This window comes from Cornus florida, unplaced genomic scaffold (assembly GCF_030987335.1).
Source record: "Cornus florida cultivar Cherokee Brave unplaced genomic scaffold, ASM3098733v1 CherokeeBrave_3.0.0_Hap2_Chr05, whole genome shotgun sequence".
Taxonomy (NCBI): Eukaryota; Viridiplantae; Streptophyta; class Magnoliopsida; order Cornales; family Cornaceae; genus Cornus; species Cornus florida.
In genome coordinates, this window is record NW_026775575.1 from 81,534,668 (window position 1) to 81,606,756 (window position 72,089).

A 72,089-nucleotide genomic window follows, 5' to 3' on the forward strand; every position below is an offset into this window, starting at 1 on the left:
ATATTGAGGTGAGGTTTCAGATGGTTCACAAATACTTTTTAGTGCCAAATTTAGGCAATGCACAACACATGAAGTCCAAAAGATATGAGGATATGTACTCTCAATTATACCCCTAACAGCCTTAAAGTTACTCCCATTATCAATAATGATCTAAACAACATTATATTCTCCCACATCTTTGATCACTGGTATGAATAAATTTGCTACATACTCAGCATCTTTTATGTTTCCACTTGCATCAACTACCTTCAAGAAAATAGCACCACCTACTAATGCAGCCATTACATATATTAGTGGCCTCCTTTGTCTATCTAACCACCCATCTGAACAAAGGGACATGCCTTTCTTTTTCCAGTTATCTTTTATCAGTTGGAGCTTTCGATTAATATGTGCCTTCTCTTGGGCCAGCAATGTTGTTCGTAATATATCGAATGTTAGAGGTATATAGCCAGATAACTTGCTATTGGCTAATGTGAGTGAATATTTTCTGAAGTAAGGGCACCTTGCGAAGTTGAAGGATAAGGCATACGCGTAGAACATGCGGGCAACCTATTTATCTGCTACATCTCTTTGTGCTACATTAAATGAATTTTCTAGAGCTCCTGCAGCTAATCCCTTTCTTTTTTTGCATTGTAATAAATTTGATCCTTCAGGTAATGATAAAAACTCTTCCTTCTTTCTCACATTCTATTCCTGTTGTGCCCTTTTGCTTTTAGATTGCACATGTTCCTTCTTTAGTGCTTCAAATACATCATTGCTTATAGACTTGCAAGCTTCAACCCCTTGATTAGGAATCTTCAATAAATGACCCTTGACTTTTGAATATGATCCTATAACCTTTTTGTTGCAATAATTGCAACACCAATTTCTATTTCCACCTCCACATGTTGGTAGGCTAAGAACTTTCACATGATTCCATAGTGGTTTGTCATCAAATTCAGTTTTTTGAGCTTTTGATGGTCTTAGGTTTACCTTCCCTTTCCTTTTGGTAGACATCTAGAAAATAAGGAATGTATACAAAGTAATTAAAAAAATAAACAAAGTACACAAGCAATAAATATAATTCTACACACTAAATGTAATTTTTAATCTGTTAGTACATTACTGATGCATTAAGGGAGCAACAACTTAGCAGCACCAACAAGAGAATGAGAAAATATGAAAATACTTAAGATGTATGTTAACAACTTAGCAGCACCAACTTAGCAGTCTGGCCATTACTTTGAAACTTAAAATCAAAAAATACTTGAGGAATAAAAACCAAGCAATAGATTTGAGTATATACCTGTTCTTGTTCCTTATTTGTAGATGAGATTTTTGTTGAAGCTCAAAGTTTGAGGAATAAAAACCAGCCAATTGATTTGAGTATAAACTTGTTCTTGTTCCCTATTTGAAAATAAGATTATTGTTGAAATCAAAAAATACTTGAGGAATAAAAAACTAGCCAATTGATTTGAGTATATACCAGTTCTTCTTCCCTATTTGCAGATGAGATTATTGTTGAAGCTCAATGTTTGTGTGACTTTTGGTAGATGAGAGAGATGTGGTGTCCGAGAAATAAGAGTTTGGTATGAGTCTAATGAGTCTGACACTCCATTGTCTCCAATCTCCATGTACTCCACCAAACCCACCGCCACAGATACATTGGATTTCAACTTTTCAAACCCTTGTCTTGTATGCATTAAATGCAAAAGATACTCCCGCCTCCAATATGTTATTTTTTGCAATATATAAAACCTTGTCAGTTGTACATAACTTATATCATTGAATGCAAAAAAATCTTCTCAGCCTCCAATTTGATGATGTGATTACCCAAGGTTGTAATTAGTTGTTATGGAACTACTAAGTCTTATTGAATTACTAGTTCTTATGAAAGTGACTACATTCATATAATTAACAACTTAAATTATAATTAATTAGTAAATAAATTAAGCCTTGTTTAATTACATAGTTATATAGGATCACTATATATATATATATATATATATATATATATAGCCTCCCTAATTCAATGTGTTTAATTATATAGTTATACATTCAATGTGTTTGATTATATAGATATAAATCATATAATTACACGTGTTAAATTATATAGTTATATAGGATCACTATACTAGCATATATAGCCTCCTTAATTCAATGGGTTTAATTATATAGTTATATATAGATCACTATATTAGTGTGAGATTTTTAATTACAAGTGTTAAATTATATAGTTATATAGGTAATAGGATCACTATATTAGTGTAGCCTTCTTAATTTCATGTATTTAATTATAGGAAAATGATATTAAAAATTCTTTCTCTCTTCAAGTTAAGATGGTAAGAAATATTGTTTGAAGAGACGAAACAAAGAAGGAGAGATCTGATAACTATCAAAAGAGGTGAACAATATTTTGCAGACAATTGGAAACACATAAAAAATTGTTTCTCCTTAAATCGTGTGAGGAAGTGTACACATATATTTTGATATACGCGTAATGCATGAAACTTACCCGGTTAACAGCGATGATGAAACAACTGCTAGCGGTCGGGCGGGACTTTCTAGCAATTTTACCGGATTGAGCAACTGTACCCTTACTTTTGGCCATGCAATCCATGAACTGTTCTCTTTCTTTTAGAGAAAGCCAGATTGTAAAGGGACTGAATTACTTTTAAGTTTTGTCGTAGATTTCCCTTGTACGAACCATAATTTGTTGGGACTAATATACGTTCCCACAGACGGCGCCAACTGTTGATGCCAAAAATCTACACGCTCCGGAGTCTGTGACAATTCCTGCAAGACAAGAGAAGTGATGACCGGCGTGGTGCCGGTCGGGTGCACTCCGACGGTCAAGTTAGTACTCGACGATTCAATATCCGATAAGGATTCAATATGAAATTTATGGCGTACCTTTTTAGGTTGACTGATCCTTTCTTTTATAGAAACATTAATGGTAGTAGTTTTTCAAGCGAGATTCTCCCTAATTCAAGATGATATCGTTCCCTTCTTATAGGAATGGTAACTCTTGTTACATATGGTATTATGATTCCATGGAGATTTTGGGTAAGATATATCCCTTACCCTTATCTTATTTCTCTTTTGACTTTGAGCTGCCTATTATTTTTATCCTTATCAGTTGCCCCCCATTCTCGTGCTTGCCTGTCAAGTATCGAGAATGTCAAAAGTGTTTTTTTTAGTGACGTCTCTTTGGCATAAATCAATCTCTTTTTTAGGTTAACCCTTGTTGGGCAACCTTTTTTGGTTGATCTCTTAAGATTTGTTCGAACTTCCGGCGGTTTGTGACGACGTAAACCCGGCCATTCCAGCGATGTTTTCTTCAGGGGACTTCTCGATCGAAGATCCCCGGCTCCCTCTTCTGTTTCAGGGCGGCTTCTTGGCTTGCTGAGCCTCGCTTTTGTGAGGGGATAAAAGGGGGATGAATAAAGTTGGCCAAGGTCATAAGGTAAGGCCAAAGGGATTGGTGCATCTTTTTCGTTGAGGTGGTCAGGCAGTTTCGGCACCAGAAAGATTGCCTGAACCTGGAGAGAAAATCCAGAAGAGGGTGTGAATTATATAGTTAAATACTTAAATATAAGCTTTTTTTTTTTTGTTAAATACTTAATTTTATTCTAATATTTTTGTAAACAAAATAAATAATTTAATGTGTAATTATTTATATAATTATCTTACTAATAATGGGTATGTGAGATTTAAATAGAAAGGAAACTTAAGTAATATAAATTTAATTTTTTTTGTAGGATGTTTATACCCTTAAACATGATTAATGAGTAGTAAGAAAATTATATAATTTTCTTAGCAATAAGTGAGTGTGTAAGCTACGAGCATTAAATATGGGATAAAAAGTTAATTAATTTAAATATAATGTATATAATATTTTTTAGAATATTTATAAACCTCAAACATGATTAGTAATTAATGTGAAATTAGTTTACTTTCAATATTTTTTATATGAAAGTTATATAAAAAATGCATAAGTATTTATTTACCCTTTTTAATGGATTTATGAGATTTAATTATGGGAAAAACCTTTTATTATTTTAGACAATATCATTTTTAGATTTCCTATATTAGTTGTCAATTTTGAAAAGTCAAAGCAAATAAGTCTGATCTTTTGATCATTGTCCTTTATATTTTTAAAAAACAAGCATTAAGCATTAATAAATAAGTTTGATCAACCCCCCCCCCCCCCCCTTATATATTTATCATTTTGTTATTATTTTTTTTATTATATGTGAGGAAATTTCATAATATGCCCCCGCCCCCAAAAAAAAATCATCATTTACTAAAATTATTTCTTATTTCCTTTTTTTTTTCCCCCTTCTTTTACTCTTCAAATTCCTATAATTTCCTTTTTTCTTGAAAAAAAAAAAGTTACATTCCTATTTCCCTTTCTTCAATTAAATCATAATTTTTTTCCCTTCAAAGTTCTCTCTCTCCATTTTTTTTTTTTTTTTTTTTTTTCACTTCTTAAAATTTTTATTTTTGCACTTGTATATGATGTATGCCTTTTTTTTTTCTCTCTTCTTTTATACATTCATTGTTGTAATTTTATGAACTTAATAATTTCAAAATAAAACTAAATTAATCATGTTATTTGAAATTATTTTTTTTTAATGGACAAAAAGTGACCCACTCATGTCAACAATATAACTGGGGTTCCTCCTCTTTCCATCAGTTTGTGTCTGCCATCGTGAACTTTCTGGTGCTTCTAAGAAAGAAAACATTGAAATAAAAATGCTTTGTAAATCAAATTCGTAATACCATGTATACAAACCAGATTTGAAACATGGATTCAGATTGGAATCAATGGAACTCAAATTTCTCAGATTTTATTTTACTACTCCATGTTCAATAAGACGAGATCGACGACAAAAGAATGATTCCGGTCGGAATCCATGGATTCCAGTGAGAAGCTAGAATTAAAATATTGAGTGCGGCCGAATCCAATGAATCGATAATTGCTCAATCGATGACAAAGGGATTAAAAAATGGATTCTGTGGGCGATGGTGATCTCACAGTGTTTCTTGCACAGTTGGCCGGCAATATGAACTCTGAAAAAAACAGAGAAGGAAAAATAAAAAAATAAAAAAAAATAAAACTGGGGAAAAGATTTTCCATAAGTACAAAATTACATAATTGTATTAACTTACAAACATAAGAAGAGTAATAAATAAGGTTATTCTTGTCAAAAAAAAAAAAAAAAAAAATACCTATATATATACACATACAAGAGGGAAAAAAGAAAAGAAGTCCCACAACATAATACTATACAATCTTTTCTAATTTTTCCATCATAAATTATAAGGTCAAAATATAAATTTACACCTATTTTTTATGTCGGTCAACATGGTTAGTGGGTTACAGCTGGTAACCCACTAAATGATTATATATATAGATATTTATGCTACAATCATATATATATACACACACATTCTATTACGTTTCTCGACAATGATAAGCTGTCAAATTTACGCGTGAGTGGTGTCAAGTTTACGTGTGAGTGGGACGCTCCAAATAGGGTAGGTTTTTATGCAAAACCAACACGTGAAGAACCCTCGTCTTCTCCAAAACATCCTTCCTGAAAATGTGATGAAACCAGTAATTTCCGACCATAATTTTCGACCACTGAAACAAGGGTTTTCTTCAACGGCCGTGTCCGATCTTGACAGTACAAGGTCGGACGCATATCCCGAGTCCGTGTCGGTGTCGTGTCGTATCGACACGGACACCCTCACTAGAAATGACGAGTCCAGGCAACACTGGTAAAACAAGCCTTGATGAGAGTCAACGGGTTGGAGGGTCGTTGGGCCTCCCTCTGGACTGATGGGCCGGGCTGGACTCGGCCTTGTGGGATTTTATGCCCCTTCATCTTGCCCCTACAGCTGTCCTTCATAAATGAGGGACACTTGTAATCGATCACGTCCTTCGGTCGTGTGTATACGCGTGGCTGCACAGTTATACAACGCAAAACTGTTCGAACTCTGTACTACCATCATTGCTCAACTTCTGGGCTTCTCAATCGCAGATATTCTCTTGTCTTTATATACTTTTCCTTTTTGCTTCGTACATTCTTCTCTGCTTCTTGTATACTTTGCTTTGACTGAATTAATTTTTATACTCACAAATCTCTGTTCCCTCTTCTCTGGCGACTCCTTCTCTACAGCGATCCTTACCGGTATGATTTCATCACTTCTTTAGCGAGGTTAGTTGTGTTTTCCACCCTTTTATTTGTAGGTTTCAAGGGAACCTTTTTTTTTTTTTTTACCATGTCTGTCAATCTTGATGCCCTTTGTGAGGTCTATCAGAATGTCCAATTGGGAGATGATTTTTTCTTCTTTACATTTGGAAGTCCTTAGATTTCATTTGCACCCTTTATACGTTCTTACTTTAAATAGAACAAATCTTGCGCCTTTGTAAGTCAATCCAAATTTTTTTAGGATTATTTATGTTTTACTGACCCTAAATCAAAGTCGTGAATTGGACCTTTCCATTGTCGATCTATTTTTTTGCTTTAAAATAGCAAGGACTAGATACACGGGCCGATCGGGGAGATCTGATTACATGTATTATTTTTTTCTGATCCCCAAACGGTATTTTTGTATAGGTAACCTTGGTTCTCAAAAGACTTGGAGGGATCTGATGGTAATTGCGGGGGGAAACTGGAGATCCCCCAACTCTGCCAGTACTATTCCCACCAATTTCGGGGAAGTGTGCACTTCCTAGCTACCCTAGATACAAACACACAAATACGAGTGTGTGTGCGAACATTACCTTCCTCGCTTCTGTAGGTTCATTTGTCGATTTTTAGGCACTCCATATGAGCTTCTCAACTATTCAATCTGGTTGGGGAGGCTCAGATATCTTAAGCAGAATGTGTGGAATAACATTCCCTCAAACTCGTCTTTGTTAACTCCCGAACATCTTTCAGGTACCTTTACTGCAGCCCAGAACATGTCTCACCTACAACTTCCCTCGTTCGACAGGCGCTCATCTAATCTCAAGCTCAGTAAAATGCTGAAGACCAACAAGCCCCTAGGGTTTAATCCTCCTCTCATGGGAAGAGACCTGCCTTTAATCAAGGGGATAATGCTCGTAGGAGGAGGCTTCGCCTGGCGGGCGCAAGCTCCGGGGCTAGCTCGTCCGCTCAAGGGGTTCAAAACAGTGGTTCTGGCATTCCTGTGCCACGTCCTTTTGCCCAAGTTCTATAAGCCAACTAAACAGGGTGGCAATGTTCTAATTACCCCAATTGACACCATGTTCATACATCAATCGATCACCTTGTCGTACTATGAGAATATATGGACTCCCAAGGATCGGCAGGTTCAGGAGAAACTGGAAAGACAGGAGTTGTTCACTCGCTTTCCAAACAGCTCTATGGAGGTAACTTACTCTTTTGTACTTCTTTCTTCGTTGTTCAGTTTCTTCATTTCTCTTTGCAACCCTTAACTTTAGTTCATTTTGGCAGACGTTGTTTGGGATGATGGCCATGCAGAGAGCCATTGAGTCCAGGGATAATAAGGTCCATGCTTTGGAAGGATTCGTCAAGAAGCTCTCCACTAACGTGGGCAAGGCGAAGGCTATCATTGCCCATCTTAAGGGAAAAAAAGAGGAGATAGGGAAAGCATTGGAAGCTAAGAAAGCAGCTAGGCTTGAGGCTGAAAGCTGTTAACTCTTAGAAGGTTCGGCTTGTGGACCCACTCGGTCGGGTTTCTGGAAGGATTGAGGCCGTGGTGGCTCGTTTCTCCCTAATAGCTGCTATGAGGTATGCTAAGGGCTATAGAGAGGGATTCTTTGACCATCCTTTGCCCGATGGGCCTTAAAGAGCCTATCCCACCCCGGACGCTTGCGATAGGGAGCTATCCATTGATCCGCCTGGATCTTATGTTGATCCGGTTAGTTACCCGACCGAGGGGATTTTCCAAGAGCGCATTGCTGCCTCTTCCGGTGACTCCAGCGGGAGGAGTGTAACTGTAACGCCATATATATCTATTTCAATTTGAGACAAAATTCCTTGTAACATTAATTAGTCAAGACTAACATATAGACTTCGGAGTGAATCTGATATATATATTTTTTAAGCGGTGTCTTGTTTTATGAACTCATATGATCAGTTATTCAGTTGAACTTTGGAATGGTATCAAAATTATTATTTTCCCAATACAGTAATGTCAAAATTTTCAAATAAAAATTTCTCATCTATTAATCAAATTGGAACCTTGAATAAAACATACCAACGGAACAATTTATTCATTTCTGTAAACTAAGTTAATTAATTCATAAATAAAATTTGAAACAAAATTCAAATGGTGTGTGTTCTGTTCTGATCAGCAGCAGCTGAGTGGAGGAAGATCCAAGGGTTGATGTTTATCTGATTTCTCAAACACCCTGCAGCCGAAAAGTAAGAATCCGACCGAGTGTCCGGTGACGGAGACGAGTAATACGCCGACGTTGAAAGACATGACGGCGAGCATGAGCAAGTAAGCCACTCCAATCCGAACACCATACATCAGAGATTCTAGAATCCCGGCGGCGACGTTATTCATGCCGGAGTTGTTGATGACTCTAGTGTATGAGAGCCACTCAACGAGCATGGAGAGCACAAATACCAAAATCAATTCTAGTACGTAAAAGTTGAAGGTTTCTGTGCCCTTGCCCCAGAAAAACGCCGTGTGCATCATCATCATTTCCTACTGCAATATCTATGTAGATAGATACAATCAAGAATGTGAACTTGTGCGGCTATATTTGGATGATATATATATATATATATATATATATATATATATATATATACATAATATTAAAAGTAGTACAGTTTTGGTTCATTTCCTCTGTACTATCAATTATTCTTGTGTTCTACAACCAGTAACAGATAGTACGATATATATATATATATATATTGTAACAAATAGATGGGAAGATGTTGATGTGCACTACAGATACTGAACATGTGGTAATTTAGATTGTGCAATAAAGTGCAGTTAGCACTTTTTGTGTGTAGTACATAATTAATATGAATCATATGGTGCAGGCCATTTTGTAGTACAAGTACCACAGACTTTCAAATGAGGAATTGTTACTATTAAAGCGTAAATCTTGACTAGCTCTCCGATTTACTGCAAATCAAACCAACAAATTCCAAAAAATGAACTACAATGTAACCACGTGAGTTATATATGTTAATTTATTTATTTTGTGATATCTTGTAAGAAAGATTCTATGTTATGTCATTATTATTGGATAAGAAATTGATAATTAAAGGAATGCATAACAAAAACACTCTGTAGAAATAACTTTCCATCTAATAATTTCATTAGTTTAACATTCGTTTGTGACATCGAAACCAACTAAATGAGAGCCACTCATTAAATCATTCTTATCACAAAAATTCTCAATAAATAAATAAGCTAATCTCCATCTTTATCATTTGTCTAATCAATCACTATCTGAAATATGATAAAAGAATTGAGTTCACAAACTCATGAAGATATGTTAAATACAATCATCAGCAAGTTAAAATTACTCTGTACTTTTATATATAAAGATAATATAAATAAGGTAAATTAATCACTATACATAGCTCAAGTTAATTTTCATATCACTGTTCTCGATTATGTGCCATAATCTAGTTAACCATCACAATTTACATTTACCAAAATCCACTTATCTTATATGAGCCCTAGACTCTCTCTCTAATAAGGTGATGTCAATCATATAGTCCGGGATTATAAAAAGTACACGTAATTCTTCTGCTCACTAAGATGGTCCCTGTCCACGTCTACATAATTAGGATCCATAACAAAAGGGTAGTTCACTTTCAAATAAGTAGATCCAGAACTATGCCCAACAAGTCATCATAGAATCAGTCTCTACTACCTTTCTGGCCAATCAAATCATAACCAATAGTTACCGAGTATATTGAATTATGAAATGAATTAACATTTAATAATTTAAACCAATAAATAAAGTACTCATTATATACTTTAATTATTATTCGAGACTCGTAAATCTAAACTAATGAGAGTACAAAATTCCTGAAGGTTCCCTAAAATCAATTGTAAGTCCGCGTAAAATTTCAGTCCTTTAACTCTTTATAGTTTTTTTGGTACTCTCCAATTAAATGTTGTAAAATATTACTTTTTTTTAGTTTTAATTTGGTTAAACTACCTAAACATTACCTAAATCAAAATATTTCAAAATAACTAAGTAAATTATGACAAAAGGCAATATTAGAAAAATTCTTATAATTTTTGAAACATTAAAAATATTTTCCCCTAATTTCTCTAATTTTAGAATAATATAAAATAATTAAAAATACTATTTTATTTTAGTTGGATCCAGGTGTGCATCCAACAGACAGTGCTCCACGAGTGAATCCAGTAGTACTTTCCGATGGTTAAGCCGCGGCCCCCACAATTGCCCACTCTCTGCAGTCCAGAGCGGACTTCGCACGCAAGACTCCAAAATGGGCTCATATATATATTTAAGGCTGCAAATGAGGTGAGACGAGTCGATCCCAGCTTTAAGTTGTTCGGGTTTGGCTCGGCAATTTTTTGACAAGCTTAACTCCTCTCGAGCTCGTGTTTGAAGTCAAAAAAATATAAATTGTTGGTCTACTTAACGTAAGTATCTCATTTTTTTTTTTTTTTTTTAATCTAACTGCCAAATTGTAAATATTAAATTGACTAGTTCACAATTAGCTTAGTGATTCATACTTCTGGTCTCTCTCTCCCTCTTTTTTGTTTTTTTAATCTTAATGATTCATGCATTAAGATTCATGCATAGGGCTGAAAGTTGGGCTGGCTCAACCCAGCTCAGTTCCAACCCAACCTCAACCTAAATCGGGTTGGGTTGGGCTAGCTCGAATTGTATCCAACATGGATTATAGTCAAAACTCAGTTCGAATATTTTCGGGTTGGTCAGGTCAGGTTGACGGGTTGAGTTTTTTAAAATAATAATATTTTTATTTTTCGGAAATTTATATATATTATATATTTATTTGATTATATTATTATTAAAAAACAACAAAATTTTAGGACAAATCATTTCAGCCTCCCTAATCGCAGGTTTCATTCTCAACTCTCTCTCTCTCTGCAATTGCAAACTACAAAATTTACAAGAATCAGAAGTTCAAAACCCATATATTTTCAGATCTGTCTGCAAGAATCAAAAGTTCAAAACCCATATATTTTCAGATTTGTCTGTCAGAGCGAGGGAGAGGAAACCCAGATCTCCGGCGAGGAGGCAGGCGCCATCACCGGAAAGAAAAAGCAACATCACATCTAGGTCGGCTCAGGATCAGACAACCACGACCAGACGGTGCAATGTAGGGCCACCAAACGGTCTCCGACGAGACCATGGTGAGGGTTCAGGCCGGAGGTCGATGTCGCCAGTGACACGTGGAGAGGCTGCAGCATCTCCGCCGTCGAGACACATAAACCCGAATTTAACTACGAACAGACGGTCCGGTGAGTGGTCACCAGTGAAAACCGCAGATCAAACCTGAGACCGGATGAGTCCCTTTTTCAAGTTGGGGACGACGGCAGAGAGAGAAAGAGAAAGAGGAGAGAGGAGAGAAAATTTAATAATAATAATTTTGGATTTTGGGTTGGGTTCGGGTTGAGTCCAAACCCAACCCGAATATGTCTGGGTTTTGACAAAATCAAACCCGAATATGAACCCGATTTGTGAATTGTATGTCCAAATTTTAAAATTTTTGGGTTGGGGTTGGGCTGGGCTGGGTTAGCCCGCCCAAGTTGCAGTCTTATTGAATCATGCATTGTAAATACTATATATATTAAACATGTCATGAAGCTGGAAGACTTAATCAACCTCAGCTTAATTAATTGAAATGTTCGAACGTACATAAAACAGTTTCTGATAGTTATTTTTATACTGCTCCAACTTAACTCTCCCAACCCTTCTAACCACACAAATTTCACCTTCCTATCCATCACCGGCGCGGGTGATGATTTGTTATCTGGTCCTGGGGATTTTGCTGATACATTATTGGCTATGAACAAGAATTGTGAAGCACCACTCCAGCAATGCATGGAAGGGCTGATGAAAGAAGCTCGACCACATGATCGCGTTGCCTCCATCATCTATGATGGATTCATGCACTTCACTCTAAACGTTTGTGATCATTTTAAGCTGCCGGGATCAATGTATGGACAAGTTCTGCCGATTCACTCTTAACTATGGCAGACTTAGCTCAAGATATGGATACATGGAGCCTGCTTGGTTCAGTTTTCTGAAAATAGTTTTCTGTTTTTGAGCCATGCATGTATGGAGGATAGGCCTCGAGTTGGAGAAGTTGGAAATTAAAAAAGCTGCAGGAAGACTAATGGTGGACGACGAAGGTGAGGAGATGAGGAAGAGGGCTGTATGGAGTTGAAGGTGGAGGCTGAGCTTTGTGTGAAGAGTAGTGGTGGTTCTTCCTTTAGTTTCTTGAATGAGTTAGTTAAACACATATTGTCATTCTGAATGATGCATGCATGGTGCCACATTCAACACTATATATTCTTAGCATTTCCATTAAGAATTTAAGCCATGGATCATATGTGTGCTACTTTTTGAAACATGCAGATGGCTTGAGAAATAAATAGTCTTTCAATAGTTTTTTTTATTAAAGAATAATGATGGGTAATCCAAAAGTCGAGTATATCTGATTGTATGTTTTATGTGAGTTAAAGTCGAATATATTTGATTGCATGTTTTATGTGAGTTAAAGTCATAATAACGTTATTAAATATGATGATGTTGTCATGACGACATCCCTTACTCACATAATTGTAATGGAATATGTGTGAGAGTTTGCATCATTATAATTTTTTTTTCGCTGAAGTTGTACACGTGTGTTATTTCGGTTATCTAAATAATTAGATTGGGCTTCAGCTTTAGCTGAAGTGTTCAAAGCCCAGAAGTCAAAAACAAGACTGTACATGGAAATTAAAGTACAAGGAAGGCCCAAAAACAGCATATGTTGAACAACCTGTTCTCACCTTTTTGATAAAACTTGTCATCAAAACAAACACATTGAGTTCGTTTTATGGATGACTTACTTACGGTTGAAAAAGCAAGGAATGATGTCATAGTGTACCATACATGTAGCATGCGCAGAGAAACCGGATCCTCTTGTGTTGCAACAACTTTAAATAATCAATCAAACATCTTTAAATAAAAAATACAATAATTACGTAAATATATTAAATTATTAATTTAATATTATTATATGCTTATAACATTGTAATGTAATTATATGTTTTATATGTAGTGTATCTTCAATATAAATATGTTACATAATTTTTTTTTAATTGTTGCATAAGTGTTGCATTTTTTATTTGATCTGTACGAATCAGATCAATATTTTAATCCATCAGTTTGGTGACCGATTCGTAATTAGGAAACCTTAAGATTAAAACTTCACATAGATCGGATTAAAGCTTCGATCTGTAGAGATAGAATTGATTTAGGTTTAATGTCTAAACCTCGGTTCTGCGGTGACACCCAAATCTGAATTCTGAATATGTGATTGCTGTCCGTGAACGTGTACCAACCGTTTGTTACCCCCATTAACATATTGGCGCGAGTCTTGTCAAGTGCCTATTTCTATAATTTGCAGACTGTTAGGTTTAATACTCTGATAACAGAAACTAAAATTAGTAATAGTTGTGGACCAATGGAATCTTAATTTAAGTACAGTTTTTTAAAAGTAGTAATTTTTAAGGAAATATATGCATTGTCTTCCTAAAAAATTACTAACTTGTCTTTTTATATTTTGAATATTCAAGTTTGAAATTTTAAACTCAAACAACATATATGGAAAAGTTTGAAAAAGGAAAGTGCACGTTTAATTTGAGACAAACAAAAGAGGAAAGTATGACATTTATTTTGAAACATTTATTTTAGTAGAAAGAGAGTAAAAAAAAAATAAAAAATCCTGTCAATATAAAAAGTATGTCAAAAAAAACCCAAATCACCAACAACCAAACAAAATCTGTCAATATAAAAAGTATGTCAAAAAAACCCAAATCACCAACAACCAAACAAAAATATTCTAAAAAGAAAAATATGTAATCTGCTTATATTATAGTCCAAATAGTATAATCTTTCTTCAACACACCAAAAGTTAAGCATTCGAGATACCTTAAGCGTACCATAATGAATGTGCATTTTCTTAAAATTCTCAATATATATATATATATATATATATATCCATATATGTGTATATATTAGTAATTCCTTTACTCCCTACCTAAAAAATGTCGGTTAAGGAGGCCCAGAAATTAAAAAATCCAGAATTATTGGTGGATGTATTGGGTTTTAAAAAGAGCAAGTAGGTACAAGATTTACATGTATCATTTTTGTTTTTCTGACACTACCACATATATATTCTTTGAAGAGCATCTTTATCTACAATACTCTTGGCCAAATATTGTGCCTGCCTTGATCATGTGAGGCAGATGGACCTCACAGTGACCTACTCTCTGTGTTTTTTGTTTCTTATTTTGGGTACTTGTAAATTAAATATATTTTTAATAAATAAATAAAGCAACACCGACTATTCCGACAACGCAAAAGCAGCCCACCATAATTAGTGAAGCTCAGAGAGTCTTGTGTGGTTTTGTCACAATACAATGAATAGGTAGGAACAGAGGACTCTTTTAATAAACATTTTTAATGGGATTTAACCCATTTTTCAAGTTTTCTATATTGCTTTCATCAAAGTTATATAGTACAGTAAATATTTGAAAACGAAGGCTATTCTTCTTACATTGATAACGGAATATAGTGAAAATATATATATATATTTGGAATATACGGAGTAACTTGTAACTATAGGATTTATAAACTATTGGATTCAAGTACTGTGCTTCTTTCCGGCTTTAACTCTTCCACTACCGTCGTTTTTCTTTCTGTTACTTCGAAAGTAGCTGCTTCGGCATATTTGGCAAGTGTTTTTATTTCGTGTTTTGTGCTTTTATTAGTATATTATGAAGCATGTTTGGTAATATTTATTATACTTTTGAATAGTACTTAAACGCTTCCAAAATTATACTTTTGAATAGTACTTAAACGCTTCCAAAATTAAGGTCAAAATCAGAAACATCAAAATGATGTTTTTATTTGTTTTCGCACTGTAGCAAAGCACTGTTAAAAAAAATAATAATAATAAATAAATAAATAAATCTAAAATAACATTTTTAACTAATCATTCAAATTTTTAAACTTGAAATAGTTTTTACCAAACATACTTTCACATTTTTGCTTCTAAATAGTATTAAACACACCGTAAAAATAGAAACATTGCTTTTGTTTCAGGTCAAAGCAAAAGCACAAAGCAACTATAATTGCTAAACGGGCCCTTAGCCTCCATAAAAAAATATAAAATAAAAAATAAAATAAAAATTGATTCAAATAAAATAATAAATACAAGAATTTAATTTGTGTGTCCGCCATGTGTCAGGCTTATTCCCACATGCGTCGGTGTAAGATCTAAATTCTTCTAGCTCCTGTCCATGTTAATGCTTCCGGAAATACCATGAATGGGTTAGTAAAAAATGAAGAAACAAAAGAGCTTATTTACTTTACTTTCTTTTAATCTAAAAATATTAAAGGATGCAAGAATATATTGTTGATATTTTCAAAAATTGAGTTAGAATATGAGACTGTTTGAGAGAATGTAGAGAGTGAAAAATGTTGGTAAAAATTAACTCCTTTCAACCCACCCAACGATCGGTTATTGTTAAGAGTTAAATCCCTCTTTCATTACACATAACAAAAGTATCATTACGTCACATCAACATAAACATATATGGAGATAACAATCATACACATTAACGCACAACACATGCAATATTTTACATGGTTTACCCAATTCTAGAGTTATGTCCATGGGAGAGAAAAATTTCACTATTATGAATCAAAAAAGAAAATATATAACCACATGTCAAAACCTCGCTCACTCACTCATCATCACTTCTGAGGCTATATGTATACACTCGAAAATTACATATACTCTCTCCTCTTCTCACAATACTCACTCTTAAACCTCTTACATATTTTATCTCTCTCTCTCTCTTTCTAAACCCCTCACACCCATCTCTATTTATAGAGTCTTTAAACACAATTTCTTGTTGGACAAGTATTTCCCAAATTGCCTACAAGGAGTTGCTATAATGATCACAACTCTAAAATAGAAACATAATGGGATACAATTTCCTGCACAAATTTTAGCCTTCCAAAACGAAAAAGGAAATTAATTTTCTACACACAAATTTTGAGCCACAAACTCAACAAAAAAGACAGATGATTATCTTTTGAATCTAAACAAATCAATTGGGGGCAAGAATGTAAAATGAGGTATTTTTATAAATTGGGTGGGGGCGTTATTAAAATTAGATAGCAATATAAATAGATTTTTTTTTTTTTTTTCTTTCTCTCTTTTCTCTTTTTGGAGTGCTTCATAAATCAATTAGAACAATATTTAGGTCCTCACTAGTGAGGATCTATAACATACTCATCTTAACCAATAATAAATAAACAAATCAAAAATGGTGAGTAAATATTCACTTACCAAGTCAAAAATAGTAATTTAATTATCATTTATGATTTGATAATTAAAATAAGATGTGTCTATTTATTATTAGTCCATATCAGTGTTGAATATGTTGCAAATTGTTACTAGTGAAGACTTAAGTATTGTTCAGTAACATGTATTACCACTTTCTTTGGGGAGGGGGTGGAGGTGCACGGTCCTTGTTGCATGGTTGTTTATGCTCTCATTTTTGTATACTATTATAAGTTTATAATTAGTGTCACCGTGAGAGTGAGAAAATAAATAATACTGTATTACATTACGACTCTAAAAGAAACATCGCAGCTAGCCACATCACTACTCTTTTCTTTTCATTTTTACAAGACGGTGAATACAATTATAATCTTTCATTCTTTGTTCGCCTTTTTGTTTTTAATAAAAATAAAAACAATCCCTTTTTTTTATAAGTAATCACTTGAACTAATTATGTAATAGTAAATCAAAATTTAGTAATTAATTATTTTTAAAATAATCATGATTGAACTAAGAGACTAATTATGTAATAGTAAATGACATTTTAATAATAAAATTATATTTAAAATAAGAACAGTGATACTTACACGGAACGCTTATAAGAATTGTTTAATTGTATAATTTTTAATTAATTATTTATACTAAATATAATGAAGAAAGGATTTTATTTCTTTACTTATTGTATAATTAATCAATTAAAAAATATATCCAACAAGAGCCATTTTTCTTAAAATAATCATGATTGCCCATGAACCTCAAGAGAGAATTCGATTTCCAATACTTTGCTCCCATTTCTTTGATCATTACTTATTGCATGCTATTGTTCAAACTTCAAACCTAAAATCATCGGAATTTGGATAAATGATATATATTGCAATCATTATAAAAAGGACTCTTGTGGATTTAATTTCAACTGTAAAATCTAGTATAGGAAACAACTTTTTCTTTTTTTCTTCAGCTTTTGCTTTGATTCCCAATCAATCGGTGTATCTTCCCCCATTTCTTTATGTCCTCTCTGTGTACCTCCTCACCTCTTTTTGGGGAGCTAAAGTAGCCTTTTTAAGTCTAAGGTTGAATAAAAAAAGCAGTGGGACACGTGTAATGTAATTTCATCTCTACTTTTGTTACTTCGAGTGGATAGTCACTTACTTACTACACACACTCACATACTGACACATCCATGTATGTACGCCTTTAATTTTTGTCTCTTGTTTCTGTATGAACAAGTATGTATGTTGTGTGCATGACAGCCCTTAATTGATTATTGCAGAATGCAGAGCTGCAGCAATGATGCATAATAGGTTGTACTAGTCTGTCTATAATGGAGAAATTTTTACATGCCCTAGGTTGGATGGTAGATTAATCACACTCGGGGTTTTCGGATCGGAGTCCATTAAGGAAAGGACACGCCTTTTATAACATTTCACACCAACACTTACCCTTACAAAGACGGGCATTGTCCCTGTAGACCTAATGTCACTCGTTGAATCGGTCGTGTCATCTTAATTGAAAATTAATTAATACTCAATTAAAAAAGGATACACCTTTTATAACATTTGCCACCAAGGTCTACTCATATATGGAGTGTCATATATGGAGTGACATTGCATGCTATACCAGTCAACACTTATAAAATTGCTATATTTGTCAACAATAATGAATCAAAATGATGAAATAATTTTTTAAACGGTCAAACAAATAGAATAGAAACATTTTATAGTTCATGTAAGCTTATTACAAATTGTAGATGTGCATTTTTTATCAGTATGATTCATGACCAGGGTTTGCAATATCGGTTACGATTGTGGTATCCGTCGCAGTGTAATGGACTCAGATAAAGTCAATGTAAATTAACTGATACAAATTGCGTATTGGACGATACAATGAATCATATTCATAACTAAGTTCTATTGTTTAGAGTTATGTTTTTCAAATCTCTCCGATGTTTCTTGTCTGAAAAATAAAAAATAAATAATTTATAATTTATTTGAAGTTGGTATCAATATGCAATATGTACATTTCATATTAGATCCTCGAGTGAAACAGTGAAACTCAATTCCTCTCATTCAAAATAGAAAAATAAAAAGAACTGATGCTGAGAAAGTCAACACATAGGAAGTGAAATTACAACCCTAACCTAGCCTTGATAATCTCTCCTTAATACCCTTTTCTCTCAAATATAGAGACAACTTAAAGGGTACCTATTTTATCAGGTCCCACTAATAAGAGAAATAATCGAATCCTTAATTCCTTTCACTCAAATATAAAAGACAAATTAAAGAGTACCCACTAGTAAAAGAATTAGACAACCTTTTAACTAGTCTTTGTTTCCATTAAGTGTCCAGTGGAAAGGCAAAGAGAAGTAAATATTTTTTGCAGAATTAAAAGTGTAATCGGAAATTTTATTTTTTTACACCAACAATATATGTCACTCAAACACCTCTTTAAAGAACAAAATTTGTGTCATCTCCACTAATGCTCCTTGATAAGTTTTGTTTTATATTATATTTTATTTTATTTACTCAACGACAGTCTGAGTAATAAATATTATGCCGATTAATACTTGTCCATGGATTTTTTTTATATCTATATATTTTTTTAACACATTGCCACTAAGCTTGAACCTCTCCCTCTCACCATTCTTTGAGGATAAAGGATAAGGGAGAGCATGTCATTGAACTAATAACCCATTAGTTGTCTATTGATAAGTTTCACTTATTTATATATATATATTTATATATATATGTGTGTGTGTGTGTGAGAGATTTAGAAGGGAAAAAATTATGTACATATTTTTTGGAGTATAAAGATAGAATGCCTAAATAACAAAGACTTGTCCTATGATTTTAGAAAGAAAAATGATTCTTGCACCCAATAATTATAGTGAATTGCTAGGTATACTATTTTAATTGGTTAATTATATATCAAATAAGAAAGTAGAACCCTCTATTTAATTATATTCCTTTAATATAAATAATTAATTAAAAATTATTGAGTTAGACAGTTCATTTTAACTTTTACTCTTTTAGAAATAACACTGAATTCTCATTTACCGTAGCAGTTTTGATTGGAGTAACTCTCTCATCATTAAATCTGTCAGTGTTATGTGCTGATGTCACAAGAGAGGTCATTGCCATTTTTTAAATCATAGAAAAAGTTTATGTTATTTAGCCATTATACAGGAGAGTGGGGTGTATTTAGGAAATATGGATACTATACGAACACGATAATATTACAAATCTCAAAAAAAAAAAAAAAATAATAATAATATGGATGCAACATAGATATGTTAAAAAATAACAATATAATATATATAAATAATATAGAGTTAGATGTTTCTTATTTTTATTTAAAAAAAAAAATTATATTATTTTTAATTAACTTATAATATATTTTAAATTGAATTGAAATTTATTTTTTAAAATAAAATAATTATAAAATCACACGGCATATACTAAAAGTGTCCAAAACATATCATTGTTGTGTCCATACCAACCGTATCTGACCAAAAAATAAAACATTAACTATTCAAAATATTTATAATTATATTTCACACGTGTTTGGGCCGTATTTGCATGTCTCAATATTCGACATTGTCATACACCTTCAAAGAATTATTTGTGATTCTCGGGTGTAATTTACTCTTTTAAAAAAGGGACAAGTGTAGAAAATACCCCTAAAGTATACTTTGCGTAGCACTTTTATCCCATATTTGAAAAAGTGTGCAAAAAATACCCCTAATCTTTTCACATTGTGCAAAAATATCCCCTCGGACATAAATTAGTGTTTTAATACCCGTTTTACCTTTTTACTCTTCCTAAAATGCCCAAGGGGTATATATGCTCCTAATTCACATAATTTAGGGGTGATATGTGCACATTACTTTATATATATATATATATATTTGAAATTTTTTTCTCTATATATATCTCTAAACATTTTTTTTTTTTTTTTTAAACTTTGAGAATTTGTAGAATAAGAATTTAAATTTTTTGAGATTTCCGTTTTACTTTATTCTTCTAAATTTCTTTTTTCTTTATTTTTATTTCGTACCAACATTGTTAAAAAAAAAAAAAAAAAAAAATCCCAATATCAGTGTGTACTGGTCTTCGGAGTTTGGAAAAATTTTGTTTTATTTAGTTTGCACTTTATTTTTATTTTTATCTTTACTTTTCTTTTATACTTTTATTTTTATTTTATATTTTTATCTTTACTTGTACATTACCAATGTCCTTCAATGATATCATTTTCGGTCATTTTATAAAATTATTTATTTTTATATTTTATAAAATGGTTCAGTAAGAGTAATTTAGTCAACTTAGGATTTAAATTTGTCAGAGAGACCTATTTGCATAAGAATGAAACTTTAGGAGTGTTTTTTGTAAGAGAGGAGCATCCTACAATAGTATCATTTTCGGTCATTTTACAAAATTATTTATTTTTATATCTTTTATAAAATAGTTCAGGGTAATTTAGTTAATTTACAGTTTAAATTTGTCAGAGGGATCTATTTACATTAAATTAAAATTTTAAAGATATTTTTTGTACGTAAAAAAAAATGTAATATGCACTATAAACATACTTTAAGGCTCAGTTTGGTAGAGTGGAAATGAGAGGAATTGGAAGGAAATGTGATGGAAAGTGATTAAAAAATTGTGTTTGGGTAAAATTGGTGGAAGGAAAGGGAAGGGTTGGAGGGACAGTAGATTTCTTAACCTCCAAAAAATGGACGGAAACGGAAGGAAAGGGAAGGAGAGGCTTGGTGAGTGATTTCTTATGCCAAATTTGCCCTTGATTACACACAAAACCCATACGTACAAGTTAGCAATTGCAAAGAGAGAGGGGGGCAAGCTTGAGAGTTGAGAGACAGAGGGCCGGCTGAAGCTTGCGAACGGCGAACCCGAATTAGAAGGGCGGTGGAAACTGAAATTGGGTTTTGATATGGCTGAAATTGGGTTTTGATTTTTTGAACAATCTGAAATGATGCCGAAATGGGTTTTGTAGTTTTGATTCTTGCAGACAAATATATAAATCGAAAGAAATGGGTTTTGAACTTCTGATTCTTGTATTTGCAGTTGCAGAGAGAGAGAGAGAGAGAGAGAGAGAGGGCAAGTTCAGAGTTAAGATGAGAGTAGAGATGGAGGCAGGGAGGCTAAAATGATTTGGCCTAAAAATATTATATATATATTGCATATGTTTTGTTATAGTTTTTTTTATTTTTTTATTATTTATTTATTTATTTATTTGCAAATATTACATACTTAAATTTATAAATTTTTCTTTTAAAAAATTAAAAGGATATAATAATAAAATTATCTTTCGTTCCTCTTTTCTTCACTTCCCAACCTTTTTTTCATAACTAATGTTATCCTCCCCTTCAAACCCACCGTACCAAACATAGCCAACACTTTTTGACTCTCAACAAACGCCCAATGTCCATAAACCGTTTGGTTTAATAGTACAGTACATGTTATTGTTTTTAAAAAAACTTGTTTGCAAAGTCTCTTTTCACACCCATGACATCACTGAGTGAGCCCAGGGGCCCATCCGATTTGATCACCCCACTAATTCCTTCTTCGTTCTTAGCCGTCCGATGAAAACTATCTCCACTCTCTCTCTCTCTCTCTAAGTTACTGAGAGTACGGCCAAATGCTCACTAGCTCCAACCAGGCCTCTCTCTATCTCTCTACTTTCTCGCTCTGTAATCTGTATATGATTCTGTACAGTCTCTCTCAGCTTTGGAGTTTGTGGAATCAAAAGCCATTTCGAGATTAGAATTCGATGCGATCTCTTCTCTCCTCTTCTTCGTCCTCTGCGAGCTCTCTTTCACAACTTTTTGATCTTTGGTTGCTCTCAGTGTCACACTGAGACCTTTGTGCCACCGACACGTTTTGCTTCGTCTTCAGGATACAGAAGTTTCCGATAATGGCTACTTTCTCTTCTACATTTCAGCGATTACTCCTGGTACGTCCTCTGTTTGTTTTCCGAGAAAATCATGGATTTGATTCGGTAAAATTGTTGTTTTCCGTATTATCAATGGTCATATCTCAAAAGGTTTTTTTTTTTTTTTTTTTTCCCCTCTCTGATTTGTGTTCTTATAGTTCGTAAGGTTATGTGTTATTTCTTATTGAAGTAAAAATCAGGAATATCGTTGCTTTTGAAAGCAAAATTAGTACTTCTAAAAAGCTTTCACAAGGGAAATTTAGTGTTTTGAAGAAGCAATTTTTTTGGGTTTGTATGTTTTAAGTTCGAAACATCACTTGAATTTCAGCTTCTTCTTAAACATTCAACACACTTTTCATTTCTTAGAAACTATATAAGAAAAGAAGATAAAAGAGGAGAAAAAAAAAAAAAAAACTTCTTTTAAGGCGAGAGAACAAAAAAGCTTAAAATACTTTTTTTTTCCTCCTTTGTTCTCTTTATTTATTTATTTTATATTTATCCCGGGAAAGGGGAAAAAAAAAAAAGGTTTATGTTTGAAATTTTGAATCATGAGTGTGCTCTGCTTTTAACTACCGGGATCCTTTTCTTTTCCACCAGTTGCAGCTTTGATGAGGGAGGGTGTCCCAATTTGCTTTATCTTCATTCAAATGGTTTCCAAGGACCACTAAATTTGCCTACTTTTTGTCTATGTATTGCCAATTTTCTTCTTGTAGCTATCATCAAATTCACGCCCTTTAAGACCATTTTGACTCCACACCACTTAATAGCATACAACTTTTCTGAGATTCTCAGTTTCTTTGTTGTTATGTAATTGAAGAAGAGTGAAATAAAATTCAGAAAACAGAGATGAAGAGATTATGTGACCATTATGGACTCAAGTGGACATAATATATTCTCATTATATTTCATAATTTCTTTGCAGTATGGATTAAATTGGAGGTAATATTTTCTCCTTACATTTCATATTTTCTTTTCTAAAAAATTTACACACCCATTTGCCTCTATGCATACTTGAACCATCACCTTCCACTTTGAAGGTAGAGGAGATATCATGAGGCTCCTCGGTTGATAGTCTTTTTCCTCATTCATTGTTAGAGAAAAAGGTCTATTTTAATTATTCAAATCAATATCATTAGCTGTAAGACAATGGGTCCAGTAAGAGAGAAGGTTACCGAATACTGAAGCTCAAAAGGACAAGTGCAATTGAAAGAATTTCAGAAACGGTCCCTTTTCCTCCTCATTAAGGAGAAGAACAAATGATTCATACTTTTTATTTTGGAGAAGGAGTTGATGTTGCCATTTATATATTTTTACAATTTGTAGTCTCTGCAAACAATGGGGTTTTCTCACTCTAATTGGTTAGGAAATTTATCTGTTCAAAGGAGAATGATGTTTTTTCCCAAATATATTTCTGGTATACAACGGTGCCTAGAATATCATCCAGCTCTGATTCTAAATTCTTAGAACCAAATAACAATCTGCATCTTTGTGTCTCCAGTGCCACTTTACTTGAAAAATCAACTAGTACTGTCGTTTTAATGCCTTCTGATCTCAAGCATGGCATGCCTTTGTCCTTTCAAAAAAGGATATTTATAACACCTATGACATGCAAAAGCAAATTTCACAAAAAAAATTCAAAAATCTTACCGTAGAGTACTATAGGTATGGTCCGCTGCTTGCATGCTTAAATAAAAAGGTTTTTTTTTTTCCTCGAAATTTTAACTTCCTAAATTTGTGGTAATCGTGATAATGGAAAACAGAGCTAATCTTGTTGCCTAGGTGCATTGAATAAATTCCTTTAGTTCCTTAACAGTGCTTGGAGATATTGTTTGCCCAGGGAACATTTTGGTCTAAAATCTCTCTTGGGGAGTTTCTATTTCGTTACCTATAGTAGCCAATCTAGAGGCCGAGGGACATATTGAAGCTCTTATCTGGTGAACCTTTTGAGGTCTTCAATGTCAGCTTAAGACTTCTATCTTTTGTCATTGTTCTCTGGATTGAGAAACTCTCTATTTAGATCTACTTATGGTGTCGATATCTAATGGATAAACTATTGAAACCAGTGGAACGTTCCATCCATCCATCCTCCTTTAAAATGTAATAATTTGGACATGAATTGGTCATTGTTGGAACTGAGGCTAAATTCAGGGTCGAGAGGAATAGCAGGTTTGATGAAGCTGCCACGAGAGTTTTTGCAGGGAATATGAGATCCAACGAATTTTACTGATATGGTCAATGCCAAGATCATGCATCTTGTGCGAAGTATTCTCAATTATGTTGACCTGCTCGCCCATTGTATTGAGAATAATATTAGTATAGTTGTTTTGCTCAGCCAGATGGGAAACAACTTCGATTAAAAGCAGCTTCATCAAACCTGCTGCTACTCTCGACCGTGAATTTAGCCTCAGTCAAGAAGTTGGGTAGAGAATTTGTATCATCTTTAATAAATTCAATCTGAAAATCAAAAGCAGATAATAAGGCTTGCCATTGAGCAAAGAAGGAATTTCTTGATGGAATTTATCTTTTGAGAACCATATAAACCAGGAATGCTTGAATTTAGGATTCTGGTAGAAAAGAACATATTTCCAGGCTTTTAAATGATGGCACACCAATTCCTGATGCGTTACTACCCTTATAGCTGCAACTACACGGCATTTTATTGGTAATGCTCCCGCTTTATATGAAAGAGGAAAAGAATTGCTTATTATCATTAAGTCGCATTTATACCCTCTTTATGGAAGAGAGTCAGTAATGGCAGAAAAAATCTCTGAATGCTGGGATAAGTATTATCTCTTGTTGCTGGAGCAGTAATTAACTCTGTTGCTTTGGCTGCTCAAATTTTTTGTTGGTTTATGGACAAATGAAGACAGATATTAGTCTTTTTTGTCTGCAAATTTCATCACTCATAAGGGGATACCAAACTTGATCTGTTTGTTTGCATTTCTTAACTAACGATATCTGTAGTCCTTTACCCTAGCGTAATCTTTTGCATCTAATTGTTTCAATTGTTTTCTAATTTTCTTGCTACTTTCAAAGTTTGCTTTTATCTTCAGAATTGATTGTAACCATCAGAAGCAATTGTTTATATTTTGCTTTCTATAAGTTGTTGCAACTGAAACTTGGATTTTTATCTTCAGAAACGATTGTGTCCGTGTGAACAGTGAATATCATCGTCTTTTCTGCTCACAAGCTTTCACAACAACCAACCAACCGGCAGATCGACAAACTATTTGAATCTCTTATCATGCCATCTGAGATACAGCTGATCCTTGTGTCTTACCAGGCATATGGGATTCCGTTTAGAGCTTAAGAAAAATTCAAAGGGATCGTCAAACTTCAGGAAGAATGGAGAATCGATTATTGCCCCAAGCAAGCCAAGGTACAAAATTGCGAGACAAGTTGAAAATGGAGAAATCTAACTCGTCTTACACTGATATCCATTCTGAAGTAATAATAAACATTGTAACTGATATCCCATCAACATCTTCAGGGAATCACCATAAGCAACAAGTTGGAAGAAAGACAACTGTGAATAAAGAGGTGGTTAAATATATCTCAACTTTGCCAAATTATTTGGAAAGGGGAGAAAACCTTCAGGAGAAAGCTTTTAATGTTGGGGTCCTTGACTGGCGCCGTTTAGAAAATTGGCAGCATAACCTTAAACAGGTCCCTGATAGATGTAGCAAGGATTCACCATCCAGCAGCAATACCACCTCATTTTTCTCGACAGATGGATCATCTATCCATTCAAGCAGAGGACACAGTTGCTCTCCTGCTCATCCAAGGATGCACCAGCCCACACTACAATCTCATCTGAATGCATCACCGGAAGAAGGCTGTTCTCAAGGTGTCAAAACCTTTACAGATGTTGGAACGATTCAAGATCTCAAAGCTGCCTCGTCCGATCCCTTGAAAGGGAAGCAAAGTATCCTCAGGATATGTCACTCTATTGATGAAAAGCATTCAGAAATCAAGCTGAAGGAATGCAAGAGTTCAGACCCACAGATAGTTCCCAAAACAAGAATGTCCCTGGATTCGGAAATTTTCAGGGTGGCACCACATTTAAAAGGAAAAATGAAGATTCAAGAAGTTAAATCCACAGGAGGAATGGAGAAGTTGCCGGAACCATATTATGATATCATTGATCACAATTGCCCTGGAACCGACAATTCAGTGGTTCTCTGTTTACCCAGAGATGACAAAGAAAATAGTCATTCTGCAACATCCTGCTTTTCTGATTCGACAGCAATAAATAGTCAAAAATCAAGTGAAGCAAATCAAAGAAGCTTCCAGGAAGTATCTTTTTCTGAAGAGGTTTACAATGCAGAGGTCTACCATGACATTCCATGTTCATGCCCCATGCCTTGTGAAGGTGGTGACAATAAAAACTTGAAGATGAAACAAGCCAACTCCACAGATGTAAAGAGTGTCAAGTGTTCACATAAACCATCACAACCTTCACTATCTTCTGTAAGATTATCATCCAGTCCGTCCAGAGGCAAAAATCTGGAAGAGAAGTCATCAAAGATCATGTCTACAGATTCAACTTTAATTAAGTCTTCCGAGGAATCAGATCTCAAAATGGGCACTGTAGCAGCTGCTAAATCGAGAAAGCCTTCTCCAACACGTCTATTTAGCATAGGCTTGGGTAGGAATGGCAGAAGTTCTGGCCACAGAGATGGTTCAGCTATATCACAATTGAGCTCCAGGCATATTTCTGCTAAATCTGACTCAGAGAAAGCTGTGGCTCCTCGCTCAGATAACTCAAATAGCCATCTGCAGAATGGTAGTAGTACAGCCCGGTCCTGCCCTTTGAGATTATCATCCAGTCCATCCAGAGGCAAAAATCTGGAAGAAAAGTCGTCAAAGATAATGTCTACAAATTCAACTTTAGTGAAGTCTTCTGCAGAATCAGATCTGAAAATGGGCACTGTAGCAGCTGCTAAAGTGAGAAATCCTTCTCCAACGCGTCTATTTAGCATTGGCATGGGCAAGAATGTCAGCTCCAGAAATATTTCTGCTAAATCGGGGTTGGAGAAAGCTGTGGCTCCTCCTTGCTCAGATAATTCGAACAACGATATGCAGAATGGTAGTAGTAAAGCCCGATCCAGCCCTTTGAGAAGGTTACTGGACCCATTGCTTAAGGCGAAGGCAACAAATTCCCATGACTCCACACAGTCATCACGGAAAGATTCTTCATCAGCAGATAGGGCCTGCAACTCATCTCATGGACGAGGAGAATCTTCGACTCTTCACTCAATGAAAGTAAAATTCGATTTGAGGAGTTGTAGGTCCATTAATGTTGATGATTCACGGCACAATGATAAGCATGGATCATCAACAGTGCAAGCTCTTCTGCAGATTGCCATAAAGAATGGCCATCCTCTGTTTACATTTGCCGTTGACAATAATGGTAACATTCTAGCAGCCACAATGAGAAAGTTAAGTACTTCTAAAAAGGATGACGACAGCTGGATTTATACATTCTTCACTATTCGTGAGATGAAGAAAAAGAATGGTTGTATAAATCAAGGGAGCAAAGGCAAAGGTCAGGGTTATGTCCCTAACGTTGTTGCCCAACTGAAGGTTACTGATTCTCAGTTCTCTAAGTTGATCGGACACAAGTGTACGGAACAATTTAGCATTAGGGAGTTTGTTTTGTTCGCTGTGGACCCTAGAGAGTCGGATCAGCAAACATCAGACTTCCAGCCAAATGATGAGCTTGCAGCCATTATTGTCAAGTTCCCTGAACAGACTGCTAAAAATCTGGACCAAGATGGGCAGCAGAGCGATAGCTTCAGTTACCAATCAATGATTGGTCTGAAAGAGCCATTATCAGAGGTCAGAAGCAATTCTAATTCTAGGGATGACAAAGAGAATGGATCTTCTAACGGAAGTCAAGACCTTTTTAGCACAACAGTTCTTCTGCCCGGTGGTATTCATGGACTACCAAGTAAAGGAGAACCTTCATCACTGATTGAACGATGGAAATCGGGAGGGTTGTGTGATTGTGGAGGTTGGGATATGGGTTGCAGAATTAGGGTTTTGTCAAACCAAATTCGACTTAGTCGGAGATCAAGTTCATCCATAGTTCATCCCACTGAAGGACTATTTGAGCTTTTCTCTCAGGTATTGGTTCCCCTCAAACCTATTACCTATCTATCCATTTTCTTTTTTCAAGTTATGGCTGCCAGTTCACTTTATTAACTTATTTATGTACTTCTTCCACAGGGAGAACCTCTGGAAAATAGGCCTGCCTTTAGCTTGTCCGCATTCAAGGATGGATTATTTTCTGTTGAATTCAATTCTTCACTCAGCCTTCTACAAGCATTCTCTATATGTATAGCAGTTTTAAATAGTAGGAAAGCATACAGATTTCCAGAATCAAGTAACTTGTTTGAAGAGAAATCATCCGAAGAAACGACATTTTCGGAAATTGATGGAACAAAAGGTTCTTGACTGTATCAAAAGCATAGTTTGCACAGAAAGTATGTCATAATTGGGCTCAGGTTGTACAGTTTTTATTTTGCTGTTGGCTAAACAACTCAGTCCTGCAATGAACATTGTGCTGAATGCCATCATCATCTGCCATTGAAATATGGAACCAAAAGGATCATGGCTTTCATTTTCAGAAAGCATGCTATAGGTGCAGGAAGGTTCCCTGGAAAACTGTAATTTGCATTAGTTGTATACAGAATAAAGGTATCTTTGTTGAGTGTCCATCTCATGTACAGATTGTATACTACAATCTAGTTTAATGCATGAAGCTTAATGAAGTCATTTCCGTGCGCATTTGCTTGCATGTTGGTTTGTGATTGGTCAAATGCATGTCGGTTTGTGATTGGTCTGAACCAATGGTCCTGGCACCGTGTAATAATTTTTCATGATTTTCTAGTTACGAGCTTGCAAAAAAATAAAATAAAAAATGTGAACCGTTGGAGAAGAAGAGGATTTTGAGTCTCATATGCAGTTTGCAGCTTCAACCTCCCCTTAATGATTTTGATAGACTTGGAGGGGTAAAAAGGATCGCAACTAAATGACGCTTTTATAATATTGAAAATAATTTTAACATTTTAATAAAATTAAAATTAAAAAGACATTCGAGTCCCACCAGAGACCCAAATTTCCTCAAAATTCAGTTATCTTTGCAATTCAAATGTCAATAACTGAACATCTATTCCAACTGAGTAAAAGATCGGCAATCATGCATTCTCAATATAGACACGGGATACATAATACATATAAAAAAGTGACCTCTGGTCCAAAAAGGTTCAGTCACAAGCAGATTTTCAGCACCCTTGGATGCGCCCAACATACTACTAATATCTTTAGATACATCTAAATAATTGTTTGAGAGTGTGTTTTCATTCTCAAATTCTCAAGGGTATAAGTGGTGAGCATGGCATCCACAGTCCCCCCACTTCCTCATGCCACAGGAAAAAATAAATAAATAAAGAAGAAGAAAAGTGAATGAACAAAACTGAACCAAATAGCAAAATATAATAACCTTCAGTTCCTTGCCTTGTAACAATACTACTGGATTACCTTGAAACAATAAGAATTTTCCACAAGGTTACTTGTAATAAGAAAAATAATTTACCGCGAAGTTCTAACTTACCACTGGCTGATTGCATCAGTTTATAAAACCATAGATTCAGAATTACAAAAACTTAAATAACTGGATTGAACGTCAAGAAATTTCCCAGATTCCCTTGGCAGCCAATCAATTATGTGTGTAATTTGGAGCAAATGATATTCTGAGCATAGTTTGATAAGTATGCCAAAATTTACACTGGAGGCTTACTGTTATGGGAACCAAGCAGCTGCCCAATGAGATTGGTCACCTGGAAATATAGAAACAGATGTATTATTGAAAGGAAAAGAAAGAGATCCACGAGGACAGAAAATGCTTCCTATAACACGGATACCACACGTGCCAGAAGCAAAACAAGGAGGTGACAAGATATGCCAATGCTAGCGGTCTGTTTCAAGTTTTTCCAGTGAAAAATATACATCCGAGGTTCATAATATTACTTCAACTAATGTACAAGTCATATCCCTAAAACTAAAACTTTGCACGCAAAAAAACCCGAAAGTTTACCTGCCAGTATTTTGAAACACAACGATCGATGCAGCTATTTTCACCCATGTTTAACTCGGTCTCCTTGAACCTGGAAACAGAGAGGAGAGATTTCAATGTCAACTCCTGAAATATAGATGAATAATTCTTTCAGGGAAAAATCAACTCCCAGAAAGATCAGCACAATCTTCAGAATATGAAGAAGCTGGAATTACTATATTCTGCATTCCTCCCTTTTCATAGTTCATCCATATTGAAACAAATATATATTTTTTTGGTAGGGAATACAGAAATAAATAACATTAAATAAATTAAAATACCTTTTCTCGACACACTTATCGAAACATGTTTGGGTAAGCCTGGATCAAAATTTTAAAACAAGTTAGTTCAGGACTCTAGCAGCAGAAAAGAAGCCTCGCATGCAGAGCAAGATTTTAGTAAATCATTTACTACCAAAAAAGAAAGAGGATGCACAACAATATGAACATTAGTTCTACATTTAAGCACACAAAATTGGAGGCCCTGTGACAATATAGCTAAGGATGGAATACATGCTCCCTACACCAAAATGAGAACCCCATCGTCGACTCAAAGATTGAGCACCCATGTGTTTGCATCTTTGGGTAAGAACCACAAGCAATAAGTTGCAAACTAAGACGGAAAATTGTTTTCACAAGGTAGCAATTTAGAATACTTAAAAGAGACTGATTTTAAGGTGCTCCTAACTCAGAAGACGTTGACAGACGCCACACCAAGCCATGTCCAGTTGGCCACTCAATGAGAAAAGAATGTTGTTTATCAGGAACAAGTACCATGTGCATCTCATCATTTGGACCAATAAGATTTCCATGTCATGTAACAAGTAAAAGTCTCATCAAGCAATAAACATTTAACATCTATGCATAATTCATTCTTAGAAGTGTATCATTGCTAAACAATTGCTTCACATTACGAGAACGCCTAAGTAATTAACATAAACTCTCAGACATGATGATGTTGGGTAATAGAACAAATGCCTCATCTTATGTTTGGGACAATTATTGCCATGAATATAGGAGCTAGTTTTACAAATTCTTCAGGAGGTGCTGTTTCCCTTTTAGACCATTGGTGTTGTTTGGAAGATCAACAAAAATGTAGTAATATCTTAAACAAGCTTCAAACAAATGCACAGAAGATAGTAAAAGAAAACTAAATTCACCGAAGATAGATCACCTACTTGTTAAACAATTCAACCCTATACTCCATCTCCTTCTCTGCCATGTCAAAGATCTGCATCATTATTAAAAACCCAAATTACAATCAGTTCCCACTGACAAAGAATTTAACTTTACAATCATAAGATTCAGGCAATCCTCCAATTCTAATAATTACAGTAAACAAATTAAATTAAAAACACGAAACCCACCAATTTACCTCTAGAATAAATATAAAAAACAATTAAAGTATGCAATGCATAGAACTTCAGAAATGAAATGCTAAGAATTGATATATAACAAATTAAATTTCAATCTGCTTACACATACATACACACACAGACACACACACAGAGGCAAGAGATGAAAGCACCTGTTCTTTGTCCAACTGGATTGGTGCCGGTGTTGGTGTTGGTGTTGGTGCTGGTGTTTTATTGTTGGCCGCCATTACTATCAGACTCTGAAACACCAAGAGATTCAAAGAAACACTTTCAAAATTTAAACTTAATACAACGAACAGAATTTGCAGATAATTTGAATTTACTCCACTGAGCTAATTCATATTACGGTTCAACGATCTTACTCTGAGTGACTGAGAACACGAACGATGAAAGATACTCAGTTATGAACGCCAATAGTGATAGACTAGCGAACCAAACCCTAAAAATTGCACAATATATCAGGGTTTACCAGAGGTTCAACAACGAGACGATGGTCGACTAAGAAAAGGGCTACAAGCCCAATTATATATAGGCCTAATATATAAAGTTTAAGGCCCATTTCATTTCAGAACCCAATCCAAACATAAATGTATTTGTTTGCCCTTCTACTTTCAATTTTTGGCAAGAAACCTACTTCAAGAAAAAAAAAAAGTTGACATAAAACTCCTCTCTAACTATCTAATTTATTGTAAAGTGATATTATAATGACTAAAATATCCTTAATACAAATTTAATAAAATAGTGCCCCTTAATATTAAATTAAAACTAATAACAATAATTCATTTGGCATAGTATTATTAAAATAAAAAAAAAAATGATTTTTTTAAGGACGTCTATAAGAAAATAAAAATACTTTAAAATGAATTTTCAAATTTTTATCTTTTAGAAAACAAAAAGAAAAAGAAAAATAAAATCTAAAATAAAAATCATTTTAAAGTAAAATCTAAATTTTCTTAAATTTATATTAAGCGAATTTTTTGTCATTATAACATCACTTTAATGGTGTGTAATTTTTAAAATTTTCTTAGAGTTCAATTTTTTTAAAATAAAATGGAATAAGAATCTAAAATGAAAATCTTTGTTAAATTTATATTAAGGAGCATTCTTGTCATTATAACATCAGTTTGCAACAATTTTGATACTTAAAGGGGCTTTATATGAACTTTTTTCTTCAAGCAGTTTTATTGCCCAAAAATAAAAATAGAGGAGCGTTTTATGCAATTTTTCATATAATTTAGGAATGCAACTTCGGTTGGATAACTTGAATTCAACTCGGGTCCAACTCGATTTTTCACAAGCTTAGGCAACCATTTTAACGGTTAGACTTAGGTTGAAAATTCTTAATTAGGGTTGAGTATGGTATGAGAGGTACTAGCAACCTGAATCCAAATTTTAATATTATATATATATATATATGTATATATTAAATATTTTATATATAATATTAAAGTCATGATCAACTTTTTTTTCTTTTCAGCTTACTTTATTTAAATCTCAATTTATTATATGTTTACACTTTGAATTTAATCTGACATTTTCGTATTAAATTTTTAGTGTAGGGATCCATCATATAGGTAATCTTACGGTCGGGTCAAGTTGAGTTAAGGTGGTTTGAGTTGGGCTTCAAGCCTTGAACTGTACCTCCAACTCGCCGAACCATATATATAAGCATCTAAATAAAAACCTAGGGCTGAGGTTTCCTCAGGCTTGGTAACTTCAAACTGGGCAGCGACAACACCCGACGACGGCTAACTTCCGACAACCTGCAAAGGCTTCCGGCGAGCTGTTTTAGAGGTAGCTTTTCCTCTGTTCTCTTCTTCCTCTGTTTCAGATTTAAGTTCTGGAAGCTTTCTGATTTGGACATTTTTTCTTTTATAGAAGCTTTCTGGTTATTGTTTTCTTTTTCTTTTTCTTTCTGGAAGTAATTTTTGTTTATGGTATTGTGTACATAAGTCAAATTTAGTTTCTGGGCATTTGAAAGTCTTAATTTTGAATAAATTTGAGTTGTGTTCAGTCAATTTTTTTTTTTTTTTTTTTTGTGTTCAGTCAAATTTAGCTATAGTCAGGTATGTCACTAAAATTCCTCAGAAATCTTAGATTGTCGTTTCTGTTTATTTACTTACTCGTTCAATTGTATAGTTGGTGCGAGGCCTTTACATTTTGAGCTACATTCTTAATTATGTAGGATCCCCATCCTAACAACCTTGGTGTCCATATGCTATTATCCTTATTATTATTATATATTTTTAAAGATTTTTTGTTACGCCATATCTGTATCATATTCCGTGTTTGTATCCGAGCTTGTTATTATGTATAGTAGTAGGGGTTTTGATGCCAAATATGTATGTTAATTCTAAGTTAGAAAATCTTGCTCATAATGAATATATAATAGTTGATGATAGTCGTTTGAGTTCAACACTGTTGCTTTAATCTATTTCCTTTTCTCTTGTTATACTTTTTATAATTTTTATTTACAGAATCGCGACTTGTTACTATGGAATACGGGTCAGTCCAGGATCAATCAGCATCCACATTTTCTTTGACTGATGAGGATCATACTTTAGCGAATTCCCTCAGATTCGCTCTAAATCAGGAGTCAGTACTCTTCAAATTCTAATTTAAACTGCTCAGCTTAATGTGCTTTTCGCTTAACATTTTTATTTGGGTTCAAATGTGATATATGTATGATGCTAGCTAAATGTCCGCCTGATATTGGGCTTTGACTAATATATCCACTTATAAAATTTATGTGTGAAATCATCAGTGTTCCACTCTGTTCATATGATGGTCCATCTTTCATGGAAAAAGAAGAAGTTGGATTTTGTTTTGTTTTATTTTATTTTTGTTATTTGCGTGAGATCTTCCAGGCAGATGCACTCTGAACTGCATAGCTTGAGTGTTTTTTTTTTTTTTTCATTTTATTTAGTTCAAACTTTATGATTAATAAATGCATTTACAAAGTAAGCTCCTACTTGCCAGGGACTAAGTGGCGCTCGTCCTCCTCATTAAGTCTTTATTCTCCTGAGTTCCAATCTCCATGTAACAAAGTTGGAACTCATCATCTGTTATGTGGCTTAGGATGAGATATTTGGAACCGAGCAGCCTGTTGTGCTTTATGGCACATGCATTCTTTTTATATGTTAACTGAAATTTTCTTTTTTCTTCTCTCTTATAATTTTTTGCAATACTGCTTCTTTTGCGTCGAAGTCTATCTATAATTATTTATATTTTACTGGGTTAAAAATTGTGCAAGGATAATTTTAACACATTGTGACATAATTTTGCAGTCCAAGAGTTACATTCTGTGGGTACAGCATTCCTCATCCCGCAGATGCTCGAGTAAATATAAGAGTCCAAACAACAGGTAAAGCCGGCATTCCCTGTCTATAGAAACTATCTACGGGTTCTTCTAATGATTGAACTACTGTCTCCCTTGTTAAAGCTCTTCTTAAAATCTCAATCTCAAAACTCTCCGTATATTCTAACCAAAATCAATGAAATGATGAAGTATGTATATCGATCCTAATTTATTTGCTGATCCCCAATGATGATGATTATTATAATTTTAAATATTAATATTGATGATGATGATGATGATGATGATGATGATGATGATGATAATAAGTAATAATATTAGATATTAATAATATTAATTTGGAAAGTCCATCGGCATTCTGCTAATGTTACGGAACATCCTGCATCCCGTTTGTCCCACTTTTTTGTAACCTAAGTGAGTTATATGATTTTTGCCTACATTGTCATTTGGGGCATTTAGAGTTTTTTGGTAGTAATTTTGTTGCATTGGGAGGTAGTCATTAGTTAGTGTCCATAAATAGTGTGCTAAATTGTTGTGTTGGTGATTGATCATATGCAAAAGCATTATGGTGATTGTTATCATGGTGACTTCTGTGGTATTCTTCTTGGGGGGGGGGGGGGAATTCCTTTGAACCCTTTTAACATGTTACTCAGAGTTTACTAAATTCATGGCAAAATATCGAAACATATCATCTCCAATCTACAATTATCTTGCAAAGCAGAAAGGAAGATGAAAACAGCTTATTCGGGTTGCTTTGCCATGTGATGCTCCTCGGGATTCTTTACATTGACCAATATGACTTTTTTTGCTTGATTTTTCAATACATTTTCACTTTTGGCTGTTGCTCGAAACTTTGCAGGTGATCCGGCGACTGAGGTATTGAAAGATTCTTGCCAGGATTTGATGCTCATGTGCCAGCATGTGAGAAGCACCGTCGACCAAGCTGTTGCTGATTTTAAAAACGCGCAAGCTCTCAAGGACATGAATATTTAAATGTTATAAAAGTAATTTGAACTATTCATCTCAATATTACATGTTTGTTTTGTCAACTAATGTAGATGATGATAAACATGTACAATCCCTATAGAGATTTGATTTCATTTGCCTACTGGTCTCTCATATTACAAGGTTGTCTTCCTGAAATCTTCCCGAACGATTTTCACAGAGAAATGAGCGAACTTTTTTGCACCTTACCACATAAGAAACGCAGATATGCACTCAAGTGGATGCGCGCCAACGGAGCACGTCAAACCTCAATGAAGATGAAATTCTTCACCACTGCAACAAGAATCCAGGTTTACTATTAGTCACCATTTGAATGATGGAATGCAAGTGGCCATTTATATCTTGGACAACAATGGCATAGCTAGATTTACAGCTTTCGGTCTTTCTGAACAAATTCAGAAGAAACAAACATGAGGTTAAAATTTAGGACTCTTGGGAGTGCTTGGTACAATTGACTATTTACAGCCAAAATGGTGTTTAAATGGTGAAGGATGAGTAGACTTTGCATACAGAAGAGATGCCTGCATGGCTTAAAATTTAACATGGGCAACTCAAAAAGCAATTCGAAGTAATCTTTGCCCTGCAACAGATTTACAGAAAAATTGGTCCTAAATGATATAAAAATGGTCGTCTATCATAAACCGACAACCGGAAAGAATCCCATCTTTTCTAGAATGTGCAAATCAATAGTCTGATCATTCTTCCCAAACCCACCATCTCTAAAACCCAGTGGAAAGAGCAAAAGAAAAGCTAATATTTACACTCTTATAGAGAAGCCAACAATTGTACAACATATCATGCTTCATTCACTACGATGTCTCATAGATTCTTTTTATATTCCAAAACAATCCTATTAAAGCGAAGCCAACGATTATGTAACATGATGCACTACAATGGCCCAGGGATACTTCTATAATTAAGACAACAAACAACAATCATGGGCACCAACAAAATGGGGTTTGCACCTTATCCCCCATGTCAAGCCTTCAAGGAGAAAAAAAAAAAAAACAAAAACAAAAACAAAAAAAAAAATGCATCGAACCAAGGAAAAATTCAAGACGGTTTTGCTTTTGGATTCAGGAGAGTACATTGAAGTGAAAGAGCCAAGAGATGATGAAGGCAAAGACCATGCAAGCAAGCAGGAAATTCATGATGCGGCGACCATGCCAGAAGCTCCTGGTCTCACCACTGATCACTGGTGCTGTGGGAACGGCTGTTGCACCAGTATTGTTTGCCTCGTTTGTCTGCTCACCAGCAATATTGAGTGCAGTGGCACCACAGATCTCACAGGTTCTGCAGAAAAACATAAATTAAGCGTGATTTAAAGTTTGATGTGGAATTTTAATCTAATAATTGATCAAATCAATGTAGGAAGTAGAAATTTTAGAACTGAAGGAAACAACATGAAGTTCAGTATCATTTTCTTGCTATGTTCATTACTAAAATTCAATTTGTTAAATGCATAGATTATATTTCAGACGAGGTTCAAAGAAGCCAAAAAAAAAAATCTTCATTTTTCAAGGGAAGAAAATAGATTTCACCAATGGTAAATAAATACATGTAAACACCAGGATCTAAAAAGGGTAATAACACCCAATACTGGAATTCTACGCTTCATATGATCACAATCAAAGATTTTGCATCTACATAAACAAGTCCTGTTTTAACCTTACAAGTCTCTCTTGCGAGTTGGAAAACCTCCAATCCGAAAAAGTGATGCATCTTTAGCCATATTGGGCACATTCTTTTTATTCCTGATTGAACTTGATGAAATTGATCAACCATCTAACACCCAGATCAATGCAGCAGCATGCAATATCTCGGGGTATTGACATTTCCATTACATTTCCAGAGACAAAGTATTGCCACAATGCTAACTTCAAATTTCTGAAGATCATCATGAAACAACCTGACTGGAAACACTTTGGTCGTTAGTTTTGCAGCATGTTATGTAACATGCAATATGTATTTCCTTAAAACAATATTGGAGGCTGCATAGAATCAATTTCTAGATGTTGGAAGTTAAGAATAAATCATAATCATTTCTAGATTTAGGAATATAAAATAAACCATCTCCACTCAAAAGATAAGTTGTTTTATGATCATCAACAAGCTCTCTCAAATACATCAGTAGCAACAAGAAAGATATCAATGAAAGACAGACTAATGAAGAATAAGTGGAACAGAACTATTCAAGCTCCAATAATACAAAATTATTTTTTCTATCGAAACTTGGAATTTAATAAAAGCACGACACCCATCCTTATAAATTCTTAACACAAGTCCTTCTACGTGCATAACCGATCTACTCTCGTAGCACGTAAAGAAGGCAAATATGGCTTCTCAAAGCACATCCTTATAATGGGATACGCAGGCATAGAGTCAGAAGGTTTCAGTAACAGCAAGTTTCTGTCTGTAAGGATTTTGTTGGTCATAATTTAGAGTTGTGTCACCTTCTGTAAATAAAAGACGTGGGTTTTGCAACATGAGAACTACTCAAATTGAACTCCAAGGGGGTGGCAGAGTTAAATGAGAATTACACGTATAAGGTGGAGGTCTGAGTTCAGTTTATCACCACAAACCTCCCCCCGCCCCCGGGGCAGCCTCACAGGGACTTTTCCTGAATTAAATTTGGTACGTGGCATTGGGGATTCAGTCCGGAGGGGTAAGTCTCACCCAAAGGCTAGTGACCGAAAAAAAGAAGTAATAATATAAATAAATAAATCCCTAAATGCAATATGATTTCTCTACCTCTACCATTAGACACCATCTAGCTATTTCTATGGCAATGCATATACAGGATGTAAGATCACGATTTAACTAAATTATATACTAGTGAGGCAAATCAAAATGTTACCACATCAAGGAATCTGCCGATTGTCAGAAGGAAACTCAACTTTCACAAAAGCCAAAGAAATATTATGATGGTGTATTCTTGCATTAAAGCAAGGGTCTTGCATCACAAAAGATAAATATGAGAGAGATTACATTTTACTATATTAGAACAAATGCTTATTGACAAAAACGAGATTGGGGACAGGTAATTTACACATCTCAAGGAAGTGAAATTGGTGCGCAGCAGTAAATTAAATTTTATAATTTTAACATATACATGTCCTGTTTATAAAGTTGATGCCATTCATCAAAGTAACTAGCTTACATTAGGGCCCACATTCTCAACTAACTTGAGATACATAGCGACTTGAAAAGCCTTTGAGGGAACATGTATCGACCAGAGGACGTGTTCTTGTCCATCAGTGAATGTTTGCACTCTATTGGGTAATTCTATCTATTTGATACCATGAGCAATATGCCAAAGGAATAAGGACAACAGCAAATATGACATGAAAGAAACAGGAACTGGAAAGATACAGTGCAACCAACAAAGCTGAAGTCAACCAAAAATGCATTGATTATATAGATATTGGAATCATATAAATCTATGTGTTTAATACTCTACTGTAGACATGTGTTAAATATGTATTAGTTACAAGAACATTTACTCAAGATAGACCAAGACTCATCAATCCCACTCACCATAGAAGAAAAAGGCTCAGCAAACCAATAAATCCCTTGGTACACACTAGAAAGATAGATGGATTAACAATCGCAAACTGACGAAAAATAAAGGCAATTCATGCATCAAACCAGATGGTCCAATTCTTTCTTTCTTCTCTCTTTCCTGTTAAGTATTATGCACGCATTCATGTCCCGGCCAGATTTGGAAATTGCACATCCCCTTTCAGAAGGGCAACAAAAGATACCACTGAAGCTAACTGCTGGTGGTCAAAACCAGATAGTTCAATTTTAGCATTTCTCAATTGAATCACAGCATAAACAGAGGTCTGATCCTAATGATCATATTAATCTTCTTTCTGATTTTTTTTTTTTTTTTTTTCACCACCTAAAATTTGTGTCATTTACCAAAGACAAGAGGATCTTACTTAAGGAGTATTCAGATCTAGGGGTGCCCCACGGATTCAATTGGAAGCAGCAATGACGAAACTTAGGAGTCTCTTAAAATTGGCCTTCCTGATTTACTGAATTTAGGTGAAATGTGAAATACAATTCCTATACTTACCGAAACCAAAAAAAAAATATAGAGTTCCTATATTCCGACAAAGCAAGAATAAAAAATCTGAACTATCTGAAAAAAAATAAAAGAAGATATGTAGAATATTACCATGAACCAATTGTGTCACAGATAATGACACTTCCATGGTTGAACTGAAGTACAGAAACAGGAATGCAACTGTATATATACATACATATATATAAGAATGAAAAATAGCAAAAACTAACCATATTTCATTTACCAAAATTTTTTTGCTGTTCTTAAACATTTGTAACAAATTATGTTTCCATTCACTCGTTCAATTTGAGAATTAAATGGTAAAAAGGTTTACAATTTGCAACTTACTCCATTGTTTCTGCTTGAGAAAATTTGGGCCTAAAAAATTGTACGGAACTTCAAATCATAAACATGTGAATAACTAGTTCAATTTCTAACTCCTCAAAACGAAAGGCAAACAAAAATAATACAAATCAGTAGCATCGATTTCACAACTCACAGTATAAAGAAAATAAAAATAATGAAGAACTCCTCTTTTCTCCAAATTAAGCTCAAAAAATGCAATGAACCAACAAATGAGCACGAAGAAGCCTCTCACAATTATCAGAATCTAGCATAATCGTTTGTTTATGACACAAAACAACCAAACAAATAACAAAACAGAACAACCAGCAATAACTACAAGCACATTATGAAAAAGATTATAAAAATAAAGTGTGAATTTCACATGTCATCTATTAGGTACAGAATCTAGAACTGCAAACAAACAACAAATAGATATCTCAATTTTCTTATAAGCAACAGAATTAACCATGAAAGTTAAAATCGCTCAGCGTAGTTAATTAACAGAAGCAGCAACACTAAAATTCATACAAACATTTTCACAAACACATCATAATCAAGCACACAAATCACATTTTTATGACATAAAAACAAATCAAGTTAGGGTTTTTAAACTCACGTGTTCCCCTTAATCTTGAACCAGGTCTCTGCACATTGCTTGTGAGCAGCCCCCAAATCATCCTTACAAGAACAACCCAGTTCCATAGCAACCCCAAGCTCTTGACTGCCACTGTTCCCACCCTCCAAGTTCAGATGACAGATTCTACAATTTCTCTCTTCTTTAGCCGAATGCACTCTCAACGCCAAATCACCACTCTCCAAGTCAACACCGTCCGACAAACAATCCGACCCAGAAGAGACTCTGTGACTGTGAGGGTCCGAAATCCCCTCAATCTCCGAGAACCCACATTCGTCGTATGACCCACCGGCCGTCGAGTACAGCGGCGAGTGCCACGACTGGTCGTCGTCCGAGTCGGAGAAGCAGAGGCTACCGTCGGTTGTGGTCTCGCTGCTGCCTGCGACGGAATGCCGCCTCCTCCGGCGTCGGCGATGGTGGCGGCCACTACCGGCTTCTATATCAGTAATGGGTTTGTCTAAAGCCGACATTTTAAGATACCCAGAAGCGGAAAGGTGGAGTGGTGGAGAGAGAAAGCGTGGGATGGGAGGACTTGAGAATGGTTGGAGGTTAAAGGGAGTGATCGACGTTAATGATGAAGAGAGCGAGGACTGAGAAACACATATAGGTGGTGTAAGTAGGTGACTATTCGTTTCATGCCTCCCCAAATCTCTCTCTCTATACATCCACTCACTCACTCTCTTCTCTCTGTCTGTATGTGTATACGTGGGTGTGCCAGATTCGAACATTGCTGAAAAGGAAACCCACGGTTTGAGTTGGGAAGTCCCTATTAACGGATGAGACCACAGTTAGCATTACGCAACCGTACTTCTATTTAAATTAAATGAATCAAATATTTGGTTGTGGGACTAGTATAACAAGGGGGAGGTTGTCCACTGTCAGATTTGAATAGGAGAATGATTGAATATATTCGGTGTTGATTCTATTCAACATTTTAAACTTTTGAATTGGATTGTAAAATATTCGCTCATTTCAATTAGTATTAGATCTTAATTCAATATAATGGCGTTACGAGTTCAGATTATTCAGGTGGAGTAACAAGTTTGTATATATATAATTAAAAAAGTGCTAAATAAAAAAATTATGGAGGATTACTAAATTTATTATAGATTTATTAAAGGGCAAAAAAAACCATTGTCCTTATTTATTATTTTTATAATTACAAATTATGTTTATATTTGTAATTGAAACACATACCCGCCATTAAGGTGGCCTAAACTTTTTTGAGAATGTCAGAATGATGGTGGTATGCGGTGATGTGAGTCTTATTACATGACATCATTTTGTTTTGCAGGGGTACGGTTCCACACTATCACTCATATAAATTACATTGGCATCTTGCCATCTTTTGAATAGGGAAGAAGTATCATTAGACGTGCAAGTATAATTTATAGAAGTTTTGTACCAAAAAAGGGACCCTCGGCCCTTATTTCAATATTTGACATTTTGTGCACCAATAAATCAACTATACAATAAAGATATAATCCTTATGCAACACATTCAGAGTGAAGTTACACTTATATAATATAATGATCTATTACCGCTAAGGGCCAGAAAATGTGATATCAAGTGTGTGTGTGTATATATATATATATATATATATATATTTCTTTTTATCCGGGCAAACAAGCCAACAAGGCAAACAAGAAGCAAATCAAGAACTAGAATCACAAGGGCCACATCCTGAGCAATATAATGCTTCGATAGCTTAGCAAGTTTATGAGCAGCTTGATTGCCAGTGCGACGAACATGGCTAAAACGGACGGAAGCAATCATCCTAGAAGCTTGGTGGTCCGGCACGGACTCCACTGATTTTTTTTTTTTATATATTGCTTTTATACCTCAAATTTTTTAAAATTTATGAAGATACCCCTACTAAATTTATAACTAGCGTCCACCGGATATATATATATATATTTTTGCAAGTTATACTTCAAATGTTTGAGGATTTTTGAAGATGCCCCAACTAATATCACAATTCGCCTCCACTGATTTTTTTTTTTTATCTTAATTTTTAAAAATTTATGAAAAAAACTCCATTGAAATTACAAAAATAGACCCACTATATAAATTTGTCGCCACAAATTAAAAGACCGCTTCCCTTCACAAAATTTTCTAGGTTCGTCACTGCTGGTGGATATCGAAGACGAAACTTGAATTTTAGAAAGTGCTTGAACAGACAGACCCAATATCACTCTTGTGAACCAACAAAGAGTCGCACTCAAACCAGACATGAGGATCGGCCAAAGATGCACTGCAAGCTACAAACGGAGCGAAAATCCTTCTTGAAAAACAGCACCACCACCTCCAATATAAGTATGCGTGGAAAAAGAAGCATCCACTTTTAAATACCATCGCTTGGAGGGGTCAATGAGGAAGAGAAACCACCATGAGGCAATTGCTTTGTGATAAAATTAGGAGCTTCCAATAACTCCCAGAATTGTTCCAAAGGCTCAAAACTGTGTGAATAGACCAATCATCATTATTAAAAATAAGCTGGTTTAGGTAAAATTGAAAATTAAATATTAAAAATTTCACGAGCTGAGTTTAAGTAGTAAATGTAAATTGATAATTGTAAAAAATTATCAATTTACATCATTTAATTTTCTGTTGCATAATGAGTTTGAATGTATTGTTACAATATTGTGCTGATATATTCAATAACTCTGAGTAATCATCATCAACTTAAGGGTAATATGGTCGCTGATATCAACACAACGTTAAAATGGTCTTGTAGGTGTAATAAAATGGCATTACCTGCCAAAAAAACAGTGACACTTCTGAAATTAAAATGTAATTTTTTTTTCTTTCTAAAAATGATTCTTGCACTGATTTGTTGTAGTGAATTACTAGATTTGTTTTTTTTCAATTGGTCTATCTATACAACAAATAAGGGAATGAGACACTCCACTTACTTGTATTATGTATAAATAACTAATAAAAAACATTCGATTAGGTAATTCACTCCAACAAATCGGTGCAAGTATTACTACTCTCTTTTTCAAAGCTTATTAAACTATACTTCAACCAAGGCCAATGATAACATCAATAAAATTTTAAGTTCAGTAATATTTTCCACAATTAATTAGAAAAAAAAAAAAAAAGTCCACAATGTTCAATGTCCTCCTTTCCTTTTTATGTTAAACTTTTTTAAAAAAATTCCCTTTTTTTATTTAATTATGGCAAGAATTTTATAAGATTTTCTTCTATTCTCTAATCGCAATTAAAATGGGAAAAAATTATATACAAAGCATCATAAAATAATTTTGCCCAGGAAAAAAAAATTCTTACTAGAGGTGGAAATTTAAGACCATAATCTACGTAGAGAATGGTTGATTTATTTTTCCTTTTTTATTTTATTTTATTGGATAATAGAGGGTGGCCCCAATCCTTCCACTTAGATAATGCTCTTAAAGAATCTAAAAGATCATATATATATATACACATATATATGCTTTAAATATGTTGCATAATTTTCATGCAACAATTATTCCACTTACATTAAACAGCTAGTTGTATTAAGAAGCTTTAGCCAAAACATCATTTCCAAAAGGTAAAAGGAAAGGAAAAGAGAAGGAATTTGTTTCCACATTTTAAGAAAAAGGAACGGATTTGTTTCCACATTTTAAGAAAAAGTTTGCTTTTGAAGTGGAGTTGTAAGTTCTTGATTTTTTTACATAATTTCTCAAAAGCGACTGAACAATGGGCATGTCCTCAAGTTTGTTTGTAATGGTGCTTTAAGGTGTGTATTTATTTATTTATATTTTTTTTGTTAAATAATTTGCACACTTTTATTTAGAAGGGACTCGAGTCCTCATATTTTCATTTTTGAAGAAAGAGGATACAACTTTGGACCATTTAGCTCTTCATCCTTTTTTTTTTTTTTTAACCAAAAAAACTAAGAATATTGAACTCGATTCCAATACCGCAATCAAATCCCAAGATGACAAGGGTGAGGAAATAGGACTCGGATCCTCTCATAACCGTTTTCCTATCTCATGTCATCTTATACATTAATATAACTGTTATGATGTTATTGTGCATTACACATCATCACAATATAAAATGTGGTCCTCACCAATACTCCCAAGAATGAAGCTAAACTTGTGGCTAGCAGTGCAATTTAGATTGCACTGCTAGATTGCCAACTTTGGATAGCAGATTAATGTAAAATCATCTCAATATTTGTACCCTTTGTCAAACATATCCTGAATCACATGATCACCTATTCTTCAAATGCTGTTTTACTTCTCTAATATGACGATTTATCAAGGATAAATGCCAATTTTATTCAACAATCACAAATTGGGAGGAACTCATACAATGCATTAGTGAAAGATGGGATGCAAAATAAGTACCGAACCTTTTTAGGAAGGTCTGTTTCTCTGCCATTGTGTACCATACTTGGGAAGAAAGGAATAAAAGGATCTTCAAGAAGAAAAAATCTACTCAGATGGTAGTGCTTACTCGAGTCTGCTTTACCATCATTGCAATTCTTAAGCTTGGCTTCCTTCAAGACCGTAATACATCTAGAAGAATTCTCACAGAATGGAACATCTCCCCCTCTTGCCGTCGCCCACCATCGCGTCCTCCGAATTGAAGAAATTGTCGGCTTCCTCGCCGGAATTCCCTAGAGCTCACCGGATTGTACAGCTAACAACCTCTCTTAACAGCAGTTACAGTTAATTCTGGTTATTAGTTATTGCTTAATGTTAGGTTTGATTCGAGATGGGCCCGGGCCCTTGTTTATGCCCTAATGGGCTGTTCTCCCTAAAAGGGCTGTTTGGCCAATTGTCCTGTAATTACTTTTACATTTATGATAGTTGCTTAAAATTCCAACAAAAAAAAATATAAAATGTTAACATCAGGAGATGTGAACTCATGAAATAATCAATATTCGTGTAATATATTATATCATGTTGCAAGTCACAACACCATTGAAATGAGCTCAATTTTACACATTGTTAGATAGTTAATTTTTACATTGTCAATTCAAAAGTTGTTGACAACATAAACTCACAGAATAAACACAAGACCAAAAAGTTAGAGCAAATAACAAGATAAGCAAATTAACAAATACTACTGAGAGTCCGACTAGAGACACAATCTCTCACAAACAGAGTGAAAAGACTAACCAACACATACTAAAAACACACATCCCTAAACAGTTGAGGAGAAGGGTAATCTATGAAGCACGGTCACTCCTCCCAAGGGTCCCGTACCCGTGTCGGATATTTTTCGGACACCGACACCCGTATCCGACACTTTTGTAAAGTATCCAAATATTATTTTTTATTGGACACGCGTGTCCGAGGCTCGGACACACGGTCCGACACTTCTGTGAGACAAAATTTATTTTCTTTCACTCCTCTCAGTCTCTCATTTTCTTCAATTATCTCTCTTCATGAACAATATATATATATATATATATATATATATATATATATATATATATACTCTTAAGTTACATGAACAAAACTTTGTGAAAAACTAAAAGTATATATGTTTATTCATATACATATTTAGTTCATTATAACTATGTCTCTTCTGCACATCTTCGTTTGGAATTTGGATCAACTTTATTTTTCATTTATTTTCTGTTTTGTCTTGTCTATATTTTTCTTACAACAGAGATGAAATTATTGAAATTGATTCTGTTCTTTGTTATTGTTTTATTTATCTGTACGAGATTTTAGTAATTATATATATATATATATATATATATATATATATATATATATAATTTTATAGGCGTATCCCTGCCGTGTCCGTGTCCTATTTTTTTGAAATTTGCCATGTCGCCGTATCCATGTCGTGTCGTACCCGTGTCCCGTATCCGTGCTTCATAGCAGGTAAGCAATAAACAAAGGGATAATTTCACTTACCTCCCTTGAGGTTAAGTCTAATTACACACAATACTCTTAAAGTTTTAAATATTACAATAACTCCCCTTAAATGCGAACCGTAGTCTTACAAATCTACGTGAATGTACTAATATACCTTCCATTATATATTAATAATTATGACAAGTTATCAAATGACACTTATACCCTAATAGCTCTCTTTCCTGTTTGAGCCCTAAATTTGCAAGCGTTAATGGAGCTCTCGGTTCTGTAACCTTTTCATTGTTGCTTGGGGCTTGCCGGTTAAAACTGGGATTCGCCAATAAATCCCTCCACCGCCGTCCATCCTTTCTTTCTTTCTCTGTCCACCGCGGCAACTAATTTTTGGTTTTTTAAAGCAAACGCCTAATATATATGCGTGTGTATATATATCTGTACGGTTCAATCCCAAGTACCCAAATAGACCTAGTTCGTGTCGTTTGAGAGGAGTGAGCCGTTTGAGGAGAAGACGACGACACAGTTTTGTGGACAAGAAACAACGATGGAGATACAAGGACGACGCCATGAACGCTTCTCAAATCCATGCTCGAAAATGACTGGTATATAAACAATGCTCTCAACCCATCTCACCAAGACATCCACACCATCCCAAACCACCATGAATTCAAGGACACGAACATGACCTTCTGTTCAAACCCAACTGACCACAATCTGTTGTTACAACCAATGGACTCGTCCTCCTCCTGTTCTCCGTCACAGGCAGCATTCACCCTCGACCCATCACAGATACAGTCGTTTTTGCCACCCAAATATTGTTTCTCTTCACTCTTTAATGTTGTTTGCAACAACCCTTTTGACAATGGCTTCGATTTGGGCTGTGACACTACTTTTCTTGCAAATCAGAGCTCAAATTCCCCTGTTTTGATGGGTTTCAATAGTTTGAGTTCCCGAACTCACATGGCCACTCCGGAGTTGAATTCCAACTCTGAGTTGAACGTTAAAAAGTATCAATACTCTGAATTTGTAGAGAGATTCATGCGATGGCAAGCTTGCCGGCAACGGAATTGGGTCTCGATTTGTTTCTGGGGTCTGTGGTTGAGTGTCTGAATCTAGGGCTAGTTGAGGTGGGTGGTGGTGGAGAGGGCATATAAAATTGGGGTATATAAGTAATTTTAAGTAAAAATTAAAAAAGAAAATGTCTTTGTAATTTGTTTAGGGCAAATGTGGTATTTCATACTTAAAAATAGCTGATGTCATCAAAAATGGCCGTTGACCGGTGTTGACTTTCACCGGAGGGGGCTAAGTGTTACGACGGAGCAAATCTTAAGGGAGGACGATGTAGTTTTTTAAACTACCGCCTGTAATTACCTCTAACTCCCAAGAGAAGTAAGTGTAATTACCCCAATAAACAAAAGAAACTTGTTCACAACCCCTCAAAAAATTCTTATTTAGAAGGACTATTCACATTCTCATTTATTTCAGTTGGTCCTATTCTTTGTTGGTGCTACTTCTAACCTTATAATCCTTTCCTATTTCTTTTTTTTGTCAAAGAGTTGTTTCCTTAACCTTGTAATTAATTCTTGGGATTTGTTTTCTAGAAAATTGCTTGCTTATTATATATGTGTGTGTATATATATATATATAATCTAATAAAATAAGTAAATTATATTAACTTTCCCTGAGGTTCGAATAAATTACACATGTGTGGCTTGATCAACGTTAATTATTTTGATCTAAAAAAAGATTTTGAGTATGAAAAGTCAATAATACCCTTATATTATGTAATATTTTACATAGAAGAATAGCAAAATTATCATTTTATAAAATTTGGTCAATAGGTGTACTGGATAGAAAATACTAAAATGTCGTTAAGCATAAATGCCAAATTTTATGAGAGGTCAAAGTAACCAACGCTAAACGGTCTAACCATATGTAATTTGTCCAAATTACAAGGAAAGTTGTGTATTTTACCCTAATAATTTAATGCTTTAATGTTTTCTTTGTTTGGTTAATAAAAAATTGTTGGCTTTGTACACGATAAAGGATATAGGTGTCCTTTCTATAGAGTCTACATACCTAAGAATTTGCTCTTTTACCATATTTAACTCACCAAACACAACTTCATGATAATAACTCCATTGGTTAAAGGAGTATCATGGGTTCCTGAGATTATCAATTCATTATGCCAGGAAATGAGGTCACCAATTCATCACAAGTTGTGTTTAATGCACTTTAAACCTGCCAAATCTGTTGCATTCACTGCTTAATATTTCAATACCAATTGATTCAAAATCATAAGAAAACAAATATATATATATATATGTATATATATATATATATATATATATTCATTAACTTCATTTTGTTGGTCTGTTCACGGAGTCAAAAGAAATTTCTAATGGGATTCAAACTCCTGACCTCTAAGATGTGAAGCGAGAGATTTTTTTTTTGCTTATTAGACATTATCCCCCTGGGATTGGTGTGTGTGTGTGTATATATATATATATATATATATATATATATATATATATATATCACTTTACTTTATCTCAAAAACATAAAAAATAAATAACCATAAACATAAGCGCATAAACGAAAACAATATTAACAAACATATTTCTTTTCGAAATTTGTTTATATAAATTGATAAGGAAAAATAAACCTAACTTATCTTGACCTAACGATAGAGGCAACTAAGTGTTGACCAGCCGCCAGACCTCTTTGATTTTCGAACGATGATATTTTCATTGGATAAAAATGATAATATTTCATTATCAAGGATAATGAAAGATGACGTGATTCAACAGGGTAATGATAACCTTGGCACAATTTGAGGAAGTCAAATGAGTAAATCATATCCCCGACAAATCTGGCAATAAACGGATCTCCTCTGATCTCGCACAAGTGGATGATAAGGGAGACCTCAACCATCGACATCGGCGGGACCAATTTGATTCCAATCGACAGCCATAAATAGGGCACCAAGCCATTAAAGAAGGTACGAGAAAAAAAACCCCTAAAGAGAAATTACATAATTATTATGTGATACGATTACAAGTACTAACTTAATCGTCGGAGGGTCCTCGGCTGGCACCTCACCAGTACCATTTGAGGTGACGTCCCTTTGTTTTGCAGGTAAACGCTGTAGTTCCGAGTTGCGAGGATTTTCGCATCAACAGCTGGCACCGTCTGTGGGAACGATTAGTTCTCTGAAGAAATAATAATCCTGACGCGACTTGACTCGGACGACAAGACGAAAGTTTCCGATTATGGAAACCATCCCAAAGTCATCAGTTGACAACGGGTTTCCATGTTCTTATATAAGGAAGGGTCTCTACATCATAATTACCCGTCTATCATATTGGGGGTAAAACGGTGGGTTGTGTGATGCCACCCAGTGTACGATGACAATAATCAAAATTTGGCATGTCGACCCGGGCAATCCAATGTGGTGTTTTTCATCTAGCGATGCTTGATCCCCTCAGTACTGAGGTTTGGTCATCTAAGACCAAACTCTATCTCATATCTGGCAGCAGCCAACTACTAAGGCCTTATCATTGAAGACTAAGGCCTGGTCCTTCTGCGCCTATATAAATGAGTAGGTCTCCACCCATCAAGAAAAGCACTACCAACAAGGGGGTATCTACCTATAAGTAAAGCCTCCACTTACCAGACGACAGTCGTCACCTTTCTTCCGTTGCAGGAATTGTCTATTGACTTCAGATTATGCAGATTTTTGGATTGATAATCCATTGCAGGTTAATTTTCAGTAATCATTTCTAACATAATCTAATATTTTTAGACAACTGTAAATTGTTGCAGCACCAGGCACCCTATCCGCTGTATAAACGTCTATAGAATGGGTCATTACCCAAGATCCCACCATCGGGGGCAGAATAGTGGATAACACGATATCAATCATCGATCTACATATGATAACAAGGTTTAGAAGATTGACATACCAACCTTGGTACATCGACCCCTCAGGGGCACTAGTCGTCCAAGATCGGTGCCCAATCCCCTGAAACCATAACTTGGTAAGTCTCTACACACTGAGAAAGACTCTAAGTCCAGTGAAGTTTCTACAATCAATGAGTCCACCGTGTCCAAGGTGGTCCCACGAGATTTTTAACCATCAAGCACCAATGATGGTTTTTTTTTACCAGGAACCAAGCTTAGTCACATGCACTTCAAATTTGATGGGTCATTACCACCATAGCCACAAAGTAAGGGAAGCATGAAGGATAAGTCCACGAAAGTGAAAAACTTTGACTCCCTTATTAAGGGGCAAACATATAAAGCTTGGGCAAAACATCTCCTTATTAAAGGGGCGAGTTGGGTGAAGCTCGTAAAAAAATAACCCTTTATTAAAAGGGCGGGCTGAGTGAAGATCGAAATTATTATTTCCCTTATCAATGGGGCATGTTGAGTGAAGCTTGAACATATTACATACCCCTTACCAAAGGAATAAGAACGACTATTTCCCTTATTAAAGGGTTGAGACATCAATGGTCAAACAGACCTAAATACGACTCTAGAAAGAGAAAATAGTTCCAACACCAAAAGTTAGATCATAAGGGTATAACCCTTAGTTATCATAAATCAAGGCTTGGTTATCCGAAACCAAGGCCTAGTCAACCAAGATTAGGAATTGATTGCCCAAAGTCTACAAAGGCTCAGTCATCTAAGATTAGTGCCTGGTCACCCCAAGTCTGGTCATCAGAGACCAAGACCAGGGCCTAACTGACAAAAGTATGGTCATCACAGATCAGGACTTAACCTACAAAGGTCAGGTTAAAAAACGATCCTCTTCACAAGTTCCTGAGAAGTTCATCTTTAAAGGGCAATGTTTATTGATCGGTAATTTATTGTTTTAAATGGAGGGTAGCTCCCTCACATGTTATACTTATGTGGTAATTAATGTTTTACAAAAAGCTAACAAAAAACCTAATTCCCTTACTAAAGGCTAGGGACGAGCTGAGTGAAGCTCGTAAAACATAGGGACGAGCTGAGTGAAGCTCGTAAAACCTACTTCTCTTACTAGAGGGACGAGCTGAGTGAAGTTCGTAAAATTTAATTCTCTTATTAAAGGTGTAACGAGCTGAGTGAAATTCGTAAAATTTATTTTCTTGTTAAAGAGATGGGCTGATTGAAACCTATAAAGTTTACAACTAATATATTGGATTTTCAAAAGAAAAATCCAATTTTACATCACTAAGAGTCATTGATCAATGGGTTTGAATCCATGGCCTTCCAAAACAGAACTTGATTTGGTATCTGTGTTAATTCCACCATTGGGAATAGTACCCAAGGAAAGATTATCTAAGGGACTATTACCCAATGGAAGAGTACTCAAGGGACTATTACCCATGGCAAAAAAAAAAAAAAAAAAAAAAAAAAAAAAAAAAAATTCACATTCCTAAAGCTAGACGAGCAAGCTTGGGAATGAGGGCAACTGATAGGAAAAATAAACCTAACCTACCTTGACCTAACGATAGAGGCAACTAAATATTAACCAGTTGCCAAACCTCTTCGATTTGTGAACGATGATATTTCCATTGGATAAGAATGATAATATTTCATTATCAAGGATAATGAAAGATGACGTGATTCAATAGGGTAAGGATAACCTTGGCACAATTTAAGGAAGTCAAAGGAGTAAATCATATCTCCAACAAATCTAGCAACAAATCCTCTGATCTCGCACAAGCGGATGATAAGGGAGACCTCAACCATCGACATCGACGGGACCAATTTGATTCCAATCGACAGCCATAAATAGGGTACCAAGCTATTAAAGAAGATACGAGAAAAAACCGCTAAAGAGAAATTATATAATTATTATGTGATACGATTACAAGTACTAACTTAATTGTCGAAGAGTACTCGGCTGGCACCCCACCGGTGCCATTCGAGGTGACGTCCCTTTGTTTTGCAGGTAAACGTCGTCGTTCCGAGTCACGAGAATTTTTGCATCAACATAAATAATAAATTATAAATATAAATAATTATCAAACGGGACTTAGTAAATTATTATATTTACATTATATAGTTACAAAAGATTAAAGAACTTCAATAGAATAAATGAAAATATAAATATAGTCATTCAAACATTAATAAAGGAAATATAAATATAATAAATATTTAAATATTAATGTGAAGTGACTAATGCAATTTTAGTTAAATAATTAACTTTAAAAAAAATTAGTAAAATAATTGTATATATATATACACGAACCTTTCATCATTTTCTAGAAATCCCTCCTGTTCTTTCTTTCATTTTTTTTTCTTCTTTGTACTCTTTCTTTAATATATATATATATATATATATATATATATATATATAATATCCTAGAATAGAATATTAGAGAATTTATAAGAAATGATAGACTAGATATTTAGATAGATAATTCTAAAAAGTAAATCGTAACGCAGATGAACAATCAATTGAGAAGGAGGAGAGGTATATATAAAAAGAAGTGCATATGAGTAAACAACTCCTAAAATTGGGTGTGAATAGAAATAAAAATTTAGCTAGGCTATTATCTAATGTTATCTTATTGCATGTCTTAGATGAGAAATAGAATAACATGCAAATTAAAAAGTAAACAAGTTTTTAGACAGATGGTTCATTAAAGGAGAGGCTTACTTTCGCATCAAGAATTAGGATAAGTGGAATGGTTATCAAGTTTGTCATGTGATTTTAGATGAATTAAAAAAATTTATGCTTCAAAAGTTTTAATAATGTATTATACAATTTTTACCCTTTAATTCCGTAATATCAAACACATCATGAACCATACAAAATTTTTTATATAAGACCAAACTTTCAAATTTTAACACTTTTGGCAAATATTATCCATGGTTAATTTCACTCCTAGATTTGGCCAAATATTAAAATACCTTTTTAAAATTATTATCATTCACGTTACAAATTTGATTCGTTTTTTACTTACATCTCAAAAATTACTTTTCAATATTGTCATAATATATATTTTTCATGTAAAATGACATTATTACTTTTGACTTTATTTTGACTTATAAAAAGATTGACTCGTGCATAAAATAACTTAATTATTCCATAATACCCATGTTAAGTGACCAAAATATCCATTCCTCTATCAAAACTACCCAATCTTCTCTTCTCACCACTCTCTGTCTCCACCCACGAGCATCAACAACTCCATTGTTCTATGCGTGATGAAGTTTGAAATAAATAAATTTAATATGATTCTCATCTTGCCCTTTTGCACAACAAAAATGGGTCCCATTCAACCACAACAATCACCATCATCACCATGGCCACACCAGTCACACACATATATACACACAACCATACACATATATCACCAGACCACTGAAGTTCACAAATTTAAATATAGAGTATAAAAATTGAATGAGTATGCAGATATTTAATACATATAGAACTCAGAGGAGCCAAAGTGAAAATGCAAAATTTTTGACAACATAAAAATTGAATTTGCACAAAATATAATTTCTTATTAATTAAAGAAAAGAAAAAAAAAAAAAAAAACCCGAGGAGATCATAGCATCATGTCACAATTCAAAAACAAGTTTTGCATATTTCGGTACAGAAATATTGGGTCAGTGGGTCACATGAGGGAGTGGACACTGGACACCCACAAAACCATCAACATTTGATTGTGTGTATAAGCTTGTATATATACACATATATTGATATATACATGGTGGGTTGTGGAGAAGAGAGGTGAGTGGTCAGTGGGTCTGTTAAAGGGTCTAAGACCTTGGAAGGAAAGGTGAGTGTGCAGAAGGTGGAAAATGAAAGAAAAGAGTAAATTTCGTGAGAGTAATAAATGGGGGTAATTTTATCTTTTAAGTTTGTTAATATTTTGGATTAAAATGAATTAAAAAATTAGGGCTAAAATTATCTTTTCGCTTGCTTTTAAAGGTGTTAGCAACTAAAAATAAATAAAATTAGACATAAGTGATAATAATTTTTACAACATATTTTAATGTGATATTTGGCCAATTCTAAAGGGATGTCAGTAAAATTAACTCTATTATCAAATTATCCATATAGTATAAAAAAAAATTCATACAACTGAAAATTATTTTTCACTCACACACAGATGTACTATCAAACCATCCTCTTTATTTATCAATTTTTTTTTTTTAATTTTATATAGGGACAAATTATCATGTAATCGTTAGTTGACGGTGTCACACAATTTATCTTTGGGTGATTTACTGATTTGTACACTAATATTACAAGGGAGTCAATTGTCAAAAATTTGAAAGTAAGTCCTAATAATAATTGCAATAAGGTAGCAAATGGTTATCAATAGTCTTGAGCGTCAATTTCTTTTGCAGAACCACTTCAAAATGGAGTTTTAGATATTCAAACTCTTACCATCCATTTTGAGAGGTAGATGAGAAATCACTTTGGCCACAAAGTCCTTGGTTATTGACACGTAGTTGACGCCTGGTAAAATTGATGAAGTTGATATCAGCATGTAGATCTGATCTTGTAATTGAGATGTAGTTGGGATCAAGTTATTAGGGTTTGCATTAATTGGTGGGAAGAAAGCTTCAAAAGAGCCACTATGAGTTGGGTATGTCAGGAGAGTTGTGGCTCTGGGATTGTCATCTCTCTTCAAACTTGGTTTATTCACAAGGTAGGTCCAGTTTTTGTTGCTATCTTCCAACCCTGGAAACTAAACTACATGAGACCAGGGGTTGAGTGGTGCAAGAGGATGCAGAGCAATCTATGTGTGCTTTAGGTTAGAGGATCCAAAAGGAGAGAGGCTCTTGAACTTTTGACTCTTTATTTTAGAAGGTGAGAAAGTATTATTAGGCTACAACATTTAGTAGTTAAGTCAACAAAGTAGTAATTAAAGAATACATCTAATTAAGGTTTGATGGAGTGTGATACCCTCGAATTTTTGGATGCGGGTTGGCCAGGCCCACGCTCGATTACCCGAGGATATCAAACCAATTAGCAATAAACGAATACAGAATACAGATAAGATAAACAAGAATAAATAAAACTGCTGGGAAAAAACTAGAAAGATAATCCAAATACTGAAACCTCAGAATAAAATTAAACTAATAAAGAATTATTTTGACACATCCACATTCTCCATTTCTAATACAACTCGGGAATCCATCTGGTGGACCCCTAAAAATACCAACACTGAAATCATCAACTGAAGAACTCCACTGCTAAATCACGAAGAAACTCCTACGTCGTCGGAAGAATGAGAAACCGTCTTTGCTCAGCACGAACAAGATCTAAGACCTGGAACCGTCCGTTAGCTGAAAAATAATAGTGGGTCAGGCCCACGAACAAGTTCTATCCCAATTACAATCCAAACAGAGACCCGATACGCAGATACATCATAGATGTCTCAACCATATCTATATAGTCTGTAATAGATAAATATATATCCACATTACAAGACTCTTACTAAACTATGCTGAGGGTCTCAACCTGAATAGAAGGCAACATGTAATACGCACTTGAGTGGGCATGACTACCTAAGCCTAACATGGTATACCTCAACCAACATAGCTAGCTACGCATCCTACTGCATTTACGCACCCTAACCGTCGACTATGAGACTCAAGCTCAGATCGCGGTACCATAATCTATATATATAAATTTCCATCCAAACCAATGTAGTGCCGCTCAACTGTCGTTGCCATGATACGACATAAAAATTAAGATTTAAATGTTTTAATTAAATCCCTATCCCAATTATATATATAAGTTCCCTCCAAGTAAAATGTTGTGCTGGTCAACAGTTCATTGCTCAAGACACAACTTGTAATAAGGATTTAAACGTTTTAGTTAAAACCCTATCCTTCCTAATACAGAAATATAAACAATCATCTAGTATGTCGTTCAACTGTTTTAGTTGACAGGACATGAAACCATGTAGGATTTAACTGTTTTAGTTAATCTATTCCGTATGTATGAATGGGTAGGAATTAGCGTTGTGACCTAATCCATCCATCCGTATGACACCGTCCTATACCAATGCATACATGCAAATGATCTGTAAATGATACAACATTATAAACAGTACATCAAATAAAGTCTACATTATCCATATAGTTGATAAACACAGAATTTAAACAAGTCATCAACTAAAAATCCAGAATCCATCCATGTAATTAAACGAGATAAAGTTTACTAATTCGTCAAGTTATTTTCCAGCATCCATCCAGGTAATTGACAGAAAATATATATTTAATTCTTCAATTAATTCCAAGCCAACATCCAATTATATTGACAGAACCTAAGTACTAGTTCAGCAATTTAAGTCTAAACTCTAATCCACATAATTGCAGTGTAATGCTTAAAATTACCGCAATTAAAGTTCCAAGCTTAAATCCATGCATTGCAGAAAAGTATTATATATTTCAACAATTAACATCTAGGATATGCATAGATCACACTTGTTAATTAAATGATACTAGCATGCACCTACAACCAAATTTATAAATATATACATACTCCATTAAATTGCTAAAACTAAATTAAGCAATTAAACCTCTTCCATCCGTTAACAACCTGCACCGCTGTATACATTCCTACAGTTAAATCCATGAGTTCAGAGACATTAATTTATCAAGTGTGGCTCTAATGTAGCATGGTACAATGATTAGAATCCATGTTCTATCCCTTTTTAATTTCTAGACACCGTTTGCACCATTAAATCCTTTTGGTTCGTCAAGTCCGTAAACTGTTGCGACTTGCCCTAGATTTTTCCTACAGTTTAAAACCTTAGCATATAAATAAGTTTATATATCCTAGGGCATTAATATTCCATGGTTTAGTGTTTAAAACCATCACAGTAGCCTAAACACAGTTCTGAAACCCACAGTTGAACCAAACAAGCCCCAAACTGCTTCAGAACACTTAAAGGATCACAGAGCCTGCTCTTAGAATCAAAGAGCAGGCTCTAACCTACCTAGAGCCGGCTCTCCCACAAGGGGGAGCCGGCTCTCCTTGCCTAGAGCCGGCTCTCTCCCCTTTGAGAGCCTCGACTTTGTTCTTTCTTCGTTTCTGACGATTTGTTCCATCTTCGACCCTTTTCTACCCCTCTGTTGCTTCTTAAATCTGATCTTAAGAGTCCTAGAACCATCCAATAACATCCCAATGCCTTGTACATTATAGTTCAATTCAATTATAATGTTTAAAACCTTAACCGATTAACCATGCTTTTAACGCAGAATAAAACACAGAAAATACTAGAACTACAACATAATAATTTCATGCATATAGATAACAGAATTGACATATAACAAGCATGTAACTTTAATTAGTAATCCATTAAAACCCTAGAGACAGTCTAAGAATGCACATAACACAGGTAACGGGAGAAAGTAAGGAGAGAACTTGCCTCTGTAAGTTTGGTTTGCCATCCTCTGTCCAGACTTTTCGGCAATCTCTTGACTGTCGTCCACTCCATTGCTGCCCTAAGTTCAATCCCATGAGCAGCACCCCTTCCTCCTCTCCTCGGTTCAGCCTTAACTCATAACTAAAACCCCCGTTTCCTCCTCTGTTTTCCTCACCATCTCTCTCTGTTCCCTCTCTGTTCTCTCTATATTATACTGTACGTATATAGGGTTCTAAACCCTTTGAAGACACATAACAGTATATATATAGGCACTAAGAAACCCTAAGCCCAATCCTAATCCCCGATGCAAAAAAAAACCCTAATTCTAGTCGGCCTTAGTTAACGTAAATTTTAAAACCAATTAACGTAATTAAATAATTAAAACAAACTAAAAAAAACAAACCATAAATTTAAATCATTACCACAAATCAATTAAATAAAGGAATGCAATTAAATTAAATACTACCAAATACATATAAATAAAGTAAATCAAGGAATGAAATTAAATTAAATAACCAAACAACAACCCTAATAAAAACAATTCAGTTAAATAAAACAATGAATTAAAACAATTTGACACATAAGCACATAGAATAAAATTTAAATTCCAATCTTAACCTTTTGACAACTAGGGGTATTACATGGAGCCTTATCATTTAGTATGTGTTACGTTTCTCGATTCCATTTTCTTCAATTTTGATGATTTTTTTTAGTTGCTAGTTCATACCTTTAATGAATAAGTGATAAGGCTCCATCAAACCTTAATTGGGTTCTGAATTTGCAAGAATAATTGACCACAAACACTGGTGATGTATAGAAAGAGATAATTTTATTTCATATTTTAAATTCCTAAAGATATATGGTATTACATTGAATCAACAGCTGTATATAATATGATGGGCATACTCTTACAATAACTTTTGCTTAGACTTGTATTTATATATAATCATGCACAATAATAGATCAACTAAATTTATATATGTGACTTGACTTAGATGGAAGTTGGAGCACAAGCAAGGGATGCAGATGATTCACTAGAGATGGGACCAGCAACTTCCCCATATGCAGGACCAGCAGCTGTGGCAGATACTGGACCAGAAGCTGCACCGGAACTTAAAAACTCGGTCATTTCACGGCGTGAACTACTCCGTTGAGCCTTGCAGAATTCTGGCAAAAACACTCCTGTAGACGATGTTACAAACATTATAAGCATAATGTAATAGTAATACCCTATGTATTTTCCTAGGGAAGGTAAACAAATAACTTGAGTGCATATATATGCTCATGTATATTAGTAAGGGCAAAAGAAGAATGCTTGAACACAAAAATCTATTTAGTTAGGTGATTTATTTGTGCCATGATTTTATGTTTTTGACTAGATACGTTGAAAAAGTTGTAGTATTGAATATGTAATAAGATCCTTTAGTACACTGTGACGTTCAGTGCACCAGAAATAGTAAGAATCACCCTAAAGCAGTGTGGAGGCTGCTTAGCAACCGTATTGAGTGCACTAATCCATGATTTTGGTCTATTGAATATGATGAGAGAGATATATTACCACCAAAAGTGTTTCTAAAGTGGTACCTCTTATTTTTTTAAGCTAAAAGGTTAAAGGTTTGAGTCTCAACACAATAAATGAATGTGTTTGTAACTTATCTACCTAAATAAAAAATGAGAAATAAATAGTAATCAATGATGGGCCTGTAATATTAATGATTTGGTATCATCAACTGTCTATTTATATTTGGTACGGCTATACGAAAATGGAGAAACTAAAGTCGGAAAATGGTGAGTTTGGATTATAAATTTCAGTGGGAAGCAGTACTCACCTTCAGCCAAAGCCAAATTGTAGTAGAGGTCAATAATGTTGGGGCAGTTGTAGTAACACGCGGGCGAGCAGAGGCTGGCGGTGAAGAGAGGGTCGAGAAGGGAGTCCGAAGAGATGCCAAGAGAGAACCTATCAACCCCACAAGCACTCATGCACTCAGCACTCTCAATCCATTCAGGCATGTTCTTCACAACCACTTCAGAAGTCTTACAATGGTATTTCATGGCTCCTCCATCACTCGACGCGGAGGTCTCCAACGCGCATCTCTTCCCAGAAGACGCGATCGAAAATGAGCACATTCCAGCGGGCAGTTCCTCACATAAAATCTCACCTACACACACAGTCACAGTACATCAAAGGAGATGAAAAATAAGTTATTGAAAAACAGGATCATAATAAGACTTGTTATGGGGTACTTACTGTTAGGAATTATGTCTCAAATTCCCATTATTATTAGTTTCTATTTTAGAGTCTAATTTTATAGTAATTTCTTATAGAGACGTGAATTGGGCTCTAAGAAATTGTAATCCTTGTTCATAAAGGAATTGGGTATGTGACTCTATAAATAGATACTTAGACTATTGTTGAGAGTTATGAGTTGAGAGAGATGTAGCCTCATGAGAGAGTACGATGATGGTAGAGGTGAGTTACGGGTTTGGTAGAGTGAACACTGATGACGAGAGGGAGTCTCGTGGCGTACACAGAGAATTCGGTCAAGAGTTTGTGTGCATGGTCCGGTATTGAAATTCTCTACTATTGTAATATCTCTACATATATAATAAATCTCTTCTCATCCGTGAATGTATTCCTGATTTTGGGTGAACTACGTATATTTCTTGTGTTGTGGCTTGAATTATTGTTTTTCTTTCTTTCTTTTGCTTCCGCTGTGCCCGCCATTATCAGTACGAATGCATCTCAGTTTCTTCCCAGTCTGTCTCTCAACTAGGGCTTGGAATTGCTTAAACACTGCCAACACTTGGTCTTTTGAATTCAAGGTATATACCCAAAATCAAGGTTACTTCCACGGATGAAAAGAGATTTATTATATATGTAGAGATATTACAATAGTAGAGAATTTCAACACTGGACCATGCCCACAAACTCTTGACCAAGTTCTCCGTGTACGCCACGAGACTTCCTTTCACCATCAGTGTTCACTCTACCAAACCCGTAACTCACCCCTACCATCAACGTACTCTCTCATGAGGCTACATCTCTCTCAACTCATCACTCTCAACAATACCCTAAATGTCTATTTATAGAGTTACATACTCAATTCCTTTATGGACAAGGATTACAATTTCTTAGAGCCCAATTCACGTCTCTATAAGAAATTACCATAAAAATACACTCTAAAATAGAAACTAATAATAATGGAAATTTGAGACATAATTCCTAACAATCTCCACCTTGGCTCAAATTCCATTACGTCAATCATCGCTTCTCATGGCAATTGAATCTGGATAATTCTCTGTCACTTCAATCTTCTTGATCTTATTAAAAAACTCGGATACGTTGCTCAATCAGTCACAACCCCAAGGCTCCACCTTGACTACTCAAGCTCCATGCCATGTAACCAAGCCAATTGACTCCACCTACAACTGAAGCCTATTGTAGCACATGTTGAGACTTCTTGTGTTTTCTGGATCTCCTTCACCTTTGTGTCACGGGCCTAGAGATTTGGCGCAGCGGCACGGCCCGTGCGGCACCAAGGCGTTGCTTCAGCTCGCGCAAGCGCCCTGGTCAGCCACCACGACCTGCCCTCCCAAGGATACATGCTGACTGGTTTCGGCCTGCCATGGCCTCGTCAGGGGAACGGCTCCAGCTCCCGACCAGTTTGTGCAGGGATGGCCAACTCCCTTCTTCATAGTCAAGTCCAAGACTAGCGACAAGCACCTCGAACTGAACCGAGTCAACCTGCCTGAACTCTGAAGAGGTACCATCTTGTGGTCCTGCACGCCCCTTCCCTGGAACCATTCCCAGTCAATGAATGTTCTTAGCCAACCAGCATGCGTATCTTCTATGCTCATGGCGTCGTTAGGAATCGGATCGTGACATTCTCCCCCACCCAAATCCTGCGACGCCCTCGTCGCAGTGCGGCGCTGACTCCGCTGCGTCCAACATTCCAAAGCCTGTCTCCTCCAAGTGGTATGCTTGCCTGCCCACCATCGCTTCCTTGTACAACCCCTGGCTGCACTCGCCCAATGATAGGGTTTCGGGCTAAAGGGACGCCCACTTCTTCGGGACGCAACCCCACGTTATGCCGCCTCCGCGACACCCCGAGCAAACAAGCGCCCTCCGGCTGACTTGATACCCGCCCTTCACAACGGTTTGCACGCCTCTTGAACTTGTAAGAACTTTGGTGCGCGCGGCCCTCCGGCCATCCGATGCGCGCGGCCCTCCGGCTTAAAGGACGCATCTTCATGGGGAGATAGAGGCTCTCCTCCAACAGCATTGATTACCCACCGACGCTTTTTCAGTGCACCGTCTTCATTCTCAAAACCCCCGGATCGACAAGAGGGCACACCTCTGTGCTTTTCCCCAAGTCCTGCTCTGATACCATTTGTCACAGGCCTAGAGATTTGGCGCAGCGGCACGGCCCGTGCGGCACCAAGGCGTTGCTTCAGCTCGTGCAAGCACCCTGGTCAGCCACCACGACCTTCCCTCCCAAGGATACATGCTGACTGGTTTCGGCCTGCCATGGCCTCGTCAGGGGAACGGCTCCAGCTCCCGACCAGTTTGTGCAGGGATGGCCAACTCCCTTCTTCATAGTCAAGTCCAAGACTAGCGACAAACACCTCGAACTGAACCGAGTCGACCTGCCTGAACTCTGAAGAGGTACCATCCTGTGGTCCTGCACGCCCTTTCCCTGGAACCATTCCCAGTCAATGAATGTTCTTAGCCAACCAGCATGCGTATCTTCTATGCTCATGGCGTCGTTAGGAATCGGATCGTGACATTTGGCTCTGATACCAGTTTGTTGGGGAACAGCCGAAGCAAAAGAAAGAAAGAAAACAATAATTCAAACCACAACACAAGATATATACGTGGTTCACCCAAAATCAGGGATACATCCACGGACGAGAAGAAATTTATTATACATGTAGAGATATTACAATAGTAGAGAATTTCAACACCGAACCATGCACACAAACTCTTGACCAAATTCTCCGTGTACGCCACGAGACTCCCTCTCACCATCAGTGTTCACTCTACCAAACCCGTAACTCACCCCTACCATCAACGTAGGAGGCTACATCTCTCTCAACTCATCACTCTCAACAATAGCCTAAGTGTCTATTTATCAAGTCACATACCCAATTCCTTTATGGACAATGATTACAATTTCTTAGAGTCCAATTCACGTCTCTATAAGAAATTACCATAAAAATATACTCTAAAATAAAAACTAATAATAATGGGAATTCGAGACATAATTCCTAACACTTACCAAGTGTTCCTTGTAGGAAGAGAGAGAACAAGGAAAAGAATCATCATTGCCGTATTGGAAAAGATTTGTGTGTGTTTATGAATGGAAGAGTGAGTAATGAGTATGTTGGTATGAAATATTTTTGGGTGGAGAAGGTGATGTTTATATAGAGGAGAGAATAGTGAAAATCAATAAAATGACAATTTAGGAGTATAAAAATTGTTTTGGTAGGTGAAAATCAATAGAAATGACACATTTTTAGGAGCATAACGAGTGGTTTTTTGGTGGTAACGAAACCGACTTGGGTTGTTTCTTTGTTTTCTGTTTTGTCCATTTTAATATAATAATAAATGATGTTGGTTTAAATAAAGGGATCATTTAGGGGCACTTGGCAGGCTGAGAGTGATTTTGACAGCCGGAGCCAACAAGCCAGGCTGCCCTTGTTATTATAGGGGCTTCTAGTTCTAATCTGAATGCTGAATCGGTTGGTTTTGTGGTGTTTGATAGGGACATGTTTGGTCGTTGTTCTAGTGCTAATTACCCTTGAAATTAAAGAACAAGCAAGTTAAAATAAAAATTGGTCCAGAATTTTGATTATGACATGATGCACATGTAACATTCAAAGGTTCAAACCAAACCAAGGCCTGCAGCTCAAGGGTGTCTCATTTCATATATATATATATATATATATATATATATATATATATATATTTTAAGTTATATGATACAACTTTCGAATTTGGAGATATTCCGAATAAGGAATATGTGAGTGGGGCTTACACCTCCACTCACACGTGACACAACATGTAGTCGGTATCATCATCTTCTGAAGTTGGAGGTTGTAACATTTTTCTTCAACTCACACATGACACAACACATAGTCGGCATCCTCATCCTCTGAAGTTGAAGGATGTAACATTTTTACACATAACACAGTCGTCATTATTCTCCTCCTCTAAAGTTTATCATTTTTCTTTCCATAATAAAATACATACATACCACACTCAAATTGGAAAACTAGACCAACTAAACAATACCAAAAAAAAAAATAAAAAAATGTAGTCCCGCTTCTTGTCATCTCATAAATTTTTATAAGTTATTTTCCATTCTTATATATAATTTGCTTAAACTTGGTGGTAAACTGGTAATAGGTATATTTATTGATTTCAAATTGAACCCAGGCAGGGGAGATTCTAGCAAATTGCACATTGTTAAATGATTGCCATACCTGGTGACACGTATTATTACATGCAAGAAAAATGTCAGGGACCTAAAAAAACAATTGTGACTAACGTTTCTCAATCTCAATCTCAATCTATGACAACGCATTCCACATACTTTGCAACAAGTTCCCGTCCATTACCAGAACATGAAGATGTTCCATAAACCATAAAAACATATATCTGGGAACAAAGAACTGTTTCAAAATACCACCTATTCACTAAAATCATGACAAAAATTGCCTCTTGATTGCATCGACCTTCAACCGAAAAGGAAGGAGGACATCAGAGCATGAGAGGCCGTGCAATCAGTACCTGAAGAACAAAGGGGAAGCATAAAGCTTCTTCAACTACTGGTTTTGGGGTGCTTTCTTCTTTTTTCTTCAAGCTAGTAAATATGTTTCGGCAATTCTTGTTGTTCTAAATACTACCACTGAAACTACGTAAACTCTCTTCTTAGGAAGTAAACCTGACAGACATAAATGACAATGAATAAAACCCCCAAATAACCGGCTATGCTCAGCTAGTAATCAGGACATTTTATGTGTTCTATCAGAAAATAATTTTATGTTTTTTAATTTTTAATATCAAAATTTATTGCAAAAAAGAAAAAGGTATATATACATATATTTAGTGTACGGTAGCCCAAACAGGGACCTACCAAAAAAAATTCATTTTGATTTCTTCCGGACTTCCCAATACGCTACTCACTTCAGTACAGAATAAATAACTCATAAGCTCTTATATACTCATTGCTAACATACTCATTTCATTTCTCTCTCTAAATTTCGTTGCTGTCAATTCGTGATCGGTTTTCGATCTCTCTCTCTCAAGTTCTCACTCAATTTCCGAGTTTAGGCGGCGTTCAAGGTAATTGTTTCTCAACAAACAATTATTTGTCATTTTTATCATCACCGATGTCCTATGCTTTTCATTCTATTGCATTTCCTCTGCTTTGTTTATCTCAATCCTCAATTCACCGTTTCGCTTCAAAGACTTCAAGCTCTCTATTTGTTTGCACCACAAATTAAAATTTAGAATCAGCCACATGGGATGTGCTGATTGTTTGCCCCAAAATCAGAATTTTGCCACATGGCATATTGTTGGTACAATTGAAATATAATGTGGTAATTTTGTAACTTAATAAAACTACAAAAGCAGTGATATTCAAGCATGTGTTCACACTACATATCAATTCACATGTGATAAGTTGATGAAGAGGATAAGATGGATAAGTTTGAGTTTGAATTTAAATCAAAGTGTCACTTGGTTAGTTAAGTAACTACCATTAACCGATCTGGGATGCAATTATAAATAACTTAGAAAAAGGCATGTGCAAAGGTCCCCGACCAACACAAATTTTGTGATACCCCTCGATTCTAGAGTCACGGGTGATCAAGTCCGAGCACAGATCCGAGGGATACCAAACAATCAATATGTAAACAAGCAGGAAAAAAACTGAATTAAGATTAAAATAATAATAAACAGAAAGAAATATGAAAATCCTCAAACATTAAATAATAAATTAACATAATTTAAATCCGTACAACTCAGGAATCCACTTAGTGGACCCTTAACTGCAAATCTTTAAATAAATTTACAGAATTAAAATTCAAAATCAAAATAGAAAAGAAACCCTATGTAACAGGAAGAGTGAGTGTCTGTATCTGCATCAACACGAACAAACTCTAAGCCTGGTACTGGCAAATACCTGAAAAATAGGAGTGGGTCAAGCCCACATGCAAGTTCCAATCTACTACAATCCGTACATAAACCTGATACGCAGATACATCCTAGATAGCTCGGCAATATCTACAATAGTCCATATATATATATATACACACACACTATAGGATGTTCACTAGCCTATAACATAGTTCAGCCTGGGTAGAAGGTGACATATAAAACACGCTTTTCAGCGGCCAAGTACCTAGACCTACCAGGGAACATTAGCTATATCTAGCTACTCAACCTTTGCAATATACGCACCCTAACCGTGATCAGGAGACTCAAGCTCGTATCACGGTACCATAAATATATATATAAATTCCTTCCTAGTGCAGAAAGATAAAACAAATATACATTATGTCGTTCAACTGTTTTAGTTGACAGGACATGCATCCAAGTAGGATTTAACTGTTTTAGTTAATCCATTCCTTATGTATGAAGGGGTAGGACTTAGCTTTTTGATCTAATCCATCCCTGATATGTCACCGTCCCATACCGGTACATATAATGCAAATGATCCTTGAATGATGCAACATTTTATGCAGTTCATCAAATCATATCCACGTAATCCAAATAGTTGATATACAGAATTTAAATAGTTCATCAACTTGAAAATTCAGAATCCATCCATATAATTAACGAGACAAAGTTTAATAGTTCATCAAGTTAAGATCCAGTATCCATCCATGTCATTGAAAATTTAATTCATTTAATTAAATTTCAACTAACCCATAGTACAGTCTAGCAGTTGACAATATTAACAATAGTAAGAGTCAATTATAAAGCTGAGAATGACAAACTATAACTCAGAAAATCCACACTACTAATCAATAGTTGCTGAAACATATAGAACAGTTTAACCATTAAAATAACAATCTCAATTTAATTATTGAAACCTAATTTATTAGTTCCTTAATTAAAATCCAACCTATGCACAAATAAGATCCAAAAGATACATAACCCTATTCTGTATCTAACATAGATTTCAAAACCATCCTCTAGTCATCTAAGTTGCTAAATTAAATTCACACAATTAGATACTTTACAATCGCCAACAAAGTGCGTCATTACTTAAAACTCCTACACTATGAAAACCCTTAGCATATTAGGATAAATTATGCATTGTGGGTCCTAATATAGCATAATATCATGTTTAGATTCCATGCAACAGTCTGTTAAATTTTTAAAACAAAACTTAGTGCACTAGTCCTTCCTATCCGCTAGCGGCGTACAAAGTCGCTTATTTTTACACTGTTTATTACATTTGCCCTACGGACCAAAATATACAATTAGAGGAACTAAAATCCCTTGAAATTACTTTTAGAATCCTCATTCCAGTCCCTGAAACCATTTAGAATTTCAAACAGCGCCCAAACAGCTCAAGAATGCATCCAAACGTGACTTAACCAAGGGAGCCTGCTCTAAAATCAAAGAGCAGGCTCTTTCTCACTTAGAGCCTGCTCCCTAACCCCTTAGAGCCGGCTCTTTGAAGGTGGAGATGGCTCCCACAAATCTGGAGCCTTCTCCTCCCACTTTGAGCCTTCTCCACTCCTCTGCTTCACCTTCTTCTTCCACGGTGATCTTCAACCTTCTATTCCCAGTTTTTTTCTAAAGTTTTTAGAGTTCAAACAAGGTCTAAACAGCCCTAGAAATTCTTTGAATTCCATTATAAATTGATTTACAGAGGTTTAAATCCAAATCGAAGTAGTCTATACAAGGAAGCAAACAAAGTTATACACAAAACGTAGAATAGATTTCAATTTGATTCATTACGCATAAACACTTGTTTTAAAGTTTATTACATCCCTGGAGTCTATTTAGAATGCACAGAACACAAGTTTATAGGAAATGAATAGACTGAAACTTGCCTCACGATTCCAGTTTGAAACCTTAAGCGTCGTCTCTAAGTTTCATAATTCTCCAAGTCTGTTTCCCCTCTGCTCTGCTCACAGTTCCCTTCCTCTATTGCTTCTTGGTTCCATCCAGAAGTAACCCCTCTGTTCTTCCTCCAGTCTTCCTCCTTTAGCCTCACAGAAAATCACCCGAGACCCTCTATGTTTCTCTCAAGACCAGTCTAGAGTCTCTGTTTTCCTTCTCATAAATATTACGTGAGTAGGATTGTTCCCAACCCTAGCAGACTTAAAAGAAAAATATATATAGACGTCCCAAACCCTAATCTACGTAACTCTATATTTACCGGGTTTAATTTAAAACCTAATATAGGTCTGCGTCCATACTATATAAAAAATAAAACCCTAATCCTATATCATATACAAGACTAAATAAAACAATTAATTTAGACAACTAAATAATTAAAATTAAACAATTACTTTAAAACAAATACACTATTAAAATTAAACATTTACTTTAAAACAAATAAACAAGTAATTTAGAATCAAGAACAAATACACAATTAATTTAAAATAAAGAAACAATTAAAAAATTACGCAAATGAGCACATAAATCACATAATGAAATAAAAATGCAATAAAATCAAATTTAAATTCCCATTGTATCCTTTTGAAAACTAGGGGTATTACAAATTTCCTGTTTCTTTATCGCTGTTTTTCATTCTCTACAATTCAATACAGTCTTTTAATTGTATTTTACTTCTGTTTATAGGAGTAGCCTAGTGTTAGAATTCCACTTCTTGTACTCTGTATAAGAATTTTACTTATGAAATAAAAGTCGACGCTTGGCATTAGTCTCCTCTACTTTTATTTTCTAAGTCTCTTAGAATAGATGAATACTCGTGTAATTTGTTTTACTCCCTTCATCCATTCTACTTATAGTGCTGAAAGTCATCTTTATTGAGGCATTGAAGAACCTGAAGGAAGGGGGTCATTCTTGCCTGATTCAGTCAGCACCAATGATAATTTGGTTATCCAACCCCTTGGGTCGAGAGACTCTGGCACGCCCCTAAAAAAAATAGCAAAACAATATTCCAGTACAAAAGATGGAACAATGGACAAAATTTGGCTTTTACACCCTCAGATTCCTCCCCTATACCGTCTTGACAGTCATCTTCGTGCAAGTATACTTATATTTTTGGCATGCTTTCATGTCCGTCTTCATAACTCATGTTAAAGGACCTCGATATAGCGGCTTTTCTTTTCAATCTTGGTTTTGCTCGTTATTTATTCTGCTTCCGTAAATTTATAACACCACCTCCTTCTATCCCAACTCCAGTTCAAGAAACTACCCCTTCTGTTGTTAATTTGAAAGATGCATATATGTTATCTCTATGTCTTAAGTAGTGTTACAATTAAATTTTGATCCTTTTACTTTGTTGATTGATTATTTGTATGTGTTGATGCAAGATTTCGTGACACGGAATGACGTCGTACCTGAAAAAGAAATAGAGGCGATCGAGGGACACCGGTGTGATATCGGCCTAAGAGCCCGACAATCAAGTCAGTACTAGATCAGGAGGGTGGAAAGAAGATGAAAGGACTTCCTTAGGGATTTGTGTTGTACTTTTCTGTTCACCCGAACACCTTCTTTATAGAGGTGTCAAGTTGCATTAAAATAAGAGTGTTATACCTCTTACTTTTCCTATATGAAAGGAGAACTTATTGTCATCTTTATCCGAGAAACTGGAGTTTATCCTGATTTATTTACATTTATGTCGAGTTATCCTTCACCCTGACATATTTATTAACTGGGTTAATAAATATTTACATAGCATATACATATTTTATTTGCTCAATAAATACACATGGCTCATCTAGCCCATTTTTATTACTATGTTAAAGGTCCAGGGTTCAAACCCTCCCTTTAGCACCCAAACCTCTTTTAATTAAAATAAAATCCAGCAAGAGGAGGCTGATATGTGGCGACGCCGGAAGCTAACAAGTGGCTGGAAGTGTTACCATATTACCAAGTGGCGACGTCAGAAGTTGGCATTTGGCGACGCCAGAAGCTAAGTGTTGCTATATTGTCACAGGTGAGTTGAAAGGTATAAGTTGTCATCCTTATTTCTTTCAAGCCGTCATTCATTCATCCGGTGCCCTTATAGTACATGACATTTTAATGTTAATCCCTTATAATACGGGAATGAGAATTACGGGATTCATTCAGCCTGGGTCTTTATAATACGGGGCACTTTAATGTCAATTCCTTATAATATGGGATGAGAATTACGGAACTTATTCAGCCTGGGCTCTTATAATATGGGGCACTTTAATGTCAATCCCTTATAATACGGGAATAAGAATTACATGATTCATTCAGCCGGGCCCTTATAATACAGAGATGATAATGAGATTCATTCAGCCCGGGCCTTTATAATACAGGGCACTTTAATGTCAATCCCTTATAATATGAGGATAAGAATTACAGGATTCATTCAGCCTGGGCCCTTATAATATGGGACACTTTAATGGCAATCCCTTATAATACGGGGATGAGAATTACGGGATTCATTTAGCCCGGACCCTTTGTGATACCCCTCCACTCCAAGATTGGGTTGATCAAGCCCAAGCCCGAACCCGAGGGAATATCAAACAATTAATATTTTTAAACGAACATAGAATATAAAAATGAAAGAATTAAATAACAAAGTTGAAAAATTTATTAAATATAAATCCTCCAATCGATAATGAAAATAATAATCCGATTCTCCAAAACCTCCAAAAGTACAACTTGGGAATCCATCTAGTGGACCCTTAAACAAAAGTCCCAATTGAACAGAATAACTAAAAATAAATCAAACTAGAACATAGAGAAAGGTCCTACGTAAGCAGATGAATGAGAGACTGTCCTCGACAAGCACGATCAAGCTCTAAGGCTGGAACCGTCCTGTACCTGAAAAGAATAAAAGAGTGGGTCAGGCCCACGAACAAGTTCTAATCTAACTGCAATCTATATAGTGACCCGATACACAGATACACCCTAAATACCTCACAATATCTATCTAGTCCATATATATATATATATCCACACTAAGGGACATTCACTGGAACACAACAGGGGTCTCAACCTGAATAGAAGGTAACATGTGAAAACGCACCCAAATTCGGGCATGAGTACTTAGACCTAACAGGGTATATCTCAACCTATCATAGCCAGCTACGAATCCACTGCATATACGCACCCTAAACAACGAGCCTGAGACTCAAGCTCATCTCGTGGTACCATAACCATATATCTAAAGTCCATCCAAAACTAGAGTATGTCATTCAATTATTCATTGAGCTGACATACAATATACAATCCAGTTAGTCACTCAACTTATTCAGTTGATATGACTTAACTACAACCAATTA

General features: G+C 35.2%; 5 protein-coding genes across 7 annotated transcripts; 2 read left to right on the forward strand and 3 right to left on the reverse strand.

Moving 5' to 3' along the window:
• The first annotated feature begins 22,215 nt into the window (after positions 1 to 22,215).
• Positions 22,216 to 29,322, forward strand: LOC132307150 (uncharacterized). Of its 2 annotated transcripts, XM_059804831.1 has the most exons (4): positions 22,217 to 22,541; positions 25,658 to 25,899; positions 26,011 to 28,649; positions 28,752 to 29,322. In XM_059804831.1, the coding sequence occupies exons 2-4, from the start codon at positions 25,866 to 25,868 to the stop codon at positions 28,977 to 28,979; spliced, it is 2,901 nt and encodes a 966-aa protein (XP_059660814.1). In that variant the 5' UTR covers positions 22,217 to 22,541; positions 25,658 to 25,865; the 3' UTR covers positions 28,980 to 29,322. The 2 variants fall into 2 exon arrangements, with proteins under 2 accessions (XP_059660813.1, XP_059660814.1); XM_059804830.1 differs by having other exon boundaries at positions 22,216 to 22,541; positions 25,658 to 28,649.
• Positions 29,323 to 30,001: 679 nt separating this feature from the next.
• LOC132307151 (mitochondrial import inner membrane translocase subunit TIM10) lies at positions 30,002 to 32,514 on the reverse strand. The gene is made up of 6 exons (XM_059804832.1): positions 32,377 to 32,514; positions 32,167 to 32,253; positions 31,817 to 31,869; positions 30,921 to 30,959; positions 30,622 to 30,691; positions 30,002 to 30,364 (listed from the first exon to the last, which is right to left on the reverse strand). Exons 2-6 carry the CDS (start codon positions 32,239 to 32,241, stop codon positions 30,308 to 30,310), a joined length of 294 nt encoding a protein of 97 aa, XP_059660815.1. The 5' UTR covers positions 32,242 to 32,253; positions 32,377 to 32,514; the 3' UTR covers positions 30,002 to 30,307.
• A 1,146-nt stretch (positions 32,515 to 33,660) lies between these two features.
• LOC132307153 (uncharacterized) lies at positions 33,661 to 36,438 on the forward strand. The gene is made up of 4 exons (XM_059804835.1): positions 33,661 to 33,808; positions 34,492 to 34,609; positions 35,302 to 35,378; positions 36,190 to 36,438. Exons 2-4 carry the CDS (start codon positions 34,509 to 34,511, stop codon positions 36,321 to 36,323), a joined length of 312 nt encoding a protein of 103 aa, XP_059660818.1. The 5' UTR covers positions 33,661 to 33,808; positions 34,492 to 34,508; the 3' UTR covers positions 36,324 to 36,438.
• A 29-nt stretch (positions 36,439 to 36,467) lies between these two features.
• On the reverse strand, positions 36,468 to 42,170 carry LOC132307152 (uncharacterized). 2 transcript variants are annotated; one of them, XM_059804834.1, is made up of 3 exons: positions 41,369 to 42,170; positions 37,424 to 37,628; positions 36,468 to 36,608 (listed from the first exon to the last, which is right to left on the reverse strand). In XM_059804834.1, the coding sequence occupies exons 1-3, from the start codon at positions 42,112 to 42,114 to the stop codon at positions 36,603 to 36,605; spliced, it is 957 nt and encodes a 318-aa protein (XP_059660817.1). In that variant the 5' UTR covers positions 42,115 to 42,170; the 3' UTR covers positions 36,468 to 36,602. The 2 variants fall into 2 exon arrangements, with proteins under 2 accessions (XP_059660817.1, XP_059660816.1); XM_059804833.1 differs by lacking the exon at positions 36,468 to 36,608 and having other exon boundaries at positions 37,070 to 37,628.
• Positions 42,171 to 59,607: 17,437 nt separating this feature from the next.
• LOC132309560 (uncharacterized) lies at positions 59,608 to 63,917 on the reverse strand (the record flags this gene model as incomplete). Its single annotated transcript, XM_059807854.1, has 3 exons — positions 59,608 to 59,798; positions 60,446 to 60,775; positions 63,896 to 63,917. Coding segments are annotated over 3 exons (543 nt in total), but the record flags the coding sequence as incomplete, so codon positions are not given.
• Positions 63,918 to 72,089: the final 8,172 nt, after the last annotated feature.

What these genes read in the sequence shown, in the direction of transcription:
- LOC132307152 (XM_059804833.1), bottom strand. Translation starts at nt 42,114, where the DNA reads ATGTTCGAATCTGGCACACCCACGTATACACATACAGACAGAGAGAAG. An exon ending in TTCAAGATTAAGGGGAACAC is followed by an intron (nt 37,629 to 41,368) that starts GTGAGTTTAAAA and finishes GTTTTTCTGCAG; the next exon opens with AACCTGTGAGATCTGTGGTG.
- LOC132307153 (XM_059804835.1), top strand. Translation starts at nt 34,509, where the DNA reads ATGGAATACGGGTCAGTCCAGGATCAATCAGCATCCACATTTTCTTTG. An exon ending in AGATTCGCTCTAAATCAGGA is followed by an intron (nt 34,610 to 35,301) that starts GTCAGTACTCTT and finishes ATAATTTTGCAG; the next exon opens with TCCAAGAGTTACATTCTGTG. An exon ending in TATAAGAGTCCAAACAACAG is followed by an intron (nt 35,379 to 36,189) that starts GTAAAGCCGGCA and finishes GAAACTTTGCAG; the next exon opens with GTGATCCGGCGACTGAGGTA.
- LOC132307150 (XM_059804830.1), top strand. Translation starts at nt 25,866, where the DNA reads ATGGAGAATCGATTATTGCCCCAAGCAAGCCAAGGTACAAAATTGCGA. An exon ending in TATTTGAGCTTTTCTCTCAG is followed by an intron (nt 28,650 to 28,751) that starts GTATTGGTTCCC and finishes CTTCTTCCACAG; the next exon opens with GGAGAACCTCTGGAAAATAG.
- LOC132307151 (XM_059804832.1), bottom strand. Translation starts at nt 32,241, where the DNA reads ATGGCGGCCAACAATAAAACACCAGCACCAACACCAACACCAACACCG. An exon ending in AGGGTTGAATTGTTTAACAA is followed by an intron (nt 30,960 to 31,816) that starts GTAGGTGATCTA and finishes ATTTTGATCCAG; the next exon opens with GCTTACCCAAACATGTTTCG. An exon ending in GTGTTTCAAAATACTGGCAG is followed by an intron (nt 30,365 to 30,621) that starts GTAAACTTTCGG and finishes CTATATTTCCAG; the next exon opens with GTGACCAATCTCATTGGGCA.